Source organism: Periophthalmus magnuspinnatus, chromosome 5 (assembly GCF_009829125.3).
Source record: "Periophthalmus magnuspinnatus isolate fPerMag1 chromosome 5, fPerMag1.2.pri, whole genome shotgun sequence".
NCBI classification, from domain to species: Eukaryota; Metazoa; Chordata; class Actinopteri; order Gobiiformes; family Gobiidae; genus Periophthalmus; species Periophthalmus magnuspinnatus.
The window spans coordinates 13,598,647-13,669,011 of record NC_047130.1 but is presented as its reverse complement, the minus strand read 5'-3'; the positions used below and the strand labels follow the sequence as shown (position 1 = coordinate 13,669,011).

The window sequence follows — 70,365 nt, the reverse complement described above, 5'->3', positions numbered from 1 at the left end:
AGAGGCTCATGTCCATGGACACATGCCCCAAAGAAAAGAGACGCGGTGCACCTTTAACAGTACTATTACATAGTACATATATATTACTCTATACATGTGTAACAGGGCTTTTTAATGCAAAACAAACCTTAAATGGTAATGAAGTTATTAGCACTCTACAAGTCAAATATAGCAGATCAAGAGAACACATTTTGAATTGGTATAAATTGCATTGTGCAGGACTGGGCTCATCTTGATTTTTCATCGCTGCAAATACAAACAATGCATGAATGCAGAACAACTTTCTTCAGCTAAACTTAGACAAGACTCAAGTCATAGTCTTTGGCCGACAGAAAATCTGCAGCTTTTTAAAAGAAACATTGCAAAAACCAAAGGTATACAGTACATTTGTCTCCAGTAGGTTAGACTACTGTAAAGTCCTCCTCACTGGCCTCTCCAAACGAGCCTTAACACAGCTGCAGTACATCCAGAATGCTGTTGCTCAGGACCTGACTAGAACCAGGAAGTACGAGCACATAAGTCCAGTGCTCAGGTCTCTGCACTGGCTCCTGTGGCTCAGAGAATAGACTTTAAAGCAGCTCTGCTTGTGAACTAGTCTCTTTCTGGCCTAGCACCAAAGTACATCTCCCACATGTTAGTGCCACATGAACCATCTCACACTCTGAGGACTTCAGGGACTGGCCTCCTGCTGGTGCCAAGTCAGGACTAAACCAGGACTTTGTTATTCTGATCTTTCTTATTCTGTAAAGCACTTTGAATTACCTTGTGTACAAAATGTGCTATACAAATAAACTTGCCTTGGCTACTTTGTCGCTTCACATTTTTGGATGCCTACTTTTTAAATGTACTTGATTCACTTAAAGCAGAGCTACTGTGCTTGTGTGTGCTCTATAGTTATACTGTCTGACACATGTGGATCATTATGTTGCACATTTTCAATCACAATAATCATCTAAAACAACTGTATAAAAGAAACAAGTCCACTGACTTCCTGCGGTGCCCAATGGGAGCTGACGTTGCCATAAACGTCATCACAACAAAGCGACGCATGCTGTTGGCGCCCCCTATGGATAGCTGCACATCACACTTTTTTTCAGTTGTAAGAAAATGACTACGCAATGCTGGAGAATCCTACAAGTATCACCAATTAAGAAAATAAAACTGGAGAAGGAAGCGTGTACGTCACAGCGGATGTATACTGGTGGAGGTGAAAATGGGAGTGGGTCGAGGCAATGACGTCTTGAATACAGGAGATTAAACATTACTCAAACATGACTCACTCCAAATACAACTTGAGAAGAAACAACAACACGGTTTAAAGCTCTGAAAAGTCACTTTTGTAGAATAGGTCTGATTTAAAGTAAAAGTAGTCCAGTGATGGAAGAGGTAGTCAATATTGTTATAAAGTACAGATATAGGGGCTAGGGATCGGAATATCAATATCAAAGTATCAATACTTTAAGGCTGTCATAATCTTACATTAGAGCCATTTCTGCACTGTTTCGAGTCTAAACACCCTCACGAGCAGCATAATGGACAGACCATCTGTGTCAGCTGTTCTGTCCTTTAAAGACTATTTGAAGCCCTTTTGTACACATATATTTATCAGTATCGGTATCGAATAAATGACCCTCAAAAGCACACAATTTTGGGTATTGATACGATACCAAAAATTGTGGTATTGTCATCCTTGACAGGGCCAAAACGTACTAAAATATCACTTTGAAAAGGCACTTTTTGAGTAATAATGTATTTTGCACAGAATTTACTATGAAAGAGTGAAATGTGATTTTTCTGTGTGAAGATGTGTGTGATTTTTGTCATCAGAAACAACTGAATCAAATTCTTAATATTGTTGGTACTTTTACTTTTGTTCTTTGTTACTTCCATCACTACAGTAGTCTTAAGTACATTTTGTAGACTTTTCTCACCTCTACTGAAGGCCAAAACTTAGCTCAGCAAAAGATTGAATTCCAATCTGGCACAGACGTGTTTGAGTTCAGAAATATACAAAATCCAGATGCTTTTCCTTTGTCCGGCCTGGTAGGTGCAGTAGTACTGAATCCAGTAGTCTTGAAGGGTCCGGTAGTCCCGGAGGGTGGGGGGGATTGCAATAGGCTGGTGTTAGGTGGTCTTGGAGAGTCCGGTCGTCCTGGAGGATTCGGTAGTCCTGGGGGGTGATCCAGTAATCTTGGAGGGTCCTAAAGGGTCCGGCAGGCTTAGAGGGTCCAGTAGTTCTCGGGGGGTGGTCCAGTAGTCCTGGAAGGTGTGGTAGTCCTAGAGGGTCTGGTAGTCCTGGAGGGTCCAGTATTCCTAGGGGGGTGGTCCGGTAGTCCTGGAGGCTTAGAAGGACTAGTAGTCCTGGAGGGTCCAGTAGTCCTGGAGGGTGTGGCAGTCCTGAAGGGTCCGGTAGTCCTAGAGGATCTGGTAGTCCTGGGGGGTTTGGTAGTCCTGAAGGGTCCAGTAGTCCTAGAGGATCCGGTAGTCCAGAGGGGTAGTTCTGGGGGGTTTGAAGTGACAAGTATCAGAATAGGTTTGTAGAGTTCTGTAAGATCCTGTAGAGGGCCATGGTCCCGTTGGCTTTAGTCCAGTTTAGTCCTGGTCCTGGTCCAGGTTTTGTCCGGCTGTAGTCCTGATTTGCCGGTCGGCTCTGGGGTAGTCTGACTCCAGAGCAGAGAGGAGGACAGTGAAAGCGTTGTCCTCTTGTTTATCACTGTACCAGCCAAACTCTGTCTCAGCAGACGCACACAAACACACACACGCACACACACACATGCACATCCATAGCATTGTGATGGGTTACATTTGCTCAGTTACAGTTACAGACTTGTAAAAGCTGGACAACTTGTACTTTAGTAGTTTCACCATACTTTTAAACGACTTGAGCAGCACATTTTTCATTACAACTTATACACAACATTTTCTTTGACTAGATCCTCATTCGATTCTAAAAACAATCCCATTGACAGGACAGAAATGAACCTTTCCTGAACATCTTTAGAATGATCTTGAGCTGTATCAGAACAAGTATAAGACACATAGATTAGTACACACCCATGGACCACTATGGAACTTACCTGGACACTGAGGGATTACGCAGATATAAGGCCACACGGGAATATAAAACACAGTACTAACTTTTAATGTTGAAGTATATTGCCAAAAGAGTGTTTTTATTATCATCGTGGTATCGGTATTGAGTTTTGAGTCTATTTTTTATTGTATCAAAATTAAGTTTGAAATTGTAGTCTTGTGATGATATTACTCTAATAATAATAATACTGTTGATGTGTGTACTTTGTGTTTTTTTAAGGTGCACTGTATAACTTTGTTGAAGGCTCTGTAGGCTATTCTTACTCTGTGTGGATCCACAGATCAGAACTGTAGTTTGGTCAACAAAGCGCTGGCATGTTCATAGATACAAGATGCTGAAAAGTTATACAGTGCACCTTTAACATGAATATTAATGCCACAGAGGCTCTTTCTTACATGCCCCCCTCCTTCTCTAGTGTAGTATATATGAGTCTTTGTGCCCACACATATAAAACAATGGAACTACACATATCCCACGGAGCCTTCACCCAGCACCGTTTACAAGTGAACCAAGGCTAAACCAGGTTCAGTTTCATGTTTATAACAGACATTTTGAGAACTTTTGGGCATTTAAAGTGCCTATGACAGGTTAGACTGCTCATTTCACCAAAACACAGTCACTCACAGTCACAGTCAATCATTATATTTAAGATTTTATTTTATTTAATTTTTTTTAATACCAGTTTGGCCATTTTTTAGGTTTTAAATTTTACTTATTGGTTGGAAACCATGCCATCACACTAGGAAATTCCATAACCATGTACATTAGGCCAAAAGTCCACATAGATCTCTATTTCCCCAAAAACAAAAAAAAAAACAAACAAAAAACACACCTTTATTTTGTGGAAATCATGTCAGAAATATCAGAAAAAGTGTTTCTCGTGTGTAAATTGTGCCAAACTTTTGTAGAGAGATTCTCCCAGTGTGATCCCTTCAATGTGGAACCACAGATTTGTAAATGGACATAACCTGCGAGCTACCGCGTTCCAAACTGGAAGTGAGCATCCCACCAACTAATGAAGAAATTAGAGAATCGTCAAAACCTGCCATATTCACTTTACAAGTCAATTGCTATGGCGACGGTGCAGATTTTTATCATCTTTGAAACTTTATCCTCTTTATTAATCTGTGAAATCCACAGACACCATGTCTACATCAGCACTGAGACTGGAGTCAACCAGAACTGAGCCAGAACTGAGCCAGAAATGAGCCAGAAATGAGCCATTCAACTTGTCCCCTGTCCCCAGCAGACACAGCCCGGGTGATTCTTCATGTGCAGATAGGGACCCATGTACCAGCCATAGACTCAGACCCAGGTCCACAGCGCGAGGAGCATCCATGGGAGCACCCTACGTCAGCATGACTTCACTATGGTTCGGTCATCTCCATTTCGTCAGCTCTGTGTGTCTGCACTCCTCACCCTCCTCTTCAGCCTCCCCCTCCTCCTCTTCACCCTCCCCCTGCTCCTTCTGACCCTCCCCCTGCTCCTTCTGACCCTCCCCTTGCTCCTTCTGACCCTCCTCCTCTTTAGTCTTTATTCACAAATGGAGCCAGTCTGACCCCTCCTCTTCTCTCTCATTCACTGCTCACTGCTCATTGTGTACCATTGAGATATAATAAAACTACAGAGATCATCACCATGGTAACCTAGCTGATGTCATCAACATTCTCTGGGGGTGTGATGCTAACTGTAGGCACTACTCTGTCTGAGGCTTTGTTAGACTTTAGACTTTATTTTAACAGTCTGATCATAAAGAACTGACTTAGCTGGAACCACAATAGATGAGCTGATTTGTGCTGTTAAACAAGTCCCGCTCAAATAACATTACAATCACAAGCTAGCTAGCATTAGCCAACAGTTTTTCAGTCACTCTCCCCTTTTTTGTTGAAAATCAAATTCCTAAACAGGACCATGAACCCTCTGTTTTATCACAGGCTCCTGAAAATGTGCTGTTTAGATCCTTTTTGTATTTGTACTGTCTTTTTAAAAACTTTTTTGCCAGCTAACGTGCATGCATTGTGTCACCATGGTAACTATAAATAGGCATAAGCATAAATGGAGTACACCTCCCGTCCAGCAGCCATGTAGAAACTGGAAAATCCATGTATATCTGGTGTCCCGGGTTGTGCATTACCTCACTGGCAGACCACAGCATGTACTGATGTACTGAAGTATTTGTATGTGTGTGTGTGTGTGTGTGTGTGTGTGTGTGTGTGTGTGGGGGTGTGTGTGCGTGTGTGTGTCAATCGAGTACAGGAGCCTACTATGTGCTGAGTAAGTGTTCATGGTCTTATTAAGGTCCATCCATCCATTTTCTTCTGCTTATCCAGAGCCGGATCGAGGGGGCAGCAGTCTAAGCAGGGACTCCCAGACTTCCCTCACCCCAGACACATCCTCCAGCCCAAGGTGTTCCCAGGCCAGCCGAGAGACATAGCCCCTCCTGCATGTCCTGGGTCTTCCCTGAGGCCTCCTCCCGGTGAGACATGCCCAGAACCTCCCTAGGGAGGCGTCCAGGAGGCATCCTGGACAGATGCTAAAGCCACCTCAGCTGGCTCCTTTCGACGTGTAGGAGCGGTGGCTCTACTCCAAGCTCCTCCTGTGTGACTGAGCTCCTCAGCCCATCTCTAAGGGAGCGCCCAGCCACCCTGTGGAGGAAGCCCATTTCGGCCGCTTGTATCCGTCTGTCCCTCACCCTGAGATACTTGAATTCCTTCACTTATTAAGTTGCGTAAGATTTACATTTTTCCCACCACTGGAACCATTGCCTGCAAACGGTGAAATCTTGTAATGCTTATGTAAGTTAATTTTTAAAGGAGACAGTGGCTAATAAAACATTTGTAACTATATAAAAAAAGGAAATATATGACCATTAAAAGGTTTGGACACTTTTTCAATGTTTCTTCATTCCCTTGATTATTCACACTGTAGACTCTCACTGAAGCATCAAAACTAACAATAACACATGTGAATGTAGTAAACAAAATTAAACTCAAAATAACTCCAAACTTGTTTTAGAGTTTAATCCTTTGCTTTGATCTCTGCTTGGCACAGGTGTGAAGTGGACACCATTTCAGAGACTTCATCATGAACTTCACTGAGGGAGGATAAGGGTTTGTGGCACTGTCTATAAAGCAAAGGTTAGATTCTTTGAGAATTTGAATATGAAAAATATTTTGTTGAGTTATTCAACTTTTCTTCTTTGCTACATAATTCTATATATCTTGTTTCATATATTTGATGTGTCTGTGTCTATATAAAATTAAGTCGTCACATAATGAATGAGAGGATGTGTCCAAACTTTTTCACTGGTATTTCATGTATAAAATGCTGAACCGCCTCATTTGCTTTTGGCTCCATAGAAAATGTGTGTCGTAATGTCCACAATCATGTGAGTGAAGAATGTTAACACTTTCTGAAGCTCTAGAAAAAAATAAAAAAATCATTATAATTAATTTACATTGAGAGACACTCAACTTCTGACAGTTTTTGTTTCATGTGGAAAGCTCTAATAAAGAAAGATGTATGTTTGTGTTCACCTTAATGAAATATTTTTATCTTTAGAAAGAAAAAAATATATATACAAAAACATTTTTTTTATTTTCCACAAAGATTTTGCTCTGACAAAACAAGAGCCATAAAACTGTACATATGTTCAACAATGAATGTGTACATATTTATATGCAGCCGTGTTATTCTTCTAACATGGTTTTCATATTCTTTGTCTTCATTTCTATTTTATGTATATCTGTTTGATACCACCAAAAGTCTATGAAGTAAGTATGTAACTATGAAGCCTGGAGACATGCTCATAAACACACACAGGCCCACACATCACACACATCAACTTGATTGTGAGGAGGTTTTTTTCCTTTGCTCATCACATTCTGTCTGCTCAACCTGTCCATGGAGAACGAATAAATAACAACTAAACAACAACTTGGCCATCATGTGCAATGTTTTTGTATCTGGAGACATACACACATACACTACCAGTCAAAAGTCTGGACACTTGTTTACTTTGTTAACAACTTTCTCCTTTTTATAGACATACTGAAGACACCAAATATGCCCCATGTGTCTGTGTGTTTATAGATTAGTTTAAGATTTTCTGAAATGACAATAATAAGGAACATTTCCAAATGTGATATTGGCTGTTCGTCCACTGTTTTCTTCTTAAATAGTGCCAAAAAATTGCCAAATACCAAAAAAATGTGGAATAAATAGGAGTGAGACAGATTTATTTAAATTCCCTGATAAAAGTAGATCAGCAGAAAACAGGCTCCTTCCTCAGTGGAGAACAACCAACTGACCTGCTCAAAATGCCAAAAGTGCAAACCAGGGATCAGAGCAAAGAGTGGCTATCAAAAAAAGATGTATCTAAAACAAGTTTGGAGTTATTTTAAGTGTTTTTTCTTTCATAGTTTTGATGCTTCAGTGAGAATCTACATTCTAAATAAAGAAAAACAAACAAAAAAGTGTCCAAACGTTTGACTTGTACTGTACATAGATACAAAATATACCTTAAAGATCCAAAAGTCTGAAAATGCATTACATACATATCATTGACCCATAATGGACGCTGCAGCACCAGCATGCCCCTTCCTGCTTTTGCTCTTTTTGGCTCCTGATTGGCTGGACAGTGGTTTTGTCGGGGGTTTGCGTGTTTTGTAGGCAGCAGACTTCTTGATGCGTGCTCCTTTGAGCATCACCACACGAGGCAGCAGAGAGGGCACTCTCACAGTGACCGCACCCCCCTCCGGAGACCACACCCTCACGTCGATGACATCACCAGGAGGCGGAGTCACAGCCACCCAACCTACAGCACATAATGATTTATAACTGAAGTACTTATACATCTTTACTGCAGTGTACACCGCTGGTACCTGCAGAGGAGATCTTGATGTCTGCCGCTGCTTCATCGTAGCCTTTTCCTTGGATCTGGAGGTCAGAGGGGAGGAGTTTAGGAAAAGTCTTCATCCGTTCGGCTCCTCCCATGGGCACCTGGGGTAGCACACAGCAATAAAGCAAACTTAGGAACATTACCAAAACACTTGAACCTAATGATGATACTTTAATCTTCAAGTGTACAAAAACAGTGTGGGCAGCAGATCCAACATGAGGATCTGAGGACTGTCTGACACAGCACATGTGATGTTCTGGTTTAGACTGTGGATGTGTAACATGGGGCACATGAGGATCACAGCACACATGTACTGTGGCCTCACTGAGTATTTAACAAGACTAAATACAAGTAATGCTCAAAATCACAAAAGGTGTTTGTTATATATAGTTTAGTTCAATTTAAACAAACTATTCTAGCAATAATTTCTAGTCTAGACAATTGTTCTCCAAAGTGTGACTTAACATCACATTCTAATGTCCAATCTGATTATACCCTCAGTCTTATGACTTCCCCTGTTCCTCTTTACATGTCCAGCCAGAACCACAAGCTTGTATTTGTATAGCTAGAGAATTTTCAAGAGGAGATGTCTTCAGCATTTGAGAGACATGAGATACAAAGTAGCGGCTGTGATTGAACCAGTCCAAGTCAGAACAGAGGTTTTTCACCCACATGGTCCGATTCCAGACCCTTCTGGATTCAAACAGAATGTAGAAGGGATTTTTCCTCGAGGATGGGAGCCTCCTCCGGTTTATCGTGGTCATAGTGAACCCTCTCCTCAGCTAAACTCAAGCTGAACAAACTCTGGCTTGGCCTGGTCTGAGTAGAATAACTCTGGGTTACAAATTAAACTCAGGTCAGTTCAACCTGTTTTGTGAAATAGGACCACTATGTTCAAGAGATACTCTGCAGTGACATCATGCAGAGGGGGGATTATGCATACATGTGTATGGCGTAATGTTCAGCGGTTAACATGGCGCCACATCACACATATTAGAAAAAACTCTCACAAAAAGTTTTAATAGTCTGAAACTCAAGAAAAATACAAAATGGATTTAAAGAGCACATTTTCAGGAGCCTGTGATCAATCTGAGTGTTCATGGTCATGTTTAGGAGTTTGATTTCCAACAAAAAGGTGAGAGTGACTCACTGAAAAACTTGGCTAATTCTAGCTAGCTTGTGACTGTAATGTTATTTGAGAGGGACTTGTTTAACAGCACAAATCAGCTTAAGTTTAACTTGAGTAACAGAGCTTCAGACAGAGCAGTGCCTACAGTTAGCTTCATACCCCCAGGGTATGTTGATGACATCAGCTCCTAAGTATCAATTGTTGTTGTTATGCCATGATGCTGGTCACATACTATGGGAATGCTAATCTAGACCATGATGTAAAATTGATTATAGCAAAGTTGGACAATCTTGTGTGCAAATGTGTTACCCCGAGCAGCCTCTCCCCCGCGTGCTTCTCATACACGCTGTCCGCCCTTTCCACACTGGACACATGCACCGGGAGCTCACCAGAGACCAGAACCGAGAACCATGCCGACTTAGGGCCCTGCAACACAAACAAATGCATTTAGAACAAGGCCTAAGCCAGTACTGAACTTTGAAAAAAACCCAATACTAAACCCAGTCTAAGCCAGGATTAGACCAGGTCTTAAAATAATTTAACTTGTACAGGTTGGTATAAAATTCCACGAATAACAAGAACTGTATGAATGCAGGTACTTCATGGATTTATTTATGTCATAATTGAAATTGTGATTATTTAAAGGGGGGGGTATTATACAATTTAGACCTTTTGGAGTGTTAAAAATGAAAGTGAAATGTGTAAAATATGTTAATATGTTGTTTAGGGCAAATATAGCATTTTCACAACACCAAAAGGTGACACAGTGATCTAAAAATGTATGTGTTAGCAGTTAATACCCCATAGAAGTGAAATACCCCACCTTTAACAATAGTCAAAAATGAGCCATTAGAGGAAGAACATACTAGGATCATTTAACAACATTCTTTTGTGATTTATGTTTTAACCCCACTGTAGAGTAGACCAGAGGCTTTGCTCAATCAGAACAGAATTAACTAGTTTCTACAACATGTTTTGTAATTGTTTGGAGCAATACTGCACATCAGGGCTAGATTGAAGTAGTTAGTTGGGCGTTGGTCAGAAAGTCTCTCAAACTCTGCCACAAACTTACTTCATTTCAACAGATCTAGGAGGTAACATGTAGTACAGTGTGTAGTAGGAGAATTAGGACTCACACTGATGAAGTCGATGCGGACTAGACCTCCCACAAACAGACAAGAACCTGGTTTGAGCACAAAAGTCCGAGGAACCAGAGCTTGGACTGGGACCACAGCCCGGATCTCCTGCTCGGTCAACAGCTTCAGCATCTGCAGCAAACACAAGGAACACACCATAGCATCCTGTTTGACTTCTGACCATATATGTCCACACCTTAGAATCCTGCTCTAACCATACATTTCCACACCTTAGCATGCTGTTGTCATCATATATGGTCACACCTTAGCATCCAGTTCTAAACTTAAATAGTTGAAACCAGAAGTTAACATACACTTTATAAAAAGACACATTTTTTTTTCTCACTATCTGACATGAAATCAGAGTAAACTTTTCCCATTTTAGGTTAATTGGAATTACCAAAATTATTCTTCCCAAGAGAACTGGTGTAACTGAGCCAAGTTTGTAGGCTGCCATACTCGCACATCCCTTTTCAGGTCTACCCATAAATTTTCAATAGGATTGAGATCAGGACTTTGTGATGGCCACTACAAAACACTGACTTTGTTATTCTTAAGCCACTTTGTGACCTGTTTGGCTGTATGCTTCTGGTCATTGTCCATTTGGAAGACCCATTTGTGCTTAAGCTTCAACTTTCTGGCTGATGTCTTGAGATGTTACTTCAGTATTTCCACATAACGTTCTTTCCTCATGATGCCATCTATTTTGTGAAGTGCATCAGTCCCTCCTGCAGCAAAACAACCCCACAACATGATGCTGCCACCCTGGTATTTCACACTTGGAATGGTGTTGTCAGGTTTGCAACAGTAACAGTTCAATTTTAGTTTCATCAGACTACAGGACATGTCTTCAAAAATTGCAAATTCTATATAAAAAGACACATGCTTTGCAAATAAACACAGGGACAAACGTCCCTGTGTTTATTTGCAAAGCATGTGTCTTTTTATATAGAGTAAGCAAACTACTGGTTTCAACTGTTTATCAAGCATCGTGTTCTGACCATGTATGTCCCACCTAAGCATCCTTCTCACCATATGTGACCACATGGACCATATGTTTTATCAAAAATGTTATTTTCTGAATTCATATCTATTAACCACCCAAAGGAATTTAATATGTTAATATGACAGGCCTAATTCTATCAGTCCTAGTCATAAAACAAAGCTATGCTCCTCTGGCTCTGCTCCTCTGGCTCTGCTCCTCTGGCTCTGCTCCTCTGGCTCTGCTCCTCTGGCCCTGCTCCTCTGGCCCTGCTCCTCTGGCCCTGCTCCTCTGGCCCTGCTCCTCTGGCGCTCCCTGCTCCTCTGGCGCTCCCTGCTCCTCTGGCGCTCCCTGCTCCTCTGGCGCTCCCTGCTCCTCTGGCGCTCCCTGCTCCTCTGGCGCTCCCTGCTCCTCTGGCGCTCCCTGCTCCTCTGGCGCTCCCTGCTCCTCTGGCGCTCCCTGCTCCTCTGGCGTTCCCTGCTCCTCTGGCGTTCCCTGCTCCTCTGGCGTTCCCTGCTCCTCTGGCTCTCCCTGCTCCTCTGGCTCTCCCTGCTCCACTGGCTCTCTGCTCCTCTGCTCCTCTGGCTCTCTGCTCCTCTGTCCTCTGGCTCTCTGCTCCTCTGGCTCTCTGCTCCCTTACATCTTGGTCTTTGAGGATTCCTGGAGTGTCGTAGAGCCAGTGTGCATCTCTCGCATGGTGTGGAGCCAGTTCCTCTTCAATTTTCTCTGCAACTGAACAAACACAGAATATAAATCAGGTCTAGACAAGAATTAAACTAAGACTAAACAAGAATTCCAACCTGGTCTGGTCATAAGTCCATCCTCCGTTTCTCCAAAAGCCAGCACGTCTGGATCAAACTGGATCTCCTCAGGTCTGGAGAGGGTTTTGAACGTTCTCCCGACATGCCCTGGGACAAAAACAAAGCAAAGAAGCCAGGCGAGGGTTAAAGTCTGCAATTTTTGGCACAGTTTGAAAAAGTGTAGACAATATGGCGATACGGAGAAATTTGAAACTTTATTTTGATTTGATTATTTTGATTAAGGAATGGTCTCAATACCATAATGTTGATAAAAACACTGTTTCTGTAGAATAGAATAAAAAGTGATTTTCCACATTAAATAGTAGTACTTTCTCTTCTATTCCCATGTGGCCTTAACGGATGCATGGAAAGTGAAGCTTGTTTTAAGGCTGTACCAAACCAATCTAAACTGATACCACTGGTGCAAGACTGTCCAGAGTAAAAGCTTCTACTGACTTACCTGAAACGTACCCACACTCCTGGCCCCTCCTGTTCTCTGTACCCGCTGTCGTACCCGGTTCAATACCCTGGAGAAGCATGGCGTCCTCCTTCAATCTCTGCTGGCGTCGGAGGAGCCGTGCTGGGGTCGGGTTCAGGATGGGGAACTTGAGCAGGTTCAGAGTGGTCCCTGAAACAAAAAGAGATCAGACCTGACTTATGGACTGTGGAAACTGATCTAATAGTGATTTTTAATGTGTTTTGGTGACAGGACTAGTTTATGGCAAAGTTTGCCTTCACAAAGCGGTGCAATTATCCAACAACAAAGACTGTCAGTTGATTGGTGTCAGTTGAAAGGACTTGATGACAAGGTTTAACAGTTCCAGATTATAAATTTGGAGATTCCTTTCAAAAACAGTGACTCCCATAGATGTCTGTGTAGACCCTCAGTCGGACAGATTTAACTTCGTCGTTTGCTATGACTCCCATAGTGTTACATTGGCCTCGCCCTCCATCTGAGATTATGACATCACCCAATTCAAGAACAAAAACCACACCCTACTGCAGCCCACTTGGAAGTAAAAGTAGCAATTTAGCAGTAGTACATATTGCAGTAATAGTTGCAGTAGCAGTGGTAGTTCTAGTAGCAGTAGTAGTAGCAGTGATAGTAGTAGTAGTAGTAGTGGTAGTAGTAGTTGTTCTAGTAGCAGTGGTAGTTCCAGTAACAGCGGTACCAGGCCAAGGTGACTCCGTAGCCCTCCGGGACCCTGAGAGTCGGTTGTAGTCGGACTCGAGCAGAGCGTTGAAGAGTGTGGACTTCCCGGCGTTAGCAGACCCCACCAGCACCACGTCGCCCTTGTGTCTCCAGACCCTGTGGAGCCCCGAGACGAGGGTCTCGATCCCGAAGCCGGTCTTGGCACTGACCAGGTTGACGGACAGCGGCTGGTACCCGGTCACAGTGTGGATGTACTCCTGGAGCCGCTTCTTTACACAACTCACGTCCAACGGGGTCAAGACAGGAAGAAGGTCCAGCTTTGTGCCCACTACTGCCACCTACAGGACAAGACAGGGAACTGTTAGTTAGTCCCTGGGTTTAGTCCCTGGGTTTAGTCCCTGGGTTTAGTCCCTGGGTTTAGTCCCTGGGTTTAGTCCCTGGGTTTAGTCCCTGGGTTTAGTCCCTGGGTTTAGTCCCTGGGTTTAGTCCCTGGGTTTAGTCCCTGGGTTTAGTCCCTGGGTTTAGTCCCTGGGTTTAGTCCCTGGGTTTAGTCCCTGGGTTTAGTCCCTGGGTTTAGTCCCTGGGTTTACATTGATGTATATGTCCAACCAGAATATTGGCTGACCAGATATTTAGGTAGCTGATATTGATACTGCAAATTTATCAGTATCGGCACCGATATCTGAGATAAGTATCTGACCAGTGCTTACCTAGGAAAAACTGTTGAAAATTACAAAAAGTACAAGTAGAGGTGAGTTCAAAAACAGAATCCCTCTACCTATGTCATCAACACTGAAAATTCTATCCATAACACAGAAACTATTTATGCATAAGGAAGATTTTGGCCATTGTTTATATTATGGTTGCGGGTGACAGTTATGGAATTAACTCTACGAATGCCACATCTGTTGTCCATGTCCAAACAGGAAGTAAAATTGTAAACTTCACCAAAATAAAATAAGTAGAAAAACCTAGACAAGCTTTTTTACACAAATTACGTTAAATCAGAGCTATTGTGCTTGTGCTCTACAGTTATAATCTATGACCCCTGTGGATCATTATGTTAGAATTTACACATTTTAAAATCACAACATTCATTGTGATTAAAAAAACAAGTCTGCTGACGTCCACTTTAGAAATCTGCGGTGCCCAATGGGAGCTGACATTGCTGTAAACATCAACAAAGTGCCCCATGCTGTCAGCGCCCCCTATGGATATCAGATCATCACAACAGTGATTAATAAAACAAATTGGAAAACAAAGTCAATATAGAGCAGTGTGCATGTGACAGTAAAAAGGGTAGTTGATCTGCAAAATGCCGAGTTGAAAATAAGAGTTTAAAGATTAGTCAAACATGCATGAAGTTGGGTTGAGAAAATGATGAGGGGAAACAACTACATCGTTAAGAGCGCTGAAAAAATGATTTTACAAAATAGGTCTAAGGGAACTATGTTTTAGTGAAATGAGTGGTCTAACCTGCTGTATTCACTTAAAATCATCAATATATTGAACAGAGTAGTTAAGACCACTCCAGACCTGTTTGTTGGATCCAATCAGGTCCTGGAGGTCTGGGATGATCGAGTCGGGCAGATCCACCAAATCGACCACCAGGAGAACCAGGACCCGGGCTGAGCGAAGTCTGGACGAGATCTTAGACAAAACAGACCCAGTTAGTCTTGGTTTTGTTAGTTCCTGGGCTTAGTTCCTGGGCTTAGTTCCTGGGCTTAGTTCCTGGGCTTAGTTCCTGGGCTTAGTTCCTGGGCTTAGTTCCTGGGCTTAGTTCCTGGGCTTAGTTCCTGGGCTTAGTTCCTGGGCTTAGTTCCTGGGCTTAGTTCCTGGGCTTAGTCCCTGGGCTCAGTTCCTGGGCTCAGTTCCTGGGCTCAGTCCCTCGCCTTAGTCCCTCGCCTTAGTCCCGCGCCTTAGTCCCTCGCCTTAGTCCCGCGCCTTAGTCCCGCGCCTTAGTCCCGCGCCTTAGTCCCGCGCCTTAGTCCCTCTGTTTATCTTTAGTCTTGTATTGAGATGTGGGTTTAGGACTCACAGTTTGTCTGAAGTGGTCCTGGTTCAGCGTGACCTCTAGGATCTGCTGGTGGTGGGTGAGGAGGTGACAGCGCTGGCACAGAGTCCGATTCGAGCTGGACTTGGGTTTGCCTTTGGTCTTTCCCTGGTCTTTGTTCAGGTTTTTGTCCTGTTTTTTGTCTTGGTCTTGGTCCTGGTCTTGGAGGTTCTTGAAGAGGTGCAGAGGCAGGAACCCCGGGACCACAGGGTCTATGGTCTGCAGCAGAGCCCCACAGCCAGAGCAGGGGACTGACGAGAACCTAGCACTTGGGTCTAGATCTGGATCTAGATCAGGATCTAGACCAAGACATGAGACAGAAGCTTATCGACGGGCTCATTCTGTGTAGTTAATGGACTTGTTCTATTAGTGGCCTATTACTAGGGATGGGCCAGTATGGATTTTTTTTTTCTAACCAGCTGAATGTGTTTTGTTGTGTTCTATACCTGGTCCAGTCTGGGCTGGGCTCAGACTTGAAGTTGGGGAGTCATGGAAGTGGATCAGGTTCTCGCTCTGGTCCTCATCCAGGCTCACCATGGTCTTAAGAGTCTGTAGCTGCCGTTCCAAGCCCCGCCTCTTCCTGTGTGCTGGGATAATGTGCTCGCGAGAGGTCAAAGGAGCAGGGTCAGGGGGCATCCGAAACGCATCTGGACGAGAGACCAAAACATCAAGCATTTTTAATATCCATTGTTTACTACTAAAGAGGGAAGTGTCTGGGGAGAGGGAGAGCAGTCAGACTGTTCTATGTAGCAGTTCTCATCCTGGGGCTCCCAAGCTTCACTATGAGTCCCCAGGGTTTTTTTTTATAAGTCTAGACTGCATGAATAATTATAAAAAGAAGGTGCATGTTGAAAATCTAAAGCCACAGTCCGTAACATTTTGCCATAATTAGACCAAAAAAAAATCCTTTTTTCCTTTTGTTTCTGTTTATTTCACTGAAAAACATAGAAAGCGTGTGTCCTTAGGGCCTCCTCCTACTTGTTTCCATGGAAATGTTGTTCTTTTGGCTATAATCTTCCATAGTATGACATACAAGTTATCTACCTCCAAGGATGATTTTAACTTTCTATTTCTATGCCATGGAAACTCGCAGGTGAGGTCTAACTAAGCAATAAATGATTCATGATTTTATAAGAAACAAACCAGGACTAAACGGAGATCTGGGGACTGAAGGTCAAGGTCTGAGCTGAAGCTTAAAACTAACCTGGAGCTGAGCAACACCAACTGCAGTCCAGAAGGTGAACCAGGTCTGAACCAGGTCTAAACTAGGTCTGAACCAGATCTGAAACCAGGTCTGAACTAGGTCTGAACTAGGTCTAAACCAGGTCTGGACCAGGTCTAAACTAGGTCTGAACCAGATCTGAACCAGGTCTGGACCAGGTCAGGACCAGGTCAGGACCAGGTCTAAAATACGTCTGAACCAGGTCTGGACCAGGTCAGGACCAGGTCTGAACCAGGTCTGAACCAGGTCTGGACCAGGTCAGGACCAGGTCTAAAATACGTCTGAACCAGGTCTGAACTCGGTCTAAACTAAGCCTCTTCACCTGTCAAGTCGTGGTCCAGGTCTTGTTTCGGGTCCACACAGTCCTCAAAGATGAACTGCTCCGTGAGTCCAGGGTCCACGGTGCAGCTGTGGATCTGTGGCCGGGTACCGAGGCTCGGGAGGCGGCTGTGGGACAGCGGCGCCCCGCGGGTCATCGATCTCCGGGAGCCGGCGCTCACACAAGCGCGCAGGCCGGACAGGGAGGCTCGGAGCCCCGGGAGCATGGTGCGGGTCTGATCGGGTCTAGTCTGGGTCAGTCTGGATCAGATCAGTCCGAGGTAAACAACATGCGCCTCGCTACAGGAGGAGCACGTGACCTCTGTCCGGGAAAGACACGGAGCGCTGCAATGCCACCGTCTGGACAGGGGAGAACACTGCGCTTTTTTCTTAACTTTGTTTCGGAATTAAAACGTATATAATTTAACAAAACAAAAATGGCATGACATATATAATTGAAATTAAATTATACAATAGCCAAAACAACAAACAAACAAAAACTAAGCAAAACTTGGCACTTCAGAAAATAAGTAAATATAAAAGAAGTACGAATTAATTGTAAAAAAAAATTCACCATTGTTTCTTCATTGATGAGGAGCAGGAGAGGATCAACTCACTCAACTGGTTATTTTGTCTGGGGGTAATGTTTTCTGATTTATCACATTGTGTTGTATTTTGTATTGTATTGTATTTATTCATTAATATTTTAAATAGCATAAGATTATTCTGGTTTATACTCTGTCATTGTTAAGCACTTTTACGTCCATTTATTGAAAGTATAAAATGATACAAACAATAGGTTATTCACATGACTAAATGACATGTGAATTAACAAATTTCGTGACAGTGGGCCAGTGAGAGCTCTGTCTCAGACAGGATCTCTGATCACTCCTCCTGTCACACTTTACCCCACAGGCCCTGGACTAGTCCAGAGAGTCTAAACTGGGCTTGAATCAAGATAGAAACAAGGGCTAAAGCAGGACAACTCCAAGACAAAAACTGATCTAAATCAGGACTAAACAGGACTGAAGAGCCATGATGCAGTGGTCCAGACTGGGACGAGTTCTGCTGCAAAATCAGGTACCCTATTATCACAGATATATACACACACATACATACACACAAACTCACATGCACTCACTAATGCACTCAAGTATAAATAATTTACAGAACACACATGAATATGGCAACTGAATGTTTTAAATCTGCACCCACCAATAGTAGCAGTAAAGCAGCATTATGTAGTACTGCATAGGCTGTGTGGTTAAATATAAACTGTACAGAGTCCAAAGACCACCTCAGACCCACTACAGAAAAAACACAGCTAAGACAGTAGTTTGGCTACATTTTTGGTTGTAATACAGGAAAAGGTGTTAGTAGGGAGTTGCATGTGTTAGACCTAGTTTAGTCCTAGTTTAGACCTAGTTTAGTCCTAGTTTAGACTGGGTTTAGTTTTAGATTTGACCTGGCTTAGTCCTAGTTTAGACCTGGTTTAAACCTAGTTTTGTCTAAAGTTCTGCTGTATTTAATTTTGTAACAAACTATAGAGCATTTCCTCTTGAGCAGTGAGACTTGTTGAGTGCAACCCTGGTTTTCCTCAGGTCCAGATCCGGTCCGGGTTCTGCTCCTCAGCTCCTCCCCTGGACCGGGCCCTGTACGAGTTCCGGGTCTATGACGTCCAGCCACACTTGTACACACGCTTCCTGCAACTGACCAATCAGAAGATCCACCTGAGGACCGCACACTCGCAGCTCATTGGCTACTGGAGCGTGGAGTATGGAGCCCTCAACCAGTTTTTCCACATCTGGAGATATGGTACTAAACCAGGACTGAACCTGGACTAAACCTGGACTGCACTTGAAGTAAACCTGGTCTACTTTTACTTGAGTACTTTTGTATCCTCTTCAGAAAGCTACTCCCAGCGTGCAGCAGTGAGGTCATCATTGGCGCAGGACCCTGATTGGCTGGAGCAATACATCTCAAAGGCCATTCCTATGCTCACAAAGCAGACAAATGAGGTGGCTCGACTGTTGCCGTGGCAACCAATGAAGGACCCACCCACAGAGGGGGGGGTGTTTGAGTTGCAGCGCTTCCATATTAAGCCAAAAGGGTGGGGCCTCTGTGAACAGGGCCTGAAGAATTTCATCCAATCCCAACATGCACCTGGCCTTGGCCAAGTCATAGGAGCCTTCAGTAACGACATTGGAGAAAACAACACTGGTGAGAATAAGACCTGGTTTAGTCCTGGTTTAGTCCTGGTTTAGTCTCGGTTTAGTCCTGGTTTAGTCCTGGTTTAGTCTCAGTTACTATACAATACTAAGAAGTAAAGTAAAAGGAAGCTGGATGAAATTTTTGTTCAAAGTTTGAATCAGAAGAACGGGGTGGGATTAAATAAGTGTACACTTCTTCCCACATCCCTTTTGAGAATGTTCAATGTTTTTTGTGGAAGATAATTTATTTTATTTTATGGACTGTAATGACATGTACTACATGATTTATGAACATACTCAAATAAAATTCAATTCAATTCAAAAAAAAATTCAATTCAATTCAGTTTAGTCCTGGTTTGGATCTGGTTTAGTCCTGGTTTATTTCTGGTTTATTCCTGGTTTAATCCTGCTTTAGTCTTGATTTAGTCTTGGTTTAGTCTTGGTTTAGTCCTGGTTTAGTCCTGGTTTAGTCCTGGTTTTGTCCAGGACTAAACCTGGACTGTGATCTGCTTGTGTGTGCACAGTCCAGGTTCTGTGGTGGTTCCAGAGTCCGGATCATTGGGCTGAGACCAGAGACCAACGGGAAACAGGTAAGATTCACTTACAGATCACAAGATCAGGAATGCTACTATACTACCACTAATACTTTTACGACTAAAACTAGTACTATTTTTACAGCTGAAAATAACACTACCATCCTGTCTGTTTCAGCTCAGAGCATAGAGGAGCATCTGGATTCTGTCTCAAACAAACTACTGTTTCCTCTGCCCTTCTCCCCCATGAAATAAACCAAGACAAATCCAGACTCTGTTGGTATCAATCAGTATCACTGTATTTGTCCCTGAGGGGCAGTTGAAGCGCATTGAGCAGTAAAATACAATAATAATTGTCATTAATAATCAAACAAAAGTCTCAGTGCAGGTAGAGTCATCAGAACCAGAGTTAGGGCAATTTGAGGGGAGTAACAGCCCTAAAGACAAAAGTGCCCCCCTTTGTATCAACAGCAGCCTCCAGGGGGAGCCAGGTGAACTGGAGACACAACAGGAAAGCCTCTTCTATGCCATTCTCTCACTTCGTTCTGTTTATTCCCTTGAAGTGCAAAACTCCACCCACACTCCCACATAAGAACTCTTGGTAAATATACAAAAGGATGATACAAAACAATACATTACAACTTGACAAACCTGATGTGATGTGCAGCAGTTTCATTAGAAGGATGCATGCTGATTATGTTGGTCTGAAGGGGGACTGACTAAGCCCAGAGAGCAAAGGGGAGACTCAGAACAAAAACAAATGTGAAACGTCTAAAACATGTTAACGCACTGGATTTAGTGAATATAGCATTTTCAAAACAGTAAAAGATAACATAGTCATCTAAATGTGTTATGTGTTACTGATTCATACCCCATAGATGTGTAATGTTCCTCTTTAAATTCAGCACCACCCACCCTAATGATCTCTTGGTTTTCATAGCAACAGTTTGACTGAGTGTCCTCCTCAGTCTGACCCTCTTCTTGTCCTTAATATCAGCTCACTCTGTGGTCTGGGCCAAAAGGCTCCACAGTAGTTCAGTTTCATTTTGAGAGCCATCAGACGTTAGCACAGTAAGAAGTCTAAACAAACATTGACGCATTATTATTAAAACATGAACATCCTCCACAAGTCTCTGAGTAAAGTATGACTTTGTCCCCCCATGTCCACAGTGGTAACAGAGGCAGATGTCATCACAGCAGCAGGAAATTTTAATGTAAAATACAAAAACACTGTTGCGAAATAACTGTGTAGCTTTGGCAATGATAGCTCTGTTGGATAGTAGAAGTACCTGTAACAGTATTTAGTCTTTGTTACTTTTACTCAAGTACACACCTGAGCTCAGACATTCACTGCTGTTATCCAGCACCTCCACACTGACTTTTACTCTATTACAGGCCTTTGTGTATGACTTTTGCTCATATACTTGATTTTTCCCTGAGTACATGACTTTTACTTGAGTGCTAGACTTTTACTTGAGTACTGGACTTTTACTTGAGTTCTGCAGTTTTACTTGAGTACTGGACTTTTACTTGAGTTCTGCAGTTTTACTTGAGTACTGGAGTTTTACTTGAGTACTGACTTTTACTCAAGTACTTTGCTTATAGGACTTGACACGGTAGCGTCCTCTTCTTCGCTGTTGTTGTTGAGCACCTTTTACTTGAGTAATTTACTTTTACTCAAGTACTTTTTCTCATATACATGACACTGTAGCAAAGTCGTCCTCGCTGTTGTTGTCAAGCACTTCCTCCTCCGCTGCTCCCTCCGCTCCCTCCTCTTCTTCAGTGCTCTTGTGGATGCTACGCTGGGACAGGAAGAGATTCCGCTGGCGTTGCAGTTCACACAGCTCCCTCTGCAGGCGCTCCAGGTGCAGTGCACGTCGACTCCTCACAGCGCGGCGAGAAAACGGGTTCAGCTCGTCAAACGCTACGGCCGACAGCCTCCTGAAAAGCAAAGGGAAAGTTAGTACTGCTCCTGCTATTACTAGTACTTCTGCAAGTACTACTCCTACTATTACCACTAATGTTACTGCTGTTACCGCTGCAGCCACAGGTATTCCCTCAACTACTAACATATACTACTACTACTACTACTACTACTACTACTACTACTACTACTACTACTACTACTACTACTATTAAATACTATACCATTTATTTTCACCTATGTGCTGGGGAACACTAGTATGCATTGAGGGATTGACAGATATGCCTTGCCCTTGGAAAAGTACCCAATTTGAGTTAACTGTTATCTATCACACAGTTATATAAAGTTTGACTAAACATCTAAACTCCGCCCATAGCTACATTTCAAATACAGCTGCTAAACTGAGGGGGAGAGGGGGAGGAGGGGTGGAGTCTGGCCATACAAGGAACAGTGTGATTGATCTAACAGGTATCTACACTTTAAGATCTGCCCCTGCAGCCAGGTGTTTGTAATCAGTAACACCTAGCTGTAATCAAGGCAGTTCTGTGTGATGTCACCAAGCACTTAAAATTGCAGAGGCCACTGGAGCCTGGACACACTCATATTTAGATATTTTGGACCAAAAAGCTGCAAATGTACTCAGTTTACACAAAAATTACCAAAAAAGCATTAGAAACAAGAAATAAAATTTTTGCTACTAAACTGTGTAAGTTTAGTAGCATCTACAAAAATGACCCAAACATTATTTCCACTGATTTGATTTGATTTTAGTAAGTAGTATGCTGTGACTCAAAAATTTAAAAGAAAAGTTAGAACCCACTGTACAAGACTACCCTTACTACTACTACTACTACTATTACTACTACTACTACCAGTACTACTACTACTTCTACCACCACTACCACTACTACAACTGTCTATACCTCCTACTGTTGTCTAACCAGTCCAGTACCAGGACCTCAAACTCACCTCTGGTCTAGGACAGTTTTGGGCAGGATTCTGAAGTACTGGTGTAGTTCCAGACCCGTGGACAGCTGGAGGATCTCAGGCTCCTTCAGCTTGAACATGGCCAGGCTGAACCGAAACAGAACCTGCCAGAGAAAAAGCACTACAAGTAAGAATCAGAGTAGTATTATAGTTGAAACAGTAGTTTTAGTAGTAGTATGGGCGGGTACTTCTTTACAACCACACAATTTTGTATTGAGTTTATCACTAGGGCTTTCCTCTTGAAGCCATTTTAGGACACCGGTTACTATTTAAAGAGGGGGGTATTTTACTTCTATGGGGTATTAACTGTAACACATAACATATTTAGATCACTATGTTGTATGTTGTATTGTTTGAAAAATGCAATATTTGGCCACTTTTGTTTTTGACGCTCTAAGTTTCTCCTCTATGCTACGTCCCACTGTTTACTCACAGTGGGAAGAGGAAACACAACTTTTAGTCAAGTAAGCGTACTGGTACTCCAAGGACTACAGATGGAAATGAGCATTTTGCTAAATCTGGTGCAGCCATCTTTTTAATGTATCTGCACATTGTTCTTCAAATTAAACAAAAAAACAAAACAAAAAAACTACTCAAATAGGACTAAAAAAAGTTTTTCAAGTAAATGTATCTGCGTACCTTGTTCCCCTCATACAGGAAGGCGTCCCACAGCGGCAGGAGGATGTGGCCGGGCAGAACCTCCACAAACACCACCAGGAACCAGCTGAAGGTGAAGGAGGACACGTCCACTCCACACCGGTCCAGATGAGAGGAGAGACGTGCCAGCTTCTCACTCAGAAAGTCCTTTAACACCAGCTGGTCCACCTGGGAACAACCAGTCACAGGGGAGGGGTCAGAGGGAGGCGGGATAAGCAGAGAGGGACGGGGCAAGCAGGGAGGAGGGGGGCAAACAGAGAGATGCAGGGAAAAGAGAGGAGGTGGGAAAAGCAGAGAAGAAGCAGGGCAAGCAGAGAGGAGGCGGCACAAGCAAGAAAGAGGTGTGGCAAACAGAGAGGAGGTGGAATAAGCAACTACATTGGATATAGAGACATGTAGAGACATGTTTCCATCTCTACTTAATAGGTTCAGTATTGTAAAGTTAACGAGCATGATTGAGAGGTCCAGAGGAGGTGTACCTGTGAGCCGACCAGGCTGGGGGTGTAGTAATCTGGAGGCATAATGTTCTCCACCACAGCCTTTAGACCCCAAAACGTGTCCTCCTCAGAGCCCAGGACCAGCAGCAGCAGAGCGGCAATCCTACAACAACCACACCCAGGTCTAAACAAGGATTCAAAACAGACCCATGAGATCCTAACCAGGCCAAATATCAGGACTGACCTGTTGAGGCCCTGGCAGTAACCTATAGACGGGTTCTCCCAGCTGAAAGCCATTAAGATTCTTCGGAGCTGCTGGAGGGCAGGGCTTGAGGGAGAGCTGAAGTTGTGATTGGTGCAGAGCGTCCGGGGCAAGTCCAGATCGATCTGCCTGGACCAAGGTCCAGATCTGGACTGCGAACTGTTCTCCATCTGCTCACACACCTAAGGGAAGAAATAGCACCACCGTTACAAGTATCACTACGACTACTACTACACTACACTGCAGACATCACTATTGCTACTTTTATGAGTTACTACTACTACTTGTACTTCTTCTGCCACTGTTACTTCTCTTTTGTTTGCAACTGCGTAAATGTGCAAGGGTATTTATGTTAAGTACTTTTTAGGTGACACTTTTTCATATTGTTTAGTCTTTGTTCCATAATAAAAAAACAAAAACATCTTTTAATTAAAATGGGTCCCAGTATAGTCCTTGTTTAGCTCTGTTTAGGCCTAGTTAAGTTCTGCTTGAATGTATCCCTCCTGGTACAGTACCTGTTGGTATTGCAGTGGGTCCTGGTCCCTTTGAGTCCTAGTCCGGATAATCCAGTTCCAGACTTGGGGCCGGAGGTGGGGTGGGATTCCGGTTCGGATCAGGCTCTTTAGTTCCGGGGAATCGCTTAAGTCACCACGGCAACTGGACATGTACTGCTCCCACCGAGCCACAAGGGGGCGCTCAATGGCATCCTGTGGAGAAACAAGTCCAGATTCATTTTTAGTTTAGTTAATCTTCTTCGTTCCTGTTGGGAAATAAGGCCACAAAAGAGTTTAAATTTACTTTGGGATCAATAAAATATCTAAAGTTTTCATCTGTCTCTTTATGGGGTAGTGCTGTGCTCCCAACCCCCACCTGGAGCATCAGGTGCTTTGGTCTGATCTCAGAGCTAACCTGACTCATGTCAGACTGATATGTGTAGTACTCTGTACTAAGTTCTTCACATTCATCATTCTGGAGCAGCTTTTGATGAAAGTGGTTTGGAAAAGGAAAGACTGTCATGCCAAATATTTAAATCTGACTGGCAGAATCGTTACAATAGCGGAACAAGCAGAAAAATCTAACTTTTGTTACATCCAGTCGAGAGAGAAGCATAAACATGTTCCCTGTCCACAAATGCACAACGCACTTTCCTCTGCACATTTCTTCTCTCATAAAATAGTATTTACACTGAAGTGAAGGTCCGAGCCTTCTCAGCTTGGACGTTGAACCAGGACTCTTTGATTTAGAACTGTTTAAGATGAAGGTTTAGAGTCAAGTTTTTACCTGGTTCTGCTGAGTCCTCAGATCTGGAGAGTGGATCTTGGCCAGCAACTGAATATCTTCCACCTCAAAGTCTTGTACAAGTGGAAACCCATACTGGTCCCAGTCCCTAAGACAGGATCACAGTGAGTTTGAGCGTGAGTATAGCTGCTGAAGGATGTATTGTTCTAGTTTGTGTAGTGTGAGTTCTGACCTGTTGGCCTGGTCTGGGTTCTGGTCCTGGCTCTGTTCCTGACTCAGGGCATCCTGGAGGATCCTCCTAAGAGACTGGCTCTGGGCTCCCTCCCTCAGACTGACCTCCTGCAGCTCCCTCAGGAGCCTTAGGTGCTGCCCCCTCTGGACTGAGGCCTGGAACAAACCAAACAGTCAGACAGACACAAAACACACCAGGGTAAAGCCAGGGTAAACTTGAGTCCAATGTGTACTTTGTGGGTTTAGTCCTATTTTAATCCTGGTTTAGTCCTGATATGAACATGGTCCTGGTGCTGTTATAGGCCCAGTTTGGTCCTGTTTTAATTCTAGTTTAGTCCGGGAGTAGTTCTGGTTTTAACCTGGTTTAGTTTAGGTTTTATCAACATTTTCTCCCAGTTTAAACCTGCTGAAGTTCCAGAGTAGTCCTAATTTAATCTTGCTTGGTACTAGTGTAGTCCTGGTTTAGTCCTAGTTTAATCCTGGCATAGTTATAGTTAAGTCTTGGTTTATGTATTTTTGTATTGTTCCTGACTGGTTCTGTTTTATTTTGGGTTTAGTCCTGGTTTAGACCTGGCATAGTCCTGGTTTAGTCCTGGCTGAGTCCTTGTTTAGTCCTCAGAGCAGACCTTGTTCATGAGGACCCTTTGGCCCTCCGTGCTCGTCCTCCATAGTCCACTCAAGTGGTGGATCTCTGAGTTGAGGAAGTAGTTCTGATTCTTGAAGGCTGTTAGGTCGTCCTGGAGGTCCTGGTTCTGCTTGATCAGGGTTTGGACACTCTGGGAGTCTACGTCTGAGGACTGCTCTGTCCATCGAGATATGCACGAGGACAGCTTCTGGATCACCTGCAACAGAAAGGAGATTACTGCTACTGCTATGACTACTACTACTACTACTGCTACTGCTACCGCTACTGCTACTGCTACTGCTACTGCTACTGCTACTGCTACTGCTCTTACCCACCTGCTGTTTGACATGGTTCTTCTCACTGAGTTCTCTGACTTCCTTCTTTAGGTCCTGGATGACCTGGTCCTTCTGGTTCAGGCTGTTCTTGAGCTCCTCGAGCTGAACTTGGGTCTGTTCCAGGTGAGTAGTCAGGTCCTGGTCCTCTTCAGTCTGGTTATAGTTCTGCTGATTCAATCTACAGGACTGCTTCTCAGACTGACACTGCTGCAAAGCCTTCTGTAGAATTGCCACCAAGTCCTGACAAGACCATAGACCCAAGAAAGAATGGGATGATTTGGTTTTCTATGGTTGGGTCATGGTTTAGAGCTGGTTTAGTTGCTGTGTAGTCCTAATTGAATTCAGGTTTAGTCAAAATTTATTCCAACCTAAGGTCTGGTTTAGTCTTGATTTAGTCCAAGTTTAGTCCTGGTTTAGTTGTGTAGTCCTGGTTGAATTTGGGTTTAGTCCCAATTTATTCCAAACTGAGGTCTTGTTTAGTCCCGGTTTAGCTCTGATTTAGTGCCATCTTAGTCCTGGTTTAGTCCTGGTTTAGTACTGGTTTAGTCCTGGTTTAGTCACTGGGCAAGTCCTGGTTGAATTTGGGTTTAATCCCTATTAATTACAAGATAAAGTCTGGTTTAGTACTGGTTTAGTCCTGGTTTAGTACTGGTTTAGTTCTGGTTTAGTGCTGGTTTATTTCTGGTATCGTCCAAAACTTGGTTCAGTACCTTCTGGTCTTGTAGTTCTTGCTGCAGTCTGCTCCTCTCACTCCACGACGAAGTGTTTTTCCTGAGGAATAAGCGGCTCCTCCTCCTCGGAGTCACGTCACTTAAAGTGGGTGTGGTTTGAGGAATAGTGGGTAGGGCTTGTGAGGGTGTGGGTGTGGCCTCAGTAGGTCCTTTTAAACCACAAACCAGTACAGCTTAGACTCTAGATCCGCCCATCACATAAATAAATGAAATAATTAAACATGCAGAAGTGACTCACCTGAAGTGGATTTACTATTGGTGGATCTCAAATCTTGTTGTGTGTCCTGATTGTTTATAGTCGAGTCTTTGCACAGACTGACTGATGTATCCTTGTTTTGATTGGCTTCTTCTTCTGTTTTCTGATTGGTTAGTGCTGTTTGTGCATTCTTATTGGCTGCTGTAGAATCTCTTTTGTTGTCATTGGTCAGAGTTGCTGCCTTAGCCCCAATTGCTGGTGTCTTTCCTGGGCTTTGATTGACTGATGATGTGGTGGGCGAGGGGGCGGGTGCTTGCACATGGAATACACTCTGGGACACCTCACTTGATGAACGTTTCTTCAGACTCTGCACCGAGTTCCTGTTTGGGAGAATTGATCGTGGTTTTAGTCCTGTTTTGGACCTGGATGAGTATTATTTTAGACCTGGTTTAGTTTTGATGTAGTGATGTAACGATGTAGAGTACTCACTATAGCTTTGTGACAATACTAGGTTAGTGGACTAGAGGTAAGATATATGATGTAGGCATGTAGGGGTCTTATTGGGAGGATGCTAGGAGGTAGGAGGTGAGGATGTAGATGTAAGGTACAAACCGCTGCTCTATAATGACCAGATTTACATAGATAGACAGATAAAAACTTTATTAATCTCCAAGGGAGAAATTCAGGTGTCCAGCAGCAAACACACACTTGCACAAACACACACAATAATAAGAGTAGAAACAAAAAAAATATTACTATCAATAGTATAAAGTACTCGTCATATAGAAATTACAGTTCCTATCAGGCAGATCTGTTAAACAGCCTGATAGCTGAAGGAACAAACAACCTCAAAAAGCGCACTGTCCTGCAGCTCAGTGAGAGGAACCTGTTACTCCGTGTGCTTCTCTGTGCAGACATAGTGTCATGCAAGGGATGTCTGGAATTGTCCACGATGCCCTGCATTAAAGCCCTCATCCTCTTCTCAACCACAGCTCCCACAGAGTCCACCCTTCTCCCGATCACAGATGCACACTTCTTTATCAGTCTGTCCAAACGATTGAAATCCCTTGTGGTTATACTGCCACCCCAACAGACAACACCATAGAAGACAGCACTTGCCACAACAGACTGATAGAAGAGGAACAACATGTCAGCACACACATCAAAAGACCTAAGCTTTCTTAGGAAAAACAGCCTACTCTGTCCTTTCCTATACAGAGCCCAAGCCTGACCAGTTTGTGGTCAAGGTGCACACCCAAGTACTTATAGGTGTCGAACCTCGATCCTTTCTTCGTCAATGATCACTGGTTGGTGGGCAGGCTTCCTACCAAAGTCAATGATCATCTCCTTGGTCTTTGAGGTGTTCAACGTAAGACCACTTTCCCTGCTCCAGGAGGTGAATCTGGTGATGAGCTCCCTGTACTCACTCTCGTCTCTTCCCTTTACACATGCCACAATAGCGGTGTTGTCCGAGTACTTCTGGACATGACAAGCTGCAGATGTATAGGCAAAGTCAGCAGTGTAAAGTGTGAAGAGAAAGGGCGATAGTACAGTTCCCTGTGGTGCACCGGTGTTGCTTGTCAGTATCCCAGATACACAGTCACCCAGCCGGACATACTGTGACCTGAGAGTCAGATAGTTGTGGATCCAGCAAACAAAAACAGGATCCACTCTCATCTTCTCGAGCTTCCCCTTCAGCAGCTGAGGCTGGATTGTATCAAAGGCACTTATGACGTCAAAAAACATCAACCTCACATAGCCACCAGCCCCATCCAGAAAGGAGAGCGCCCTATGGACCATATACAGGATTCCATCGTCCACTCCCATGCTGTCCTGATAGGCAAACTGAAGGGGGTCCAGCACCCCCTCCACCTGAGGTTTGAGCCGACGGAGTAGCAGCCTCTCAAAAGTCTTCATTATAACTGATGTTAGGACATAGTGCTTTTCTAACCTTCAATAAGGACTCAAAGTACTTTAAATCAAGGAACTATTCACCAATTCACAACCATACACACACACATTCAGTGTGCGGGTGTGGGATGCTCACTGTAGCTTGATGAGAGGAGATAGGAGGAGGTAAGGGCATAAGGTGTAGGGTACACACTGTACCTCAGTGAGAGGAAGTAAGGACATAGGACAAAAGGTCTAGGGCACTCCCTATAGCTCAATGAAAAGTGATTACGTGGTATGAGTGTAGCTCAAAGAGAGAAGGTAGGAGGTAGGGACATAGGGTGTAGGGGACTCACTGTAGCTTGATGAGAGGAGGTAAGAGCGTAGGGTGTAGGGGACACATTATAGCTCCATGAGAGAAGTTAGAATGTAGTGCATAGGGTTTAGGGTACTTACTGTAGCTCGATAAAAGGGTGCTTGAGGCTGAATTGAAGACGAAGAGGCTGACTTGCAGCTTCCTCTGTGTTCACCTCCTCTTTACACTGTAGCTGAGGGAACAGCTCTGCCTCTACAGGACAGGGGGAAAACTGGAGTTGCACTGATGCTGTCACTGAACCAACAGATTTAAATGGAGGGTGTGTAGAACTAGTAGTTCAGGTTTCATAAACATGACTTATATATGTTTAAAACACTGGACATGGTGGCCAACACAAAATAAGTATACACACAACATAAACATGTCCTTTGGTGTTTAGGTTCAAGACTCTTTTCGGTCAGAAAGCTGAATGAGCCTCACATGAGTCTCTCATTTGTGTTGCCAGTTTCACTCCTGAAATCCAGTTGGTTTAAACCTAAAATGCCACTTTCTGATCTGATGGTCACTACCTAAACCCCAGCACCTGCAGCCAATCATGAATCAGTGCTAGTGCAGCCTCTGCAGCTCAGTGAGTGAAGTCTGGAGGTTCTTTCACATGAGGCCTGTCCGTATACTGACAATGTGCAGCTTGTGTCTGTCAAGTGCTGGTTGGTAACCCAGGTCCAGGTGTGATAAAAGTTCATTTTTTAAACCAGTGAGCACAGGCTGTGACACCATCCCTTTAACCAGGACCAACTCAGGTCATTAGGCCTGAACTAAACCAGATTCAGCTAGAACGATTCATCAGTTGTAAACCAGGTCAAAATTCAAGAGTCAATCAGTCAAATCAGCAACAACAAATCAGCACAGCCTGAGCCAGTTCTGAACCAAGAGTAATGTCTCAGTGCACCAGACGCCTGTGAATTTCCAGCCTTTCTTGTATTGTCAAGTTTTGGGTCAGATTCTAGGACTAATCCATGCTCAGCTGACTTCTATGTGAGCTGCATGAGGATTTCACTCAGACTATACTGAAAATCCCAACCACAGTTTTTTTGTCAATTTCATATTTCACTGTAACGAGTAGTACTTTGTTCTAACAATATGTCATTTGAACAGCATACAGTCAGTGTTGTATTATTTAATATCAATAGTACTACAAGTAGGCATCAAAACAGTAGTTGTACCTGTAGCATAGTAGTATTGGTAGTAATAATGATAGTAGTAGTTGTTGTAGTACCTGTAGCATAGTAGTAGCAGTAGTAGTGCCTGTAGTATAGTAGTATTAGTAGTTAGCATCAGAATCAGCAGCAGCTGTAGTAGTACCTGCAGTACCCTTTATACCAGTTGTAGTAGAACCTGTAGCTGTAGAAGCAACTGCAATAGTAGTACGCGTAGCATCAGTGGTAGTAACAGTAGTAGTCTTAATAGTAGGAGTAGTAACACAAGTAATAGTACTAGTAATAGTAGAAGTAGTAGTAGCAGTAGAACTTGTAGTAGTAGTAGTGGCAGTAGTATTAGTAATAGTAGTAAGTAGTAGTACCTGTAGTATCCTTAGTAGGTGTGCGGATCCATCTCTGGAGCTGGAGCTGTTGGAGCCAGTAGAACTTGAGCTGGTCGCTCTGAGCCTGGAACAACACACAAATATAGTACATGTATACAAATATCTAAGTGTGTGTGTATCAGCCTTCTCTCTGCTGTATGAGTTGTCAGAACCACACACACGTGTGTGTGTGCGTGTCTGTGTGTCTGCGCGTTTGTGTCTGTGCGTGTCTGCGTGTTTGTGTGTGTGTCTGCGTGTTTGTGTGTGTGTCTGTGCGTGTCTGTGTGTTTGTGTGTGTGTCTGTGTGTTTGTGTGTATGTGTCTGTGTGTATGGGGGTGTGTCTGTGTGTGTGTGTCTGTGTGTTTGTGTATGTGTCTGTGTGTTTGTGTGTGCGTGTCTGTGTGTGTCTGCGTGTTTGTGTGTGTGTGTCTGTCTGCGTGTTTGTGTGTGTCTGTGTGTATGTGTGTGTGTCTGTGTGGGGGTGTATGTGTCTGTGTGTTGGGGTGTGCGTGTCTGTGTGTGTCTGCGTGTGTCTGTGTGTTTGTGTGTGTCTGCGTGTTTGTGTGTTTGTGTATGTGTCTGTGTGTTTGTGTGTGCGTGTCTGTGTGTGTCTGCGTGTTTGTGTGTCTGCATGTTTGTGGGGGGGTGTTTGTGTGTGTGTCTGTGTGTGTCTGTCTGATTGTTTGTGTGTGTCTGTCTGTCTGATTGTTTGTGTGTGTGTGCGTGTTTGTGTGTGTGCGTCTGTCTGCGTGTTTGTGTGTGTGTGTCTGTGTCTGCGTGTTTGTGTGTGTGTGTGCGTGTTTGTGTGTGTGCGTCTGTCTGCGTGTTTGTGTGTGTGTGTCTGTGTCTGCCTGTTGGTGTGTGTGTGTGTGTGTCTGTGTGTGTCTGCGTGTTTGTGTGTGGGGGTGTGTTTGTGTGTGTGTCTGTGTGTGTCTGCGTGTTTGTGTGTGTATCAGCCTCCTCTCTGCTGTGTGAGCTGTCAGAACCGCACTCTGGCTTTGGCTTAGAATTTAGTAGTTGTTGTACTGGACGACCGAGGAACAGCACAAGCATGACGTTTACAGATGTGATGATATTTATTATGACAGTTTAATTTTAAAAAATGAAAAAGTAAAACTGTCTAACAAACGCCTCATGTTCCACCAGAGCAGCTGGAGGAAGTGTCTGTGACTGTCACTCAAGCCAAAAAGCCAATTATATAATAAGTAGCACTTAAACCATCTATTCACAGTAGCGTTCAGTAATTGTGAGACACACAGATAATGTGACACTGTTCTCGGTGTGTCTGTGTGTGTTACCTTCAGAGTAATGGTCCTCTCAGGTGTGTGCAGGTGGAAGATCCCTGGCTCCACCCCCTCACACGTGAAGGAGGCGTGGTTCAGACACACCTGTCCCAGCGGCATAACATCCCGTGGCGTCCGGAAGTAATCCAGAGCGTTCTTCTCCTCCACAAACACAAACCAACGCTGCTTCCACGCCTTCAGAGTGCCGCCCCTTTTCAGCAGGTAACCACGGAGATGCTGGGCAAGGGACGGGGGCTGGGTGGGGGAGGAGGGCATAGTCTGCTCTGAAGTGGGTGTGGCTAGTATAAGGGAAGTCTCAGTATCAGAAGGTGTTGTTTGAAAAGAAAGAGGTGGATTTTTAAGGGTTGTGGGTAGGGTCTCAGGCAAAGTGGATGAAGATAGAGGTGCTGTAGGTGTGGTTTGGTCAAAAGTGGGTGTGGTTAGAGGTGCTGTGGGTGTGGTTTGGTCAAAAGTGGGTGTGGTTAGAGATGCTGTCGGTGTGGTTTGGTCCAAAGTGGGTGTGGTTAGAGATGCTGTCGATGTTTCTTGGTCCAAAGTGGGTGTGGTTATAGCTGAAGGGGTGGGGTTTGTCATATCTGGAGTAGGCGGGATTTCTTTTTGACTGACAGAAGCACAGTCGGAGTACTGTTTTTCAGTTTTTGTCTCAGACAGAGTTTCTGGAGATTCCAAAGATTCGTCAATTTTTTCTGGATGAGATATCAGCTGTGAAGTGGGCGTGGTGACTGGTGAAGTGAGCGTGGCGACTGGTGAAGTGGGTGTGGTGACTGGTGAAGTGGGCGTGGTGACTGGTGAAGTGAGCGTGGCGACTGGTGAAGTGGGTGTGGTGACTGGTGAAGTGGGCGTGGTGACTGGTGAAGTGGGTGTGGTGACTGGTGAAGTGGGCGTGGTGACTGGTGAAGTGGGCGTGGTGACTGGTGAAGTGGGTGTGGTGACTGGTGAAGTGGGTGTGGTGACTGGTGAAGTGGGCGTGGTGACTGGTGAAGTGGGCGTGGCGACTGGTGAAGTGGGTGTGGTGACTGGTGAAGTGGGTGTGGAGACTGGTGAAGTGGGCGTGGTGACTGGTGAAGTGGGCGTGGTGACTGGTGAAGTGGGTGTGGTGACTGGTGAAGTGGGTGTGGTGACTGGTGAAGTGGGCGTGGCGACTGGTGAAGTGGGTGTGGTGACTGGTGAAGTGGGCGTGGTGACTGGTGAAGTGGGTGTGGTGACTGGTGAAGTGGGCGTGGTGACTGGTGAAGTGGGTGTGGTGACTGGTGAAGTGGGTGTGGTGACTGGTGAAGTGGGTGTGGTGACTGGTGAAGTGGGCGTGGTGACTGGTGAAGTGGGCGTGGCGACTGGTGAAGTGGGTGTGGTGACTGGTGAAGTGGGTGTGGAGACTGGTGAAGTGGGCGTGGTGACTGGTGAAGTGGGCGTGGTGACTGGTGAAGTGGGTGTGGTGACTGGTGAAGTGGGTGTGGTGACTGGTGAAGTGGGCGTGGTGACTGGTGAAGTGGGCGTGGTGACTGAAGAAGAGGACGTGGTGACTGGTGAAGTGGGCGTGGTGACTGGTGAAGTGGGCGTGGTCGCTGATGAAGAGGGTGTGGCCTGAGTAGAGAGGTTTGCAGATGTTGAAGACAGATGATTGACAGCAGAAGCTGTAGATGTTTCCTCAGATTGTACAAAATGTTTTATGTCTTTTTGGACCAAATTTTCCGATATTTGTAAATCTGGCTTTTTATCAGTTTCCTCAACCTCTTGTTCAGTTTCATAAAGACATTCTGAAGTCATTTGGTCTTCTGAAGTAGGATAATAATTCACTTCTTTTAATGTGGAAGGGTCACCAGCAGCATCTAGTTTAGACTGTTTTGGATTATGCTTTTCCTTTATGTCATTTAAGGTGGAATTATAATCCTTAGAGGCGTCTAGCTCAGGTTTTATTTGATAAGTTTTACTGTTATCACATTCCCCTGCTGCAGTACAATCCAATCCACAATCATTTAAGGTGGAATGGTTGTCTTTAGCCCCTAATAGATGAGATACACCAACGCACAGCTCATTTGAACCAGTGGATAGGACACTGGATTGATCTTTTAAGGTGGAATTGTCATGTTTAGGAGCAGAAAGACTTTGTCCATTTGTAACTGTGGCTCTTGCATCCAGTCCATCATCTAAGTTGACATTCTCATTAAGTGCAGTTTCCTGTTGTGCTTTTTCAGGACTATATTCTGGCTCAGTTCTTTCTTCTAAAACAGTATCATCACAATCAACAGACACATTTTCAGATTGCGCAGAATTCAGTTTGATTTGTTTGTTTTGACCTTCCTCATCCAAACTGGAATCTGGACCAACTTGGGATCTTTGACTATCTTTTGTTTTGACTTTTACATCCAGAGTAACGTCCTGACTGTTTTGAAATGTATCTGACGGATTTGAATTGGCCATATTGTGTTAAATTGTTTCAGATTCTACATTGGTTAAGTTTGATTTAAAGATATTGCGCTGCTTCCAGTATTTTTTCCGGTGGCAGTTCAGAAGGGCCTTGGCCCAGACTTGGCTGGTCTCTTGGTTAAGCTTCTGGACTTGGAGCAGAAGTCATGCTATAGTTCCACAGGGCTTTTATTTTGAAGGAGCCAAACTCATGCTATAGTTCCACAGGCCCTTTTATTTTGAAGGAGCAAACGAGGAGGCACTTCCAAACCTCTGAAAAAAGCACATAATTTCACATGAAAAAAAAGAGTTAAGAAGTACTCAGTTTTGTTACTAAATATACAGTATATAACTTCCTGCAGGTGGCACCTATATGATCCCATAGAAACAGAAAGTTAACACGATACTTCAGAACATTCTCCATGGAGATGAATATGTATGATGTCATGCTGTGGAACATTATACTCAACATCATGCGTGAAACACGACCAAAATGACAAAACATGTTTTCATTTTGGTGTATTTTTTTCCCCAAAAAGTTACATACTGTGACTTAAAGTAAAAGTACAGATAATTACTAGTAAAAGTATCACACATTGTATATATATATATATATATATATATATATATATATATATATATATATATATATATATATATATATATATATATATATATATATATATATATATATATATATATATATATATATATATATATATATATATAGTAAAAGTACTGCAATACGCCTTTGAAAATATATTGTATTTCACACATTTCAAAAATTAAAGAGTCAATGTATTTTGATGAAAAAAATGGTGTATGTTTTGGTTGATTTTTCTTAACATTCCTGGTGGAGCCAAATGGAGCCGCCTTTGTAGACAGGACTCAGCAAGAGACATGTTCATACAAAAGAGTCTACGCCTGAGTCCTCACGGGGCTGTTTAAGGAGGTACAGTCACGAGGATTTCATAAAGTATTGATTCATACTAGTGGTGGAAGAAGTAAAAAAGTACTAGAAGTACTAAAAGTATCACATGGAAAAAACTTAAGTAAAAGTATTAAAGTACCTCTTAAAAATATAATTAAAGAGTAAAAAGAAAAAGTATTCTGTGCAGAATTTGAGCTCTAACAATGTAGTGATTTTGATAAAGATTTGTCCTGAATTTTGTTCAACAGAAACAATTGAATCACTCTCTTGTTTCTGGCTGTTGTATTTGTATATTTTTGTTTGTTCAAATTATGAACATCTTAAAAATAAACCCTCAGCCTTATCAGCAGGTCAAACAATAATAAAAAAAAATACTTTCACTTTTCAGTTCAGTTCAAAAATGTGGAGAACAAAGCACAGATATGTGCTCTCAAAAATATTGAAGTGAAAGTAAAAAGTATCCCACTGTACAGGTTACTTAAGTAAAGTACAGATACCTACAATTTGTAGTAAAGTATAGTACCTTATTACTTTTACTTTGTTATGTTCCACCCCTGGTTCAACACAAACATGAAACTTATTTACTGTGTCCTCATCTAAAGTCTTGTACTGAGTCACAGAGTACGTGACTGAATCACGCGTGTAGTCATCATGTAGTTTTTTAAGGGTAGTAGAATATTTTTCAGTAGTAGTGTACTTTATTATTCCAGTATGTATCTGGCACACCTGGCAGTAATAATCACAACTGAAAATTATGTAGCAGAACAGGTTAGACTAAAATCATAAAATTCTCTTATGGAACTACATAAGTGCTACTAACACAATATAAATATACTAACACAACTACTAACACAATATAAATATTCCTACAACAACAACTACTATTACTAATAATAATTCTACTACTAATACATGGCTACCATAGTAGTGTTAGTTCTACTGTACAACTTCTGTTACTAACTATAATAAAAGCAGGTCCACAGCAGGTCCATAGGACTGTACAGAACAGAAGCGTCTGACAGAGAGGAGAGCCTTACCTGAACCAGGTGTGTCCGTATTTACCTCGCAGTGAACATTCCTCAGCTTTAGGAAGGAAAGGAGACAATGAAACAGGACACAGGAGGCATGCCGCACAAAAACACAAGTACACAAGTACTCGCTCCTACTCTCTCCTTGTATTGTTCCTTGTGGTAGTCACTGTGGCATTAGTAAGTCTCTCTCCCTCCTTGCTTGGCTTCTCCCTCCTTACTTCCCTAATTCTTTCCCTTGAGGCGCCTTCCTGGAATTCCTGTTTAACCCTTTCACAGTAAAAGTTGATAGTTAATAGTTTTCAGAATAAACTTCATTGTTTATTCAGACAGATGATAAGATAAGGAGAAAGTCAATTATTAAGGGAACTAAACACAAGACAGTGCTGATTAGACCGAACAGTATTTTAATATTAATTTTAATATTCATCTTATTATTCTAATTTTGGTATATTAAGGAATAAGGAATAAGCAACAAGTAATTTGCATAATTAATCAACTTAATGAGTCCCATTGTGCTGATGTATAGAAAACATGTGTAAACAGCTAAAAGAAAAATGCCTGACCAACCCAGTCCACTTTATTTATACAGAGCAACCGTCTGTTTCAAAACAAACAAACTTAAACGTCATGCATCTTATACAGCTCATATGTTATGGTTTATGGTTCATATCTGTGTAATTCCTGGGCCTATCCACATGAAACAAAAACTGGCCCAAAGTTCAGTGTCTTCTTAGTCAGTTTAAATAAACAAAAGTCATATTATTATTTTTGGTATAACAGATTCAGAAAGTGGAGCCATTATTTAACAGCAAACACACTGTCAGCTGAAAGGACTTTAAGCTGTAAGATTAATATGACAAGTTTGTGGAGCTAATCCATAGACTTTATACATAAATGGACAAAGCTAACCCTCTAGCTGCGACGTTCCATATTGGAAGTGAGCATGAGCGCACTTCCGGCTCCATCGACTCCAATTCACTTTCTATTGAAAAACTGTGTCCCCTCTCTCCATAACTGCTGCTGTCAGGTTTGTCATTTTGGTCTTAAAATGTTCGCATTAACCCCCTCTACGTTATCCTGGTGTTTTTATTTCACTATTGTGGCTGTAAATCAAAATATGAACATTAATAACAGACAAATCAGGCACCTTCTTTCCCCGAGGTCACTCTTGCTAACGCTAAGAACAGATTTGATTGACAGCGTTGCTAAGCGCTCACTCCCTGCTAAACCAGTGATGCATGCTGGAATGGATCACTCATACCTTCAATGGCCTCGCTCCTGATTGGGTCTTTGGTTGCTATGATACTCGAAGTCGGAATTCCAAATATGGCTCCAAATTGGCCCCTATAACTGCTCTAGCCTCGACGAGCTTGATTTGACACGAGCTGAACGCTGTGGGGGACGTCACACTCACTTAGTCCACTTCTTTTTACAAGCTATGACCCAATCCCCAACAAATAATGAGAAGGTTCAACATTTGTGGATTGTTCTTCTTTGAAAAAACGTGAATCTGCCATAAAGAGGCTCTTGCCCTCCATCAAACTGTAGATGTGTTGACCTGGTTTATGGTTAATATCTATGTAATTATCTGTGTAATTACTGGGCGAGAAAGTGGAGCCATTACTTAACCTCAAGGACGGCTGTTGTTGTTAGTTGAAAAGATTTTAAATGTTTTTGGAGCTAAATAATGACTCATAAATAATAATATGGTCACTTGTGGCTCATGAGTTTGAATAACGGCCACTGCCCTCCATCTGACATTTTAACATTATCAAAGAATGGGAACAAAACTATTGACCTTATTCGGTCCCACCCACTTTTGTCATAAATGTGACTTAACTGCTCTTTCTTTGTGGTGGCACTTCTGGTTAAGCAGGAATCCCTTTCATTTCAATGGAGAATTTGGTAAAAGTTTTGCCAGAAAAACCTGATATAAAGTAGTGTTGATTTGTGTAAAATGTTCATTTTCATGTGACCAACAAGTCGACACCAGCGATTCTCTGAGGCTTTAAAACAGCTCTGTGTCTGTAGAGAACTGTCAACTGTCAAGATCAGCCCCATGCAAAATAATACATCCCCAGTGACGATAGCCATGTCCAGAATAAGGTGAATAGGAATATACAAAAATAATAAAAATGGAGTTCAACAGTGACCGTCGTCCTCTGACACCAGAAGTACATTTTCCATTCATTTTCCCATAGACGTATTAACAGAAGGCACAGTGGAGGCTAATCAGCTGTATGGTAACTAATATAGATAACACGGTTGTTTTAAGTCCACAAAAGCACATTTAAAACACATGATTCTGTAAAATGCTTTAATAACCCTAAGAAACAGGGTTATTGCATATCTTGCATAAAATGATAGGTCTTCATTACCATGGAGCTGATCGAAATAAAACAGTGCTTTACAAAAGTTGGTTTGATCAAGGAATTCTGCAGGTGAATCAGTTTATTAATAAGAAAGGGCAAACTGCAGATCTCTGGAGCAGAATATTCCATACTAAATGGAATTTTACAGATAATGAAAGACTCTCAATTGAATTGAAAAGGACAAAAAAAAAGGGAAAAAAAGAAAATATTATTATTATTATATTAAAGTAAAATATTTATTGGAGAGACTGATATAACCATTAAAATATGCTCCAATAAATATATTCAGGCTTCAAATCGATCCACAGCCACATCTCACTGGAACTCACTGTACAAGGAAATAAATTGGATAAGGGCATGGCTGGATGCTGTTATGCATTCACATTAACAAAACAACATGGGCAAAAAATTAAACCAAATGGTAGCTATTTTCAAAAGGAACTAAACCAATAGTTTAGGCATTAAAACATTCATTTATAACAAAGATGAGAAATTATATGATCTGGATGTCAAACACTTACAGAACCCTGCATTAAACAGTTTAAATATAATGGAATGGTTTCATGGTCACCAGCTCAGAAAAGTACATATTAAAGGTACATTTTGTGCCTTTAATTTGTTTTCTGTTTTGCTAGAAATATAATCATCGATACACCTTATTTCTGTTTACAATTTGTATGCACCAACCTCCTTTTGCACCAACTTTTTTTTTGTTTTACATTAACGCATGATATTGTATGACTGATATGAATAATAAGCCTAAACCGTATCGACACTACCATCTCGTGGGAATTTTAGGCACTACAGAGAATACGTTTACCTCAAGCCAGGTTAAATGTTCAGAATTGTTCTAAAATTGAGATTAAACCGGTGCACACCATAACCTGGACTAAACAGAATCGGAAATCCAGAATCCAGACAAGAAACCTGAGACCAGAGGATTTTAAAATTACGGACCCACGGTAAATAAAGCTTTTATAATTGTCTCTCCCCGTTTTATATATTTGATTCAAACAGGCCTGCGTGGTACTTTAATAGATCCATGACCTGAACCAATGTTTTATTTCCTTTTTTCCTTCTTTTTAAAAAAATGCACAAACAAAACAAATAAAAATAATGTCACATTTGCGAAAAAAATCTACAAAAGCGGAACGAAAACGCTCCACGTGACGTTACCACGTTCACTACGTAAAACCCGGAAGTGACGAGCTGTCACCTGAGTCAAAACAACAAACACGATCCAGAGCACCGAGGAGAGCACCGAGGAGAGCTCCGTGACAGGTCCGCCCAAGAGAGCGCGGAGAGCGGCCAGGAGAGCGCACACAGTCCCGCAGAGTGCGCCCTTTAAGCGGCGGGCCTCAGAGTTTGTACCCGCCTGGCGCAGCTCTGAGGGCGGCCTGGACAGTGAGCGCTTTGCCCTGGAGTGTGCATCCGCCCGACCAAGCTCTGTTGACGGCCTTTAGACCAGCGGTGGGTCCCAGGGTTTGTACCCGCCTAACGGAGCTGGGTGGGCGCCCTGAGCGGGAGCAGGATGTGGGTCGAGCCGGAGGAGGTAGGGCTGGCCGCGCCGCTGTGGGTCTCGGAGCGGGCCAACCCCTTCTTCATCCTGCAGCGGAGGAAAGGCCACGGCCGCGGCGGGGGTCTGTCCGGTGAGTGTCTGCCCCGAGGGAGAGCATCCAAACCCGGTGTCTGTGTGTGTGCAGTGGCCGCTCCAAAGTGATTCAGAAAGCTTTTAAAGTAGGCTCTAATGTTTTGTCATAACGTGTTGATGGCCGCCTCACATGATCTTTAATAGACCCACCTGGCTTTAACATTGCGTCATAAGCACTAAAGTCAAGAGTTAAAGTAGCACACCTCATCAGAGAATTTCATATTCTGCTACATTCTGACACGAAGGGAACAGTGTACTAGTTTCTCTTGCCCATCAGTGCATTTGCAGGTGAATGAATGAGTTTGGGGTGTTCTGGTTTCAGTGATTGCTACTTGATTGTGATTGGCTCTCATTAGTGATCTTCTGCTTCAAATAATTTTCCAGGATTGTTCCAGGACATTTTTGATTAATCATGCTGTCTACAAATGCAATACCCCTTTTCATACAGATTTTCTCATGAAGATGTTGTCTGACTATACTCACAACAAGTGCAAATTAATAACACATCAAGGCAAACGCTGGTTATGTTAACAGATAAATATATTCTCATTGCATGGCAGTGTCATTGTCTATAGATCACCACAAATATTCTCTAGTGATCAAACTCAAATTTGATGGAGAAATGGTTAGTAAACATTGAATACTTGCATATAAATGTAGAAGTCAGTATGTTGCACTGTGGGTGTAGGGTTGCGCTTTCCATGTGTGGTGGCAAGTGTTTTGCCTATAGAAGGTAAAATAAGAGGGTGAGGGGCTGGAAAATTATGTGAAATTTCCTGCATTTTGGTGTGTTTTAAGTTATTTTTTTCAGGAAAACAAAAAACATTTTTCTCTGATGATGATAATAATTTGATATCCAATAATCTAGTAAAACAATGGCTAGAGAAATTTTCAAGGACACATTTTTTTAATTTCCATGACCCTTTTTCTCATTTTCAATGCATTTTCCATGTCTGGAAAACAGGCCAATTATTTTCCAGGTTTTCCAGAATTTCCAGGACATGTGGTAACCCTGTTACTTCTGATTGGTTGTCTTCATTGCAGGTCTCCTTGTGGGGACTCTGGATGTGGTGCTGGACTCGTCGGCTCGTGTGGCTCCCTACAGAATCCTGCTGCAGGCCGGAGACTCCCAGGTCTACTGGATCATCGCCTGTGGTCAGTCATCCGACTAGACTGGGACTAGACTGGGACTAGACTGGGACTAGACTGGGACTAGACTGGGACTAGACTGGGACTAGACTGGGACTAGACTGGGACTAGACTGGGACTAGACCAGGAGTGAACCAGGAGTGAACCAGGAGTGAACCAGGAGTGAACCAGGAGTGAACCAGGAGTGAACCAGGAGTGAACCAGGAGTGAACCAGGAGTGAACCAGGAGTGAACCAGGAGTGAACCAGGAGTGAACCAGGACCACATACTAAACTGAGACTAAGGATGGGCTGATATGTTGGTTTTTTTTAACCGATACCAATATCCGATATTTAGCTTCCTGCTGTTGCTGATAACCTGTATTTGTTGATGCCAAAGTTTAGCTTTTAAAATCCATAGTGAGGCCAAAATTATTATTCAAAATCTACTTTTTGAAAGTTTCTACCATGTTATAGTCTCGTTCCCAAAACATGACTGAAGAGTTTTTAGAAGTTCATGCATGTTTGAGTAATTAGAGGTCTCTCCTGGGCCATATTCAAACACTGTTTATGGTTAGTAGTAAGATTTGTCCAGTGCTCTGCCCACAAGCCTACATCATATGACAATTGTTCATAAATTTACAAAAACATGATACAAAACTGTACACAGCAACTTGACAAGCCTGATGTGATGTGCAGTAGTTTCATTAGTGGGAGGCAGCTGACTGTGTTGTGATAGCGCTCTGAAGGAAGAATGATTTTGACTCAGAGCATCAAAAAAACAAAGTGAAACTTATAAAACATTAATTAAGATTAATATGTTGTTTTGGGCGAATATAGCATTTTCAAAACAATAAGAGGCGATCTAACTATGTTATGTGTTAGCAGTTAATAACTCATAGAAGTAAAATACCTCCTCTTTAAGTTCAAATAATGATCACAAATTGACGTTTAACTTTTGTTAAAATAATAATGAAATGTTATTGTGTGGGATACAAAATGATTAGTTACATGTTTGTGTAACATACAGCCATATAACTCTCTTCTATTTCCATTTTGTGTCAAAAAAGGCTCATAGAGACTGGGACAGTACCCAAAAAATGTCAGTATTGAATTTTCCGCATTGAGTATCAATATTGGCCGATACCATCACTAACTGAGACTGAACATGGACTGAACTAGGTCTTAACAGGGACTAAACATGCACAAACAGATTCCAGCAGGTCTAAAGCACATACGTCTATCCTCAGGCTCATCACGTAGAGAGATTACAGAGCACTGGGACTGGCTGGAGTCCAACCTGCTCCAGACCATCTCCATCTTTGAGAATGATGAAGACATCACCACCTTCGTCAGAGGCAAGATCTGTGTAAGTCCCCCGTGTAGCATCCAGTGCAAACAGGCAGGAGGAAATCTAACCACAGAATAGGCTTCTCAGAAATACTGAAAATCTTATACTAATTGTTTCTAAAATTAGTATTGAATCTAGATCCCTATTCGAGCTGCTATTTATACTGAAAAAAAAATCACATAAGCTTAGTAAAATTAGACCTTTTCTGGACAGTTTTATAAAAATCTGCATTGAATCTGTTCATTAATATTGAAATTGATTTTGAAATTTTAGTGTCGTGACTACTACCACAGACACAGATTTACTTTGTGTTTGGAATAGACTGTGTAGAGTTGGGAAAAATATTTTAAAGATTATTTTCAATACTGAACATTAATGGATTAACACTGCATAGTGTTTGTTGCATCATTAGTTCTGCATTTATTTATCAGAAGGACATCAGCATGCTCACCACAAGAGGAAGGCTTTCTATTTACACTCATACCATGCAGTGTGAAGTATAATTTGTGTGAACCACAAGTACCACAATGTATTTCTTTACTTTAACTTAAACTTTAAACTTAACTGTAAACCACCAAATTATAAAGTCACTGTACTGTACCAGAATACTCATAATTTAGTAGTGACACGGGGTCAGAGCAGTGGTCCCCCAACCTGTAGGTCTGAGGATTGGTTCCCACTCAGACCAATTTCTGTCATTGTGTTTTTGGGCAAGACATGTTACACACACACACACACACATCACTTTCATACTAAGCAACGTGGGTGGATACCTGGCCTAGTATGAAAGTGGTGTGTGTGTGTACGTGTGTATCGTTGTGCTTGGAGGGGCTGATGGCGCAGATTGGCAGCTTCATTTGTGGCACCACTGAGTGCGGAATAATGGTGAATGAAAAATGAGAGAGTGTAGCGAATTGAGAGGTTTCGACAAGCCTGTAAAACACATGAGTCTGAATGTGTGTGTCAGAATAGATTAGAATAAGAGAAGTGTCTGTGTGCTCTGGACACGCTGAAACAAAGTGGTTAAATGGAGCTTGCCTCATATCAGGCTTGGCTCATGTGATCATATGTACTTGTGATTATCAAACCATGACGGAGGACAGTATGTCTTCAGTGTAAAAGTGCAGTGCATATAGTTAAATTCTGCTGAATTGCATCTTCCAGCTCTTTGATCTCTTCTTCTTTGTTGTTATGGCAATGTGAGCAAATGTGTTTTGTTTTTATATATAATATCTCTGTGGTGTTGCGGGTTTAAAACATGCTGCTAATCCTATAGTTTAGACTCTAGAAATGTCCTGGAATGATTGAAATTGTATACTTTTGCTATTATATCTACTAATGTTATAAGATAAGTACAGATTTTGTGTCCATATTTCAATTGTAATTTTATAATGGAAATGACAACATAAAAAGTACAATATTTTGTTACGAGCCAGAAATGTGTACTTCTTTTAATAAGTAGTAAATGCACATTTAAGTAATAAGTGTGCTCAAATACAGATTAATATTCTCAATTCCAATCATTTAAAATGGTACTTGAGAAACCTTTCTGCTGAAGGGGCTGCTTCATGTTTGTCTCCATGGAGATTTTGTGCTCGGAATGTTCCACATGTGGAATTTATTCAACTTATGTATAAACAGGCAAAGTTACAGGCTAGATCTGTGAAAAGGCGACTGCACACACTAACAATGCATGTTTTTCAAAGAATTTGTGAGCAATAAAAATGCCTATAATGGTATAAATACAAGATCGATAAGGATCTAGCACCAGAAGAGTTCCATTATAATGTTCATTATAAATCTAACATGTTATAACATTTTTCACTCATCAAAAACATGCCTGAACAGGAATTAGATGTCATCCATGCATGTTTGACTAATCTAGCGATCTCTCCCAGCCTATTTGATTCCTCCTTACGATCAGCTGTAAGATTCTGTGCAGTGCTCAGCTCACAAGTCCATGTCACCCATGCTCCCACAGGACAATTCTCCATAAATATACAAAAACATGATACAAAACTGTACACTGCAACCCGACAAACCTTATGTGATGTGCAGGAGGTTCATTAGTGGGATGCATTGAGTTGTGATAGCGCTCTGAAGGGGGAGTGACTTAGTGAAGAGGAAAGGGAGGGGGGGACTCAGTGTGTCAAAAACAAAAGTGATACTTGTTAAATATGTTAATGCGTTGTTTTCAGTGAATTTTGCATTTTCAAAATATTAAAAGGTAACATGGTGACATGGTGTATTTGCTAATTTGTGCATTTTGTCACCATGGTAACTGCTGAACATTTCACCACAAACATACATGCAGAACACACCCAGCCTGAAGTCACTGCAAAGTTTCAATACCTTAAAGAAGTAAAATAGCCACTCTTTAAAATGTTTGTGCAGGGTCTGATAGCAGAGGAGCAGAGATCCCTCCTGTCTGAAGCCGACCAGGACCCAGTGAAGTTCCAGGAGGCTCAGTTGAAGATGCGGAGGCTCTTCTCCATGCCAGAGGAGGAGAAGCTGGTCAACTACTACTCGTGCAGCTACTGGAAGGGCAGAGTCCCACGCCAGGGCTGGCTTTACCTATGTGTCAACCACCTGTGCTTCTACTCACTCATCCTGGGCAAGGAGGGTGAGGCCTGTTCCTCAGCTCTGGTCTAGTATCTGGTTTAGTCCTAGTTTAGACCCTGGTTTAGTCATAGTTTAGTCCCTAGTTTAGTCATCATTTGATCCACGGTTTAGTCCTTGTTTAGTCCTGGTTTAGTCTTTGGTACAGTTCTAGTTTACTTCTTGTTTACTCCTTGTTTAGTCCCTAGTTTAGTCTCTGGTTTAGTCCTGGTCTCTAGTGAGTGGTGCCACCTTGATATTGATTCTATGCGTGTGTCCCTGTGTGCGTGCATGTGCGTGTGTCTGTGTGTGTATATGTCCACGTGTGTGTGTCAGTGGTGCTGGTGGTGCCCTGGACAGAGGTGACCCAGTTGGAGAAGAACAGCACCCTCCTGTTCCCCGAGAGCATCCGGGTCTGCACGCGCTCAGAACACTACTTCTTCTCCATGTTCCTCAACATCTTCGACACCTTTAAGCTCATGGAGCAGCTCGCCAACATGGCCATGAGCACGCTTCTAGACCAGGACCGAGCCCGCACCCACCCGGACCCCTCCAGACCCGAGAGAGACCTGTCCAAGTCCGGCTCAACACGCAAAACTGCTCCACAGATCAAGAGGTGAGTGAACCATGACTGAAACAGACTAAAGATGGAATAATCTAAGGCTGAAGCAGGACTGAAGCAGGACTGAAGCAGGACTATACCAGATACAAGTCTAAATAAGAACAGTCGATAGTATTGAAAGTGCACCTATTCTGCAAAATGGACCTTTCAGAGCTTTAAACCATGCTCTAGTTGTTTCTTCTCCACGTGAAGTTGTGTTTGGAGTGATTCATGTTGGAGCAATCTTTAATGGCTTATTTTCAAAGTGGATTTTGCCGATCAACTCAATTTTCATCACCACCGGTACACGCCTTCTGCTCTGTACTTAATTTGTTCTCGTCAGTTTTATTTTCTTAATCGGTGATACTCATAGCATTTGGCAGCATTGTATAGTCATTTTGGTACACATGAAAAAAAAAAGTATCTACTTGCTAGTGTGATGTGCAGCTATCTATAGAAGGGGCCAACGGCATGTGGCGCTTTGCTGTGATGCTTTTGATGATGTCAGCTCCCATTGGGCACCGCAGTTTTCTAACGGAAATCAGTGGACTCGTTTCTTTTAATTTTAAGTTAAAGTTGTTTTTGATTAATATTGTGATGTCCAAATTATAACAATGATCCACAGATGTCAGAGATTATAACTGTCTAACAGACACAAATACAATATGTCTTCTTTAATACAGATGTGGACGTCTGTATTAAAGCACGATGATTAAATGTAATCAGTTGTGAAATCTGCCTCTTGCCCCCACCTGGGAGTGACGTCATCACGTTCTATAATCTGAAAATATCCAGTGGTATAAATAAAAGTCCAAGCCAGATGGTCTAACCTAAATCTAAACAATGTAACTGTAATATGACTCTATGTCACTCTGGAGTATAAGTCGCACCAGAGAAAAAAATGCATAATAATGAAGAAAAAAAACGTATAAGTCACATTTTTGGGGAAATTTATTTAAAAAAAATCTGAAACCAAGAACAAACATTTTATCTTTAAAAGCAAGTTATAATAATAACAACAATAAAACAGAACAACAGGCTGAATAGCAGCACAGCATGTCAATGTAACACATAGACAATGAACTGAATACGTGTCTGGTATGTTAACATAGGATATTAACAGTTAATCAGATAACTGCGCTAACGTAACATATGTCGGCTTGTCCACAAACACGAGAAACATGAGAGTTCTTTTCACTGATGTTTACTGTGGTCTTACGTCTTCATCACAGTTCACACTGTAGAACTAGCAAACACATAAAATATAACATAAGCTCTGGCTCATATTACATATAGACACAAAACTGCGTATGAACTCATGGAAAATATACACACCACTTTGGCCTCTAATAAACAAACCTGGGATCCAAAAACTATATATTTTACGTTTCAGTTGTTTCTGTCAGGTAAGACTTTGCATTAGTGTAAAAGTCTGAACCTTGTGACTTATAGTTCAGAAAATAAGCTAAGCCAGGACTGAGCCAGGACTGAGCCAGGACTGAGCCAGGACTGAGCCAGGACTGAGCCAGGACTGAGCCAGGACTGAGCCAGGACTGAGCCAGGACTGAGCCAGGACTGAGCCAGGACTGAGCCAGGACTGAGCCAGGACTGAGCCAGGACTGAGCCAGGACTGAGCCAGGACTGAGCCAGGACTGAGCCAGGACTGAGCCAGGACTGAGCCAGGACTGAGCCAGGACTGAGCCAGGACTGAGCCAGGCCATGAGCATGTCTCTGTCTCTCTCTCACAGGGACCTGGATGCCCGGGCGAAGAACCAGCAGTACCGCTCGTGGTTCCGTTTGACGGAGGAAGAGCGGCTGGATGGGCACACAGACTGTACCCTGTGGGCCCCCTTCGCTAAAAGTCATGTGCCCGGGCAGCTCTTTGTGTCCAGCAGCTGTCTATGTTTCAGGAGCAAACAGGAGGACGTGTGCCAGCTCATCATCCCACTCCGAGAGGTACTAGTCTGCTACGGCTCTGCTACCAGTTTAGTCTCTGGTTTAGCCTCTGGTTTAGTCTCTGGTTTAGTCTCTGGTTTAGTCTCTGGTTTAGCCTCTGGTTTAGCCTCTGGTTTAGCCTCTGGTTTAGCCTCTGGTTTAGCCTCTGGTTTAGCCTCTGGTTTAGCCTCTGGTTTAGTCTCTGGTTTAGTCTCTGGTTTAGTCTCTGGTTTAGTCTGGTTTTAGAACAGTTTTTTCAGACTGAAAAGTGTAGCAGAATGGACCACCAGCTAATCGGTTCTCATCCCAAAGCCTCATATAGTGACTCACATGACTCAAAGCTCAAGTTTGCTATAGGATTGTTAAAGTATTGAAAATTCTGCATAGCAGTTTAGCAGTTTTGCATGAACTCCCCCTGCAGTTGTATTCTTGTGAGTGCAGTTGGGGTCTGATTCATAGAGATATGTAATAACTTTGAGAGCTACTGCCACACCCCTTTTTCGTCAACTAATCGATCAGCATGACATTTTCTTTGGACTCCAACATTAGTCTTGTCCTGTGTTGCTATCGTTGATATACGCCTGGTTTTTCAGGTAACTGTGGTGGAGAAGGCCGACTCCTCCCCTGTTCTGCCCAGCCCCGTCTCCATCAGCACCAAGAACAAGATGAACTTCCTGTTTGCTAACCTCAAAGATCGGGACTTCTTAGTGCAGCGGATCTCAGACTTCCTGCAAAGGACCCCCGACAGTCCTCCCATTGGCCCTATGGTTGGAAGAGATTTACACTCATTTACATTTATTTTAATTTATTTACTATAGAGTAGACACAAGCACAGTATGTGTCCTGAGTCCTGAGTGTGTCCTAGTTAGTCCAGATCTGTTTCTGGTTAGTCCTTTGTAAACTCCCCTGTACTAGTTGGTGTGTCTCTTTGCTGCAGTTGACGACAGTGAGTCTCGACGGAGAGAATAAGAGCTGCCAGTTCCACCAAGATCTGCCCACAGCCAAATACAGCTTACTGCAGCTATACCACCAGGAGCAGCAGGCTCTGAACCAGGACCAGGACAAGCGGGCTCTGATCCAGGACCAAGAGAAGCAGGTTCTGAACCAGGACCAGGACAAGCGGGCTCTGATCCAGGACCAAGAGAAGCAGGTTCTGAACCAGGACCAGGACAAGCGGGCTCTGATCCAGGACCAAGAGAAGCAGGCTCTGAACCAGGACCAAGACTGGGACCAGGACTGCGACTCTGAGAACCCAGAGGGGAGTCTCAGCCAGGGACCAAAGGAGGTGAGAGTTGCTTAGATAGATAGAACTCATTTTCATTACAGTTTAGTTCAGGATTTATGCTAAGACCTAGTCGAACTATAGAGTCAAAAGCAGGAGTATTATGCAAAATATATTTTTTGAGCTTTCTACAATGTTATAAGGTTGTTCCCTCATCAAAAACATGCCTGAAAAGGTTTTAGATGTCCTCGAACCCTCCTGAAAGTTAGCTGTAAGTTTTCTTTGCAAGGCTCCACCCACAAGCCTTTGTCACCCATACTTCCACATGACAATTCTACATACATATACAAAACTATTCACAGCAACTTGACAAACATGATGTGATATGCAGTAGTTTCATTAGCGGGATGCAGCTCATTGTGTTGTGATAGTGTTCTGAATGGGGGGTGATTTAACATGGGGAGCAAAGGGAGGGAAGACTCAGGGCGTTAAAAACGTTAGTGAACCTTATGAAAAGGTAACATGGTGATCTGAATATGTTATGGGTTAGTAGTTAATGCTCCATAGAAGTAAAATAGCCCCTTTTTAAATTAAGTGATGATGTCACTTCCAGCTCCAACCAGAAACTTCACATCTGATTTCAAGCCGTATTCATGAAACAAGAGACAATTACCTTGCAAAAGCGTATGTTTAACCACAAACCGTATCACATATGATAATGATGTAGTAATAATCTTGCCTAACATAGGATGACCAGTGTGTCTATGCCTCACTAACTGCTGGTCACTGCTAATGCTTGCTTAGTCTAGCGTAGCTTCTTACTTCAACCTCCCTCTTACACTTTCTGTCAGTTATAACCATAGATCCACATTTATAACTGTTAGTTTTAAACAACTACAGAGTCTGCTTAACCACAGATGTGTCGTTGCAAAAAAAAGAGGAAATTGTAACATGTTCATTGTTTTCAGCTGATAAACCTAGAGGTGGCATCACACTTAGCAACTCTATATTTCTGTTTCAGTCCTGTTTTAGTCCTGTTTTAGTCCTGTCAGAGCCAGGCCATGTTTAATCCTCTTGTACTGTATGTTAAAAAAGAGGAAATTGTAACATGCCTATTGTTTTCAGTCGCCTGATGGACCTAGAAGTGACATTGCACTTAGCAACTCTATATTTCTGTTTTAGTCCTGTTTTAGTCTTGTTTCAGTGAGGTTTCAGTGAGGTTTCATTTCGTGTCAGTGTTAACTTCCCGTGCTAGGTGATGGTCCATCGCAATTTCTTGCGGGATGCGCGGTTTCACTGTTTTGCCTGTGTGAACATGGCGGCTGCATAAAAAACTTCTCTGCAATTAGATTTTCGTGTTTGGGAATTTACACGGTAGCAGAGGATTGATACCAATTACAGAGTACTGTCGAAGATTGATGAAGCCAGGCCATAGAAGTGTGGAAAAATGAAGTTAGTATCTGGAGACTTGTTACGGAGCTGGACAAGAAAAAGAAAGCACTGGCTGTGGTTCTTGGACTCAGAGAGAGACCCAGAGAAACGGCGTCCGAAATATCTACGGAAGATTTGAACAAGGATAACGGTATGGAAATGTTCCTTGCAAAACTGGATGCGTGGATCTGTGCATACAAAGCATACTCTTATTTTGGCTCAATAACAAAAGACAGTGTCTGTCCATAGCAGACTATATCATTGACTTTGAGCAGAGATACAACCAAAGGAAAAAGTACAACATGACTCTGCCTGACGCTGTACTCGCCTTCAAGCTTCTGGAGGACAAAAATGGACACATGGTCACATGTTGACAACTTTGACATTGAGTCTGAAGATGTGGATGCTGATGTTCTTATTGCTAAAGATTTTTTCATTTAAATAGCAAGAAATCAAGGATTGGCAAAATAATGCTTTTGATGACGTCACAGATAGGGTCCAAAAATCTGTGTCTAGTAAATGGGTCTTTACACTCAAAGAAAAACCAAATGATATTGTCCCAAAGGCACAGCTTGTAGCAAGAGGTTTTGAAGAGGTTTACAGAAAGACTCTCCCACGTGTGCATCTGAGTCACTTAGATTGCTGTTAGCTGTTGCCAGTTAAAACAAGTGGAAGGTTCACTCTATGGGCATCTACCTTTTTGCAGGATATGGAACTCTCGAGAGACATTACATTTGACCCCCGCCTGAAGTAGGTGTGAACAATGTACTGTGGAAACTAAACAAATGTGTGTATGGATTTGCAGATGCCTCCCACTACTGGTACAACAAGGTTAAAGAACTGATGCTGAACACTGGTAGTAAAATGTCTCAGGTTGATCCTGCAGTGTTCTATTGGCTGAATGACCATTATGAGCTCACAGGTTTACTGCCATGTCATGTAGATAATTTTTCTTTAGGCAGGAATAGAGCAATTCCTGTACTTCAGTCTACCTTTCATGTAGAGTGTGAAGAACATGAGTTTTTCTTATGTGGGAGCTAACTATACAGGAAACAGCTTTTGTTTACAGTTTCTGTATGTAGGCTAGGTCTGTGTGCACTGTGCCTGAGACATACTTATCATATTAATACACCTCTTAATGGCTGTATACTGTAAACAAAAGCTGTTTTCAGTTTCAGTATAGTGGGCTCCTCCCTTCAGACAGATATAAGGCAGTGTTCACTAGCAATCTGACCAGAACTGAAGAAGTGGCTTGGATGAGCAGCAAAACGTCTTCACTCCTACAACTTTTTGTCCAGTTGACGGATTTAACTTTTGGCTTTTACTAAAGAGCCAGACCACATTTAAGCCTCTTGTATTCCCGGTTTTGCTGTAGATTAACCTTTGAATGTATGATTTGTGTGTGTTGCAGAAGAGGCTGCACCTGAAGGAGGAGGCGTGGCGGCTCCACTTCTCGGAGTTCGGTCGTGGGGTCTGTATGTACCGGACCTCCAGAACCCGCGACCTGGTCCTCAAAGGCATCCCAGACTCTCTCAGGGCTGAGCTGTGGCTGCTCTTCTCAGGTAGGAGCCTGGGGTCAGAGGGGCAGACAGGGGCAGACAGGGGCAGACAGGGGCAGACAGGGGCAGACAGGGGCAGACAGGGGCAGACAGGAGCAGACAGGGGCAGACAGGAGCAGACAGGAGCAGACAGGAGCAGACAGGAGCAGACAGGAGCAGACAGGAGCAGACAGGGGCAGACAGGAGCAGACAGGGGCAGACAAGAAGAGACAGGGTGGACAGGAGCAGACAGGATCAAACAGGGGTGGACAGGAGCGAACTGAGGCAGGCAGGTGCAGACAGGGATGGAGAGGAGTGGACAGAAGCAGGCAGGAGTGGATAGGAGCAGGCTACACTATCTAATCACAATGTAAATGTGCCATGTTCAGCACCATGGACAGTGGCACATGTAGATGCTCTGTTCATAATATTTGAATACAGTAATATTAATTTGTTTGTTAAAATGTCTTTATGTGGCCTTTGTGATATTTCAAGCGGACAGTGTAACCAGGGTATAATATTAAAATTCAAGGAACTTCAAGGAAGTTTTTGTTTTGCTTTTGTTTTAGTGATCTTCTAACTGTATGAACAGATGTAAACATTTTAAACAGGACAGACTTTTGGGATTGTGGCTGTGGCTAACAAGGCTACTGTACTATAGAGGTAAAGTGAGGTTAACTTGTACTACAAAGCTGGATATCTTTCTACTGCGGTAGAGCTCTACTCTGTACTAACATACTATGGACTTTGTATAAGACAAGAAGACAACTTTTTAACCACACAGAAACGTGAAACCGCTTTAACCTACCAGAGGAGACAGAGGCTTTTGCAGTGCAGGGATAGTGTGTGTAGTCTATGCTGTGGGTGCAGATTCTTTGACTATGGCTAATCTTCAGATGTTTTCTGAAGAAATCAGACCTTAACCAGTTCAAACCTGGTCTACATTCTCTCCTAGGGGCCCAGGTCCAGATGGAGGTTCATCCTGGGCTCTACTCGGACCTGTTGGACCAGGCCTTAGACCAGGACTCTCTGGCCAAGGACGAGATTGAGAGGGACCTGCACAGATCCATGCCTGAACACAAGGCTTTCCAGAACCCGACCGGGATCTCCGCCTTGAGGAGGGTCCTGACTGCCTACGCCCAACGTAACCCTGCAATAGGCTACTGCCAGGTACTATCCAAACTGCTGCTAGTACTGCTACCGCTGCTACCACTACTACTATTTTTACTATTTCTTCTGATGTTACAACTACTGCTTGTACTTTTGGTTATAAATTACAAATTTTGATCAATTCACACCACAAAATACACCACAGTAATATAGGAGGAGTGGAGGTCATCTGATAAGTATGCAACCATCACAACTGCACTTGAGTATACACACACAGCATGTAGTAAGCCCAGCATGCATAGTAGTAACATGCTCCTACTACTAAACAGCACATTTCTAGTACATCTTTTGTATTGATGTAGTTTTCTGTTTAAATCAAACTTTATGCTCAAACACAGACACACCCACTCCTTCTACTGGCCAGTCTCCATCAGTGAATCACAGGTGGATTAACCAATCACAAGGAACTGTGAACTCTTGGAATAAGCAGAATGCATTTATTACATATCTTTGTCATTATTTGAAGTATAATTAGCTGCATCCTTCCAGGCGATGAACATAGTGACGTCAGTGCTGCTCTTGTACTGTCCGGAGGAGCAGGCCTTCTGGCTCCTGGTGGCTCTGTGTGAGCGACTGCTGCCAGACTACTACAACACTAGAGTCACAGGTATGATACTTACTTTCGGGATACCCAAGTGGCATTATGGGTCAAATGCAGAGGTCTCTGTTAGGACCCAGCTCGTGTGGGGACAGGGAAGTAACAAAAGAAACCAAGATGGAAAATGGTAAAGAAGAAGTCATTTAATGAACAGGGATATTAAGGGCAAACTAAAGGGAACAAAAAAATATTGAAGCAGACGATACCTTGCAAGGTTTAAACAAAAACAGCAGTAAAGTTAATTAAAACACAAATTTTACAGTAACATAACAAAATCTTGACGAACAAACTTAGAGTCAGTACTCACGGCCAAATGTCTCAAAACACAGAGTATAGTGATGTGTCCTCCGTGTCGAGGCTTCGAAGCGTGTGCCGAGTAGGGGAGGGGACGTTTCCGCGATGCGTGTATCGAGGCTTGCTTCATTTAGGGGAGGAGCTGAAAATGATGATATCCGAAGCCTCGCTGCCTGGCTCTACCACGTGACTGATTCAGAAAGTGATTCAGATTTTGCCGCGAGTAACACCTGTAGCACAGGTAACAACATGTGGTGTCGCCTGGATGACAATGTCAGGCACAAACACAAAACATGAGAACAGACGCTACATCCATCCATCCATTCAGTTTCTTCCGCTTATCCGGAGCCGGGTCGCGGGGGCAGCAGTCTAAGCAGGGACTCCCAGACTTCCCTCACCCCGGACACGTCCTCCAGCTCCTCCGGTGGGACCCCAAGGCGTTTCCAGGCCAGCCGAGAGACATAGTCCCTCCAGCGTGTCCTGGGTCTTCCCCGGGGCCTCCTCCCGGTGGGACATGCCCAGAACGCCTCCCTAGGGCGTCCAGGAGGCATCCTGAGCAGATGCCCGAGCCACCTCAACTGGTTCCTCTCAACGTGTAGGAGCAGCGGCTCTACTCCGAGCTCCTCCCGTGTGACCGAGCTCCTCACCCTATCCCTAAGGGTGCGCCCGGCCACTCTGCGGAGGAAGCCCATTTCAGCCGCTTGTATCCGCGACCTTGTCCTTTCGGTCATTACTCAGAGCTCATGACCATAGGTGAGGGTAGGAACGTAGATTGACCGGTAAATCGAGAGCTTCGCCTTCTGGCTCAGCTCCTTCTTCACCACAACGGACCGATACAGCGACCGCATCACTGCAGACGCTGCACCGATCCACCTATCAATCTCCCGCTCCATCCTTCCCTCACTCGTGAACAAGACCCCGAGATACTTGAACTCCTCCACTTGGGGCAGAGACTCACCACCCACCCGGAGAGAGCAAACCACCTTTTTCCGGTCGAGAACCATGGCCTCGGATTTGGAGGAGCTGATTCTCATCCCAGCCGCTTCACACTCGGCTGCAAACCGCCCCAGTGCCTGCTGCAGGTCCTGGCTCGAAGAAGCCATCAGGACAACATCATCTGCAAACAGCAGAGATGAAATCCTGTGGTTCCCTCCGGCCCCTGGCTGCGCCTAGAAATTCTGTCCATAAATATAATGAACAGAACAGACGCTACATGATGAAGCTAAATACTGCAAGGCTGGAGGACCTCCTTCAATACTGGGAGAGACAGAAAAATGCGTATCCAGAGCCCATGTATATGTGTGTATTTATATAAGTTAGCAGTGGCATTCTTGTGTACGCCTGCCTCACCTGTGCCCTGTGAGCGGATTTTTTCTAAAGCAGGAGAAATCTTCACAAAAAAGCAGAACCGCCTTAGTCCTGCTTTTTTAGAGAAGCTACTTTTTTGAATAAAAACCAATGAATGAAAATATTGGGGTTTAATTCTCTTTATTTAATTAGAATCACTACTACAAGTAACACAAGTGCATTCCTATTTCTAATAATGTGTTTCGCTGTGGTCCTATCACTGGTTTTGTAGTACATTTGTTCAATTGATGGTGCTGAGGTGGAAACTAGATTGCAGTACATTTTATTGACCTCTTGGTGGCACCATAGAGTAAATGAATCCTTATGAATTGTCGGTACATGTGTCGGCACAGTTGACTGAAAGTATCGATGCTTCATGGGGCTTCATCTCACCATCACTACCTACCACTGTAGTTACATGACAAAAGAGACACACAAATATGGTATACTGGCCAGCCCAGAACAGGTGTCCCGAATCTTCTTAAATGGGGGGAGGCGGCTGAAGGTGGGCCCCAGGATTGGCCAGGCTGGGAAATTGTCTTCCAATTACAGCCAAGGGCTCACGCAGCTATGATTTCATGGGGAAAGTAGACGGATTCAGGGAAACACACACTAAACATAATGGACAAATACAAACAACGAAAGGAACTTAAGGCCTAGGGCCACAACAGTCTCATTTATCTATTGGGATAAATAAACCTTTAACCTGTTACTACTCCTGAGACTACTGCTCCCACTACTGTTGCTTTTATTACTGCTTCTCCTTTTATTACTACTTTTGCTACTACTACTGCTGTTACTGCTCCTAGTACTACTACTTCTAGTAATACTGCTACTGCTATGGCTACTACTGCTCCTACTACTTACTACTTCTATTAATACTACTACTACTTAGCAAATTTACTTACATTTTGTTTAAATGCAGTAGGGTCTGGATCAGCCACATATAATATATTTTCTCCATTGTAGAGACAAAAAAACTGACCAAACTAAATAACTGCTATTACTCCATCCACCTTAGTTCTGCTATAATCCTTGTTTGGTTCTGAGTAGGACTGTACATTTGTGGGTGAGCCCTCTCTTAGCCGTAGCTCAGTCCCTGTGTGTCTCCCTTAGGTGCTCTGGTGGACCAAGGGGTGTTTGAGGAGCTGACGCAGGCACAGCTACCGGCTCTGTATGGGCACATGCAGAGCCTCGGCGTCTTGTCTTCCATCTCCCTGTCCTGGTTTCTCACCCTGTTCCTGTCGGCTCTTCCCTTCCACAGCGCCACAGTGCTCATAGACGCCTTTTTCTGCGATGGCATCACCGTCATCTTCCAGGTATAGCCCCTTTTACTTAACCTACTTTAATGACCTGGATTTGTTTCTTGTTATTACATTTTCAACAAAACAAAACAAAGAATCCAACACCGCTTACTCCAACACACAAACAGCCAGATACGCCTAACCATACTAGACTTTTATGATGTCAAGTTAAATTATGAGGAAACCAGTCAAAAATCAGTCTGCCAGTCGAGTGAATGCATTTTCTTACCTCTTGGAATAAAAACTGCCTTACTGCCTTGGAATAAAAAGATGCATTTTGAGTGTGAGCTTGCTTGCCTCTCGATATGATCTGTAATGCTCTACTCAAAGCAATAAAATCTCCATGGAGTAAAGCTATACATAGTGCTCATTTCATGTTCAATCTTAACCTTGTATAAGTAGTAAATATACCACGAGCAGTCCTCATGAAGTGAAGTAATCAGAGCTAAATGTAGAGCCACTGGGGCCACTCTACAGAAAACACTTCAGTCTACGGCTCAAAAAGCTTGTTCCACCTCGTGATATCATACAGTGATAGGTTTCCACGGGAAAAAAAAACACTGGGAGCAGCAAATACTTTTTGACATCTAAAATGAAGATAACACTGTATATATTGTTTTTTTACCTTTATGATTTGTATAAACAACTATACTTACTTATGAAATCCATGAAATGCTGCAGAGACTTCTGCTCCTGAACCTCTGCAAACAGCGTCTGCAAATCAGGGCTGTATGACGTTACTTTCATCTTTATGCAGGACTGTAAGCTGTCGTCTGTGAGGTGTGAGCGGTGTTTGTTTTGTTTTGGCAGGTATATCACCTTCCGCGAGTGTGACGCTTATTTTGAGTGACGAAAAATATTATTTTATTTTAATATTTTAAGATCACAATAATCTTCCAATGTAAACTACAATTTAAAAAAGAACCAACACAAATAAAATACACTTCAACTAAATACTTATGATTTATTTTCCCAAGCCACGCGGGGCCGCAGTATAAGGATGAATGAGCAGCATGCGGCTCCAGAGGCAGGGGGTCGCTGACCCCTGGTCTAGAAATACTCCTCGGAGCTTTAAAGTCTCTTTACTTTCACATTTGTGTTTTCAGACCCACAGTTTGCTCCTGGTGCCAGCAAAAGGTATAAAGACAGCCACTAAAACAGGATCTGCTTCAAAGTTGGTGCTATGCACTTTTGGCATTTGGTGACAGAGTGTGAGCTTTAAAAACACGGAGGAGCCTTTTGGATCACCACCAGTTCATAGACCAGTGCATATTTAGCAGCAGTTTAGCAGGCTCTAGAATCTGTAATAAATCAAAATAAGTAATAAAGTCCTATGTATAATGTGTCCTGTAGGTGGCACTGTCTGTTCTCTATGACAACATGGAAGCTCTGTTAGCCTGTAACGATGAAGGAGAGGCCATGACAGTTCTGGGCAGGTAACACTCACCAGAGTTATTATTACAGCTACTGATGCTGAACTCTCACTCTTTACATTCTCCTCTATCTCTCCTCAGTCCTCTTCCTTTTCAAATACTGTCCTTCTTTTGTGTTCCCTTCTCTACTGACTACTCTCTTCTCTTTCTTTTTTCCACTCCTATCTACCTCCCTTCCTCCATTTCTCTGCCATTCTCACTCACCTCTCTCTCGTTCTTTTTTCTCCTTCCCCCATATCTTGCTTCCCTTTCTTTCTGTCCCCCTCTTCTTTTACTTACCTCCTTTTGTTCTGTCTCCCTTCCTATCTCTACACGTTGTCCTCTCTGTTGCTCTCCCCCTTCTCTCTTCCATGTTGTCTCACCCGTCTCACCTGTCTGTGGGCAGGTACCTGGAGAACGTGATGAACCCAGAGGTGGAGGAGCACATCCCAGTTCTGCACTCGGCCGTCTCCTCCGAGGATCCTCCCTGTCCTCAGATAGATGTCTTCACTCTCATCAAAGAGTCTTACCAGGTCAGGAGGAAGAGGAGAGGAGAGATGGGAAGAGAAGGAAAGTGAATGGGAGAGGAAAGGAAAGAAGGGAAGAAGAGGAGAAAAGATGTGGGAAGAATTGAGATTAGGAAAGCGGAGAGGAGATCTCTGTGTCCTCACTCCCTCTGCCTTTAGAGCAAACTCAAGTGTGCACTGTCCGCATAGTGCTGCGGAAATCCACTCTAAGACTCTCTCACTGAGAGAAAGAGTAGAATTCATCAAAATGAATTCGTGCAATATTTGTGAGTTCACAAACTCATGAGAATCCATCAGAAAGTACTTGGTTTGGTGGAGGTACCTGCTTGTCCGGAGTGCCGTGTGAAGTGCGAGTGCCGCCATGTTGTATTTCTAGGAAGCACACATATTAACAATAAGACAAAAATACTTCAAGATGTACTTCTGTGTCTTTTTGTCCACGTCCCTCTCCTCTCTCCTTCCCTCCTCTCTCATTGTCTCATCTCCTCTTTTGTTCTCTCTCTCTCTCTCTGTCTCTGTCTCTGTCTCCCTGTCCCTGTCCCTGTCCCTGTCCCTCAGAGGTTCGGAGGTCTTCGTGCAGACGTGATCGAGCAGATGAGGTTCAAACAGAGACTGAAGGTGATCCAGAGCTTGGAGGACACGGCTCAGAGGAGTGTGGTCAGTTTTTCTTTAATTACTTTGACTTCATTTGAATGTTTGAAGTATGAGTACTGCGGTACTTTAAACATGACTGTAGATACTGTCCCGATAGATATGACTGATATGACATATGCCCCGACTTACAGGTGCGCGCGGTGATGACGGAGTCGGCTTTTACCATTGAAGAACTTGAGGAGCTCTACTGCCTCTTTAAGGTCAGAATACGTGTACGTGTGTGTGTACATAGTATTCCTTTGTACACACAAAATTCCACAACATTTCTGCTCCAAGTCCACAGTCCTTCACCAGACTCTCTGATCATATTGCCTTCACCACTTTAGTTTTGTTTATATGTTTTGAATACCAGCTGCTGCTTGAATACTTTAAGTTCAATTCAATTCAATGTACAGTCTTAAAGTAATAAAATACTCCCTGTATTTTACCTGTATGAGGTATTAACTGCTACCACCTAACACATACTCAAACATGTGTGGATGACATGTAACACCTCTTCAGGCATCTTTTTGATGAGGGAACAATGTTATAGCATTGTAGAAAGCTGAAAAAAATCTATTTTGCATCATACCCTCCCCCCTTTAAAGAGCACCCTTCATAAATGCTTTTATATTAGTGATTCTTGAAAGTCAGGACAAAACCTTTTTTTTCCCCCAAAGCATTCTACAGTTACGAGAGTTGTATATCTATGGAGAGTAAGGTCTGTTCTAAAAGGTTTAACCCACTACCTACCTCAAAGTGCTATAAAGTGCAATATACATCAAATCTATTATTATTATTATCATCATTATTATTATTATTAATACCACTGACCGTGAATGAATGGCTTACGTATTTTCCATTTAGTACATATACATAATAAAAGTATTTGTAGTACTTTTGTATTTGTGTTAATGTTTCTTGTCCTTCTGTCCCCAGTCCAAACACATGAGCAGCTGTTACTGGGGTCCAGGTCCTGGTCCAGGTTCTGCGGGTCCTGACCTGGTGGTGCCATATTTGGAGCAACACCGGGTCGACCACGCCCACTTTAGTCAGCTGATCACAGAGCTGTCTCCATGGAGATGGAACAGCCACACCCACAACATGGCCGCCCGACTCTTCAGACTCCAGGATCAGAACCAGGATGGACTTGTCAACTTCAAGGAGTTCATCTACCCCCTCAGTAAGACCAGCTGTGGACCAGTTTAGACCCTGATATGTCCTGGTTCAATGTGCTTTTTATATAGTTAAACCTGGTTTAGATCTGGTTTAGATATGGTTTAGATCTGGTTTAGACTGCGAACCTGGATTACAGAGTTAGTGACTGGTTTAGCGGTAATATGAAGCTGGATCACTTTCTATCAGGGTAAATCTCTATGACCTGAATTTAAAGGCACTGTACTGTCTTCAAACATAAAAAACAGAACTAGTTCTTGTTCCTCACTTACCTTACACATTCCAAGCATCCTAATTATTTACCTCATTGAGTTTGGCTGTCCTCTAAAGGTCATGGAAAGCTCTTGTAGATTTTTGCCCAACCCACACTTTCCCTCAAAAAATCTGGTGTTGACAGAGCAAGTTGTGAACCTACTTCATAACTACCACTTATCCGCTTATCCTGGGTTAGTCTATCTGGATAAGAGAAACTTATCCAGGATAGTCCAGTGAGGTTCATTTTCTGATCATTTATTTGAATAGATTCTTTTTTCAGACCAAGGTTTCGTTTGTTTTCATCCAAAGAGAAAAATAATTTTTAAAAATGAACTGTCCAGGATAAGTTCAGGCAGCTGTGTTGTAGAGGCTGCTGGTTTAGGCTTGGCTTAATCCTAGCTTGGGGTGCGTTCACACTTTAGTCCTGGTTTGGGCCAGGGTTGAGTCTTAATGTAAATGTGGTTGGGTTCCCTTCTTGTCCTGGTTTAGTCCCGATCTAGTCCGGAATTAGTTACGGGTTTAATGCCAATGTTGATTTGGTTTCTGCACAAATGTGAGCACACCCATAGTCCTGGTTTGATCCTGGTTTTGCCCTGTTTTTTCTTCTCAGCTGTAATGTACCATGGAGACCTCACAGAGAAACTGAAGCTGCTCTACAAACTGCACCTGCCTCCAGGTAAAGAGGGTCTTATCCTCCTCATGGGGTCATATCAGTGTGAGTCTGCCCCAATATCAGAGGTGGCTAGTTACATTTACTCAGTTACATTTACTTGAGTAACTTTTTAAAGAAGTTGCACTTTTCAGAGTACTATTCTAGTAGCATGCTCTTACTGTTACTCGTGTAATATTTGTATTGAAGTAGCAGTACTCTCACTTGAGTAATATATTGTACAATGTCACAGTACTGTTACTTGAGTAATATTTGTATTGAAGTAACAGTACTGTTACTTTAGACTTACTCACAGTGGGAAGAAGAACCACAACTTTTACTAAAGTGACTTGACCTTTATGTTGACAAAATGAAATGATTTGAACATTTCTTGTTTCTTGTAGCTGATTCAGATGTGATTTAGTTTGTCTCATTTTTGTGTCTATCCTCTGAAAATACCACATTTTATGCAGTATTTTTTTTTCTTTTACCGTTAAATTCACTTCAAAATCACACATTTTATTCTTACTTGAGTCATTTATTTGGCCACTACTTTGTACTTCTTGAGTAATATTATTTTGAAGTAACATTACTCTTACATGAGTACATGAGTGAGTCCACCACTGTGTATGACTGAGTGAAGAATGCAACAATGTTTGGAGCCACATGGGACAGTAGAGCTTTTTAATCAGAATCAGAATCAGAAGACTTTTATTGCCATAGTCTGTGAACACAGTTCACAAACTAGGAACTTGCTTCGGTGAAAAAGTGCAACATAAACACACTGAATAAATACAAATACAAATAAGGGCATGCACAAAGTTAAAAAGATATGCTTAAAAAAATCAAATGAAATACTTAAAGGGAGAAATATATACAACAGCAGCATCAGAACAACAGTGCAAAGTGGCTTATTAAAGTGACCGGTGTTATAAAGTGTCCAGTTTAGTGCGGATATTATAAAGTGTTCATGAGCCAAACAGCAGAGGGGAAGAAACTGTTCTTATGGCGAGAGGTTCTGGTCCCAATGGACCGTAGCCTCCTGCCAGAGGGAAGTGGCTCAAATAGACTATTTTCTCTTTTCCTTGATTGTGGGTGCAGCGGTATTGTTTCTTCTCTTCCTTCCTAAATCCTTCCCTCCTTGTGTCCTTGTGTCCTCAGCCTTAGCCCCTGAGGAGGCGGAGTCAGCTCAAGAGGCCGCTCAGTTTTTCACCCCCGACAATAACAAAGGTACAGCCATGTCCCGTGTATCCCTGTGACTTCGTCTGATACATATGGCTCCTTTCTCACCATTCTCCCTTCTTTTCTCCCTTCCTTCTTCCAATCCCTTATTGCTCTTCCTTTATTACTCTTTCTTTTTCTCTGACCTTCTTTCCATCTTTCCTTCTTTATCTCCTTCCTTATGTCCTTCCCTCTTGTCTATCACATTCTTTCTCATCTTTCCTGTCTCTCCTTTTTTGCTTCATTCCTTTTCCCTTCTTGCCTTCCTTCTCTTTCTTCTTTTCTTTCTTTTCCCCATCTCTCTCTCTTTCTCTCCTTTCTTGCCTCCGCCCTTCTCTTCCCCTCTCTCCTTCCCTCTCTCTCCTTCCTTGCTTCCTTCTCTCTGTTCTTCTTTTCTTAGATGCTTCCTTTCCTTCCACCGAGGACAGGAAAGAGGATGGGATTTCAGGTCTGTTCGTTTTAAGTTTTCTCCAGCTCTTGTCTTATGTAAAAAGGGCAGTGCACATCGTCCTCTGATGCACACATCACCACTGAACACTGTGCCTTATAAGGCTTTAAAACAACTCCTGTAAATATTCATTTTCTCTGCAGATTACTGATAGAATGAGATACATATCGCACAGCAGTGGCAGGAGAGGAAGGGTAGTGCTGAGCAGGAGTTTACATCACCTGTCCAGGCAGAACCACACGCTTTGACAACACTTCACAAAGACAAGTGTGTCTGGAGCCATGTGCTGTCTGCCCAGTTCCAGAGGGCATGATTGACATGCGGATTAACCAATCAGAGACGTATGGCAGCTCACATTTAAAACGGGGGGAAAATATAACAAGAGGACTGAGAAAACGTGTGGACTTCTGTAGAATCAACACAACTCTTATTTATCTCGGGTAAAATAAGTTCTATATTTTGTTCGGAATGATACAAGAGTTTTAGAGAGGAGAAGTCTTGAGCATTTGAGAGACATGTGTTCTAAATGATCAGCTGTGGTTGGACCGCCTCAAGTTAGGACGAAGTGTTGTCACTTTGTGCTTTCTGGTGCTTTCTGGTCCGACTCCTGACCTTTGGAACAGCCTGCTCAGGCTCAGGGTTTAATGCACAGAGAGAAGCAGGAGAGGAGCCGGTGCTTTCTCTGGTTCTCTGCTGTGACTCTCGACCTTCTGCTCAAACTTTACAGCGCTGCATCTCTCAGTCAGAGCAGAGACACATTGAACAGGTTCCAATGGTGGCTCGGGGTCGATGTGCGCATGCTTGCGTATACAGAATGATGGAGGTGGCTGGAGCATGTCAAGGCCCTTAATCTTTAATTTTGTTTAGTACTTTTACCTTTTTAAACTACTTACATTTGTGTTTTTGCAGCAGAAGGGAAAACTGATGGAGAAAACTCAGAAAAGAAAGGTAACCAACCAGCGGGCATTTTGGGACCTTGTATAACCTTCTATGACCCCTGTCTGATCTTTGTATGACCCCTGTCTGAACTTGTATAAACCCATATGACTCCTCTCTTACCCTGTGTGACCTTTGACCCTCTCCGACCCTCTCCCGCCTGTATAACCTCTCCTGAACCCTATGTGTCCCATCTGACCGTCGTATGACCCCTCTCTGACCCTGTATGACCCCTGTGTGACCCTGATCCGTGTGTTTCAGAGGAGAAGGTGAAGGACTACCGCTTTTATCTGCGACAGTGGGCTAAAGAGAACGAGCCGAGGAGGGAGAGCATCAAAGACCTGCCCCGAATGAACCAGGTACTGCATTCACTGGTACTGCTATATAAGACTCTGTACTGCATATTTTCAGATCAGCAGCTGTAGTAGTAATGGTGCAGTATCTGTAGTAGTAATAGTACTTGTGTATTTCAGGAGCAGTTCATCGAGCTGTGTAAGACCCTGTACTGCATGTTCTCGGAGGACTCGTGTGAGCAGCAGTTGTACCATTCCATCGCCACAGTCGCCTCTCTGCTGCTGCGCATCGGGGAAGTGGCCAAACGCTTCACAAACCACGCTTCTAAACCCGCAGACTCCGCCTCCGACCCCACAGAGCCCGCCCCTAGCTCCACCTCCCCTCAGGGACGAACCGCGGATGCCGATTGGTCCATCAGTTTTGAGCAGGTGCTGGCCTCTCTGCTCACTGAAACACCGCTCGTGGACTTCTTCGAGAGGAAGGCCCTGCTTCGAGACAAGATGGCTGCCACGCCAAGGAGCAGGAGGGAGTCAGAGTCCGAGGCGCACAAGTGAACACAAGGCTGTACACCACTACAACTGTCTGCAACTCCAATGCGGAACATTCACTGCTACAAGAACTGTCTGCAACTCCAGTCCAGAACATACACTGCTGTAGGGTTGTTAAGTGATGATGTCACTTCTGGGTACAATCAGCAACTTCACTGCTAATTTCTAGCTTTGTTTTTGTTCCTTATTCTTCAAACAAGAGACAGTTACCTTTCAAAAGTGTATGTTTAACCACAAATTGTATTAAATATGTAAATAATGTAATAATCTAGCATAACATGGCATTACCACTGTGAATATCTCACTAACTGCTGGTCAACACTAATGCTAGCTTAGCCTAGCCAGCTTCTTATCTCAACCTCGCACACACTTTTAACCTCGTTGGCGTTAAACAACTGCAATCCTTTTTAACGTGCGATGTTATGTCCATTGTTTTCAATGAGCTGATGTGCCTTGGACCAGGAAGTGACATCAAAATTAATGACCCTATAAAAACTAAGCTCAGGATAGATCGTCAAACAGCTAAAACTAATGGTAAAGTCCACTATCTTTGTTGAGAGCATTAAAAATGTCCATAGAGATTCATTGGTCCAAACAAGTAATTATTTGAGCCATGGAACAACCTGATAAACTGCTGGGTCACTACCATAGACGTGCACTGAGGGGGAGTGATGTCACTCACTACATTCAACTCCAGTTATAAGTTCCATATTTGATATTTCGAGTGGGCAATGAAAGAACCAATCAGCAGAGAGGTTGCTGAAGGTACGATCTCTGTCTACCAACCCTGTTGCTAACTTCACTGGGAACCAACCTCTGGGAAAGAAAAAAACCTGATGAATCTGTTATGAATGTTCATGTCTTGGGGACAAAATGGTGAAATAAAAACCATAGGGTCATGTACAGTGGGTTCATACGAATGTTTAAAGACCAAAGTAGCAAGGCTCACAGCTTCAGCTACAGAGACAAGTCCATTTCTCAGTAGAATGTTTCAGTAGAAATTGAATTGGAGCCAGAGTTGACGGAAGCGAATCGTGCTCATGCTCACTTCCTATTTGGAACGTGGCGGCTAGTGAGCTAGCTCTGTTCATTTACTGTCTATGGTCACTACCGATAAATACATGAATCACACCATAGAGTCAGGACACTTTTGAATGAATGGCAAATTTAATATTTAACACCTCACCTTTACATAAATGATTAGCCAGTAACAGTATTGGACCAGGTGTGACAACACAATCCTTATCTCTGTATTTGATTTGAGTGGGTTGGACTAGTTAATATCAGGTCAACCTTCACTAATGTTAAGTGTTAAAGTTGCATTATATAACTTTTCTGGTGTAGAGTCTGCCACCTGCTTATCTCCATGGAGTTGTTGCCACAGTATAGCTTTAAGGAGTCAAGTAGCTCCCAGTTTTTAAGATATGTATTTTTTAGCAATAAAATATCTGTAATTGAATAAACGCGAGCAAGTTATATTACTATTGAGCTGTTTAGCATAAGTTGTTTTTAACATAAATATTTTAGCATTAAAAAATAAAAAGTGCATTTATTACTTATCTTTCTTTTTATTTTATTTTTTATCAGAGACCATGTACTAATGCTTTAATCTTACAAAAGAAAAGAGGATTTGTATCAGATTTAGCTCCTGCTACTCCATCTGCAGTCCCTGGTCATCCCCATTATTTGATGTATTTCAATACTAAGGAATAGACTTGGTGCTTAATACCAATTCCAATACCATGATGATAGTTCCAAACGCTCTTTCTTAACACAATAAAATGGGATTTTCCACATTTAATGGCAGTATTTTCTTTTCTATTCCCATGTGGCCTTATATCTGTGTAATCCCTCAGTGGTCCAGGTCCATAGTGGTCCATGGGTATATACTAGTCTGTGTCTTATTCTGATACAGCTCAAGATCGTTCTAAAGCTGTTCAGGAAAGGTTCATTTCTTTGTTCATACTTTGTTCATACTTTGTTCTCTCATACTGCTCAAATGAGTATCTACTAGACAATAGTTTTAGTATGGATTAGCATGTTTTTTGACAGTTTTGACAACCCTATTCACTAGTCCAATCTACTCAAATCAAGACTTCAACTCTGGTCTCAAGTAATTTTAAAACAATGGGGTGTTTTTTGTTTGTTTTTAGGCAGTACAGAGCTGTGACTGCAAAACTGGCATTATGTTATTGTTTCTGAAATGTTTTTATATCTACATTCTGAAAAACATGTACTAAAAGACTTTTTTTTTTTTTTATTTACCAAGAAAGCAACATATGGCACCGGGGATGTGATATTTGTTTATAGGTTGTTGCCATGACACCACAACATTCAAAACTTCCTATAGTTTAAAGAGCCCATACTTCACTATTTTATGATCTTTGCTCTAATGTTGTTTCCTCATCACAAACAAACCTGGAGTTGTGTTTTGTTTTATTCACACATGTTTAACACACAAACATATTTTGGCTGAGTTCTTCTCTCAAACAGAAAACACTCTGTTCCACCTTGTGATGTCAGTCAGTAATACAGGAAGTGTCACACTGTGTTTTTAAACTCCACACACCTTCACTAGAATCATTTGGATCATTTCAACCCAGGGATTTACAATCTCTACTGAACTAAAGGTAAAAGGTAGTTGTTAACAAACTACCGCTTCAAGACATCACAGTGTGGAACATCGCATTTTGAGCTTTGGAGATGTAGACAAAGTAATAATAAAGGTTTACTCAAATAGGTGTGAATAAAACAAAAAATGGCTTGAAGGTCACAAGAGTCAATTTTGCACAATTTATGGCTTTTTAAAAGAAAGTGCATATGATGTAAGTCACTAATTTCACTGAAAGGTAAACTTTATATTTATGTCCATTTTGGTCATGTTTGTACTTTTACTTCTAATTCTGTTTTGACAGCAGATGCGACATATGTAGAGGTAATTCCCTGACACCCCATGGATACTGTTGCCGTGGTATTTGTGGCGGGTTGCTCATGTTTGTAGGAAGAGCAAACAATAGTCAGGTGGCAGTTTGTGAAAAAAGTTCAGAAGAAAAATACAGGAAGTATTGGTGAGATCTAGAACAAAATACTTCTATATGTCAACCACACCAAAAATTCAAGGACAAGAATTATAATTAATTGTATTCATTATAATTATTGTCAAATATAGAGCCGTTTTGGCTCGTACAGTTGCTAGGTAACAGTGATAGGAATTAGGTGTGAAATTATAAACTTGACCAAAATGATATTGAAAAACATGAAAAACTAGGCAAGATTTTTTGGAAAATTCTAAATTAAAGAGGGGGTATTATGCAAAATCTACCATGTTAAAACATTCTTCCCTTATCAAAAACATGCCTGAAGAGGTTTTATAATTCATCCATGCATGTTTCAGTAACTGAGCGATCTCTCCCGAGCTGTTTACTACTAGTATATTGTAATTTTTCCTCAGTTTAATTCTATTGACATTTAGAATCCTCATAAATGATTCTTAAATATGTCAAATTTACTGCAAAAATTATTTTTTGTTCAAATACTTCACCTGTGTAATGTATGCTTCACATTAAATGGTTTCTGTCACTTTAAGAGACCTGAGCGCACGGTGTTGTGGATCTATACACTACATGTGAAATTCAGGTTTTCAAACTGTCATTTAAAGGGTTAAATATATATTTATTTTTAAAAAGATGATATTTTAGATTAGAGCAGGGATAGATCTTTGTGTTTAGTCAAAACAACTATGAAATAATATGACTCTTTAATAATGTTACAGCTGTTTATACAAGTGGACATTTATGTGACTTTTCTAAAGGAAAGCATCAATGTTAAGTATCTGGTGACATCACGCAGGACTGTCCTGACAGCCAGATATTTCTGTTTTCAAACCCCTAGCAGGGTCTAGAGGTATAACACCAGTGTGATCAAACAGGTGTCCACATTTCAAACTCCACCCCTGAAGACAGATGTTTGTAATCAGTGAGCAAAGCAAAGACCAATATGGCAGTAACCTCCCAGACCTCATAAAGTGACCTCATAAGTTGACCTCATAAAGAGTGGCCAAGTGGTCTAAGGCACTGGGTTAATGCTCCATTCTCTTCAGAGGTGTGGATTCGAATCACACCGCGGTCAGTTTGCTGTCTGATACCAAACTCAACAAAACTAGGCCCTGAAGTAGGGTTTTCAGCGGCCATAATCGTAGCACAGAGTCAGAACGAAAGGAAGCTGTGTGGATATACACTTCACACTGGATAACCCCATTTGAGAGACCCCATTGCCCTTTAATCTCCCTGTTGAGCGCTTTTATGAAAAAGACATCACCTTTATGCACAAGAAGAAATCCCTCATTGGCGCGATTCCAGCCAATGCAGGGAAATCTGAAGGTCACACTCGGCCACAACAACTCATGTGTACAGAGTCACACTTTGTCAACAGAAGCAATAGCTCAATTATAATATGACATGTACCAAATTCTCCATCTTGAGCTGGAGAAGCCGTTTCTGGCAGGATTTGAACCTGCCTGGGGAGACCCCATTTCAAGTCCATCGCCTTAAACTCTCGGCCACAACAACAAGGTACCATGTCAGTATCAAGTCAATGCACTCAACATTCTGAAGAGATTTTGGTAACCCGGGTGAAAAGCATGTTGAAAAACACAGCCACTTTGTGATCTCAGTGTCTTTACATATAGATCTTACTGTGACGTCACTGGTGCAGTGAGCTGGACACTTTATAATTGTGCAGTCACAGAATAATGTCTGTAGTGTAATTATGTTTGAAACTGCAGCCAGTGAGCCCAAGAAAATTTTCCCCTTGGGAACAATAAAGTTTATCTTATGGACACAAGGACACTCAACAGCTACAGCTATCTGATGACTGGTTAAGAGAAATAGAGGAAAAGAAAATGGTTGAAACAATGTTATGTGAGATACTTTGGTTGCATTTGATGTTCAGATGTACTCAATGATCGGAGAGAATCAGAATTAATGTTGTACAGAAGTTCTTTCAGTGAGAGAATACATTTATCTCATTTAGTCATTTATTTTTCATTGGCTACTTCTTAAAAAAAATCACAGGTTCAAGTATTTTCCAAATTATAGACAGAAATTACAAAAACAAGTC

The 70,365-nt window shown here is 42.6% G+C and overlaps 4 protein-coding genes across 6 annotated transcripts; 2 read left to right on the top strand and 2 right to left on the bottom strand.

Moving 5' to 3' along the window:
- Positions 1–6,673: 6,673 nt before the first annotated feature.
- Positions 6,674–17,112, bottom strand: noa1 (nitric oxide associated 1). The gene is made up of 12 exons (XM_033966471.2): positions 16,792–17,112; positions 15,694–15,894; positions 15,233–15,546; positions 14,731–14,844; positions 13,214–13,532; positions 12,502–12,669; positions 12,042–12,149; positions 11,882–11,973; positions 10,260–10,391; positions 9,433–9,549; positions 7,978–8,095; positions 6,674–7,910 (listed from the first exon to the last, which is right to left on the bottom strand). The coding sequence occupies exons 1-12, from the start codon at positions 17,012–17,014 to the stop codon at positions 7,654–7,656; spliced, it is 2,163 nt and encodes a 720-aa protein (XP_033822362.1). The 5' UTR covers positions 17,015–17,112; the 3' UTR covers positions 6,674–7,653.
- A 625-nt stretch (positions 17,113–17,737) lies between these two features.
- Positions 17,738–19,919, top strand: nipsnap3a (nipsnap homolog 3A (C. elegans)). Its single transcript, XM_033966790.2, has 5 exons — positions 17,738–17,867; positions 18,389–18,602; positions 18,696–19,007; positions 19,522–19,587; positions 19,709–19,919. The coding sequence occupies exons 1-5, from the start codon at positions 17,823–17,825 to the stop codon at positions 19,783–19,785; spliced, it is 714 nt and encodes a 237-aa protein (XP_033822681.1). The 5' UTR covers positions 17,738–17,822; the 3' UTR covers positions 19,786–19,919.
- Positions 19,920–20,182: 263 nt separating this feature from the next.
- Positions 20,183–36,814, bottom strand: LOC117371164 (TBC1 domain family member 2A-like). 2 transcript variants are annotated; one of them, XM_055221791.1, is made up of 16 exons: positions 32,239–32,906; positions 30,940–31,024; positions 29,501–29,612; positions 27,197–27,534; positions 26,938–27,107; positions 26,228–26,467; positions 25,894–26,109; positions 25,269–25,423; positions 25,079–25,184; positions 24,313–24,504; positions 23,780–23,979; positions 23,578–23,698; positions 23,081–23,266; positions 22,424–22,545; positions 21,273–21,471; positions 20,183–21,181 (listed from the first exon to the last, which is right to left on the bottom strand). In XM_055221791.1, exons 1-16 carry the CDS (start codon positions 32,815–32,817, stop codon positions 21,113–21,115), a joined length of 3,090 nt encoding a protein of 1,029 aa, XP_055077766.1. In that variant the 5' UTR covers positions 32,818–32,906; the 3' UTR covers positions 20,183–21,112. The 2 variants fall into 2 exon arrangements, with proteins under 2 accessions (XP_055077766.1, XP_055077765.1); XM_055221790.1 differs by adding an exon at positions 36,616–36,814 and having other exon boundaries at positions 20,773–21,471; positions 32,239–34,920.
- A 3,364-nt stretch (positions 36,815–40,178) lies between these two features.
- LOC117370916 (TBC1 domain family member 9B-like) lies at positions 40,179–68,830 on the top strand. 2 transcript variants are annotated; one of them, XM_033966468.2, is made up of 23 exons: positions 40,179–40,630; positions 41,677–41,787; positions 43,010–43,128; positions 45,505–45,733; positions 46,045–46,324; positions 48,058–48,265; positions 48,838–49,011; positions 49,182–49,529; positions 52,309–52,459; positions 53,391–53,605; positions 54,095–54,212; positions 56,961–57,163; positions 58,502–58,584; positions 58,967–59,093; positions 59,646–59,744; positions 59,873–59,941; positions 60,660–60,903; positions 61,762–61,827; positions 62,962–63,030; positions 63,422–63,469; positions 64,379–64,417; positions 64,667–64,764; positions 64,879–68,824. In XM_033966468.2, exons 1-23 carry the CDS (start codon positions 40,513–40,515, stop codon positions 65,251–65,253), a joined length of 3,591 nt encoding a protein of 1,196 aa, XP_033822359.1. In that variant the 5' UTR covers positions 40,179–40,512; the 3' UTR covers positions 65,254–68,824. The 2 variants fall into 2 exon arrangements, with proteins under 2 accessions (XP_033822359.1, XP_055077768.1); XM_055221793.1 differs by having other exon boundaries at positions 40,191–40,630; positions 64,382–64,417; positions 64,879–68,830.
- The last annotated feature ends 1,535 nt before the right edge of the window (positions 68,831–70,365 follow it).

Excerpts from the sequence above, each read along its gene's own strand:
- nipsnap3a (XM_033966790.2), top strand. The coding sequence starts at position 17,823 with ATGATGCAGTGGTCCAGACTGGGACGAGTTCTGCTGCAAAATCAG. Across the intron at positions 19,008-19,521 it reads CATTGGAGAAAACAACACTG|TCCAGGTTCTGTGGTGGTTC; the intron begins GTGAGAATAAGA and ends GTGTGTGCACAG. Across the intron at positions 19,588-19,708 it reads CAGAGACCAACGGGAAACAG|CTCAGAGCATAGAGGAGCAT; the intron begins GTAAGATTCACT and ends TGTCTGTTTCAG.
- noa1 (XM_033966471.2), bottom strand. The coding sequence starts at position 17,014 with ATGCTCCCGGGGCTCCGAGCCTCCCTGTCCGGCCTGCGCGCTTGTGTG. Across the intron at positions 14,845-15,232 it reads AGGACCACTTCAGACAAACT|ATCTCGTCCAGACTTCGCTC; the intron begins GTGAGTCCTAAA and ends GTTTTGTCTAAG. Across the intron at positions 8,096-9,432 it reads CGGGGGAGAGGCTGCTCGGG|GTGCCCATGGGAGGAGCCGA; the intron begins GTAACACATTTG and ends GTGCTACCCCAG.
- LOC117371164 (XM_055221790.1), bottom strand. The coding sequence starts at position 34,662 with ATGGCCAATTCAAATCCGTCAGATACATTTCAAAACAGTCAGGACGTT. Across the intron at positions 31,025-32,238 it reads AGAGGACCATTACTCTGAAG|GCTCAGAGCGACCAGCTCAA; the intron begins GTAACACACACA and ends GTGTTGTTCCAG. Across the intron at positions 23,267-23,577 it reads CCAGCCTGGTCGGCTCACAG|GTGGACCAGCTGGTGTTAAA; the intron begins GTACACCTCCTC and ends GGTTGTTCCCAG.
- LOC117370916 (XM_033966468.2), top strand. The coding sequence starts at position 40,513 with ATGTGGGTCGAGCCGGAGGAGGTAGGGCTGGCCGCGCCGCTGTGGGTC. Across the intron at positions 61,828-62,961 it reads CAAACTGCACCTGCCTCCAG|CCTTAGCCCCTGAGGAGGCG; the intron begins GTAAAGAGGGTC and ends TTGTGTCCTCAG. Across the intron at positions 63,031-63,421 it reads CACCCCCGACAATAACAAAG|ATGCTTCCTTTCCTTCCACC; the intron begins GTACAGCCATGT and ends TTCTTTTCTTAG.